At 32.3% G+C, this 69,754-nt stretch overlaps 2 protein-coding genes and 1 pseudogene across 2 annotated transcripts in view; 2 read left to right on the forward strand and 1 right to left on the reverse strand.

The window, feature by feature from the left end:
- Positions 1-6,388, forward strand: part of LOC134232760 (fibrinogen C domain-containing protein 1-B-like) — an 8,305-nt gene extending 1,917 nt beyond the window's left edge. The window contains exons 2-5 of the mRNA XM_062714744.1: positions 2,275-2,405; positions 3,250-3,346; positions 4,805-4,969; positions 6,061-6,388. Coding sequence (XP_062570728.1) covers positions 2,275-2,405; positions 3,250-3,346; positions 4,805-4,969; positions 6,061-6,311 — 644 coding nt within the window. The 3' untranslated portion in view covers positions 6,312-6,388. The remainder of the gene's footprint in view (positions 1-2,274; positions 2,406-3,249; positions 3,347-4,804; positions 4,970-6,060) is intronic.
- A 10,608-nt stretch (positions 6,389-16,996) lies between these two features.
- LOC134232727 (uncharacterized) lies at positions 16,997-59,492 on the forward strand. The gene is made up of 11 exons (XM_062714717.1): positions 16,997-17,321; positions 17,420-17,501; positions 22,519-22,655; positions 23,164-23,260; positions 24,088-24,252; positions 27,066-27,308; positions 34,399-34,437; positions 47,657-47,793; positions 48,733-48,829; positions 51,352-51,516; positions 59,245-59,492. Exons 1-11 carry the CDS (start codon positions 17,154-17,156, stop codon positions 59,490-59,492), a joined length of 1,578 nt encoding a protein of 525 aa, XP_062570701.1. The 5' UTR covers positions 16,997-17,153.
- On the reverse strand, positions 55,092-59,088 carry LOC134232749 (uncharacterized; annotated as a pseudogene).
- Positions 59,493-69,754: the final 10,262 nt, after the last annotated feature.

Consider the following 69,754-nt stretch of genomic DNA (forward strand, 5'->3'; position numbering starts at 1 on the left):
GGAAGAAATCCGTGGTCAATTCAGTGTATAAATAATGGACTAACAATTGGTATGAAAAACGTCAGTCAGCATTTCATTCAATGATAAACTGTATTTGCTGACAAGGTCATTGTATCGACCATAGAATTTACGAAATGATGACTTTAAATGAGACTGTTGATATTCTTGTTTCACCAACTTGCTTGTCAATAATTTACCTCGTTTAAGAAATTGTTCATGTAAAGAGCATGCTCTTGCCTATCGAATCAACTGAGATATAAATACTCCGTATGCAGGTGATGAAGGTATATTGCTGCATAAGTAAGGGAAGTTGACGATAGAAAAGTTAAAGTCATCACGTTTATCATATAGCTTGGTTGTTAGATTACCATTAGTGTCTTTTTCTAGTAAAATATCCAAGTATGAAGCAGAAGTGTCGGACTCTGTGGTATCTTTTATCTCAAGCTCACCAGGATATATCGTGTCGACGTAGGAATGGAAATTATCATTATTAATTGACAATACGTCGTCGATATATCTAAATGTCGAGTTGAAGGCCACAGCAAGTGTTTTCTTCTTTTCACGCAAAAGATTTTGCATAAATTCTGCTTCATATGAATATAAAAATAAGTCTGCTAATAACGGAGCGCAATTTGTACCCATGGGAATTCCAATAGATTGTTGGAATGCCTTGTCTCCAAAAACCACATAGATATTGTCAATCAGAAACTCAAGCATCTTCTTGATGTCAACTTCAGAGTACTTATGTGTGCAATCAGAATCTGTTTTAACAAAATAATTTTTCAAATGACCAATGACGAGGTAAGTAAACTTACGAGTTCCATATTTGTTGAAGAAGCAGCTGTCAATGATATCAAAAAGCCTGGATTTTAATTTGTCGTGGGGAATTGTTGTGTATAAAGTTGAAAAGTCGTAAGTTTTTATGCTGTTGATTTTTGTAAAGTCTTGTGATTTCAAATTGTCCAAAAGTTCTTTAGAATTTTTAAGTATCCACATCTGATTTACACCACTTCTTGAATATATAGTTGTACAGTACTCTTGAAGTTTTTCCTTCACTACTGTCAATATTTTAGTGAGAAGTAACGAAAGAGGCTTGGTTGAACATTTACTGGAACCTGCAATGTATCTTTGTTTGTAAGGATTCTTATGAAGTTTCGGAATCCAATATATATAAGGTAGTTCAAATTCATTTTGGCTCTGTGGAATATTAAAAGTATTCAAAACTGACAGGTGATTTAGAATTTCTTCCTTAGAAAGAGAAGTATATGTATAAGTAGGATTACCACTTGTAGAATTAAGTCAAATGATGAATTTTTAGTCCATTATTTATACACTGAATTGACGACGGATTTTGCCATTATTTCCCGATCATGACAAGGATGTGACCGGTCGGCAGGGGATGCTCACTTCTCCATGGCACCTGATCCCACCTCTGATGTTTTGGATGTCCGTGTTTGCTCTGTTACTGTTTTGTATTGTTTAATGGACTTTTGATCTGGAATACTGTTCGTCATCTCCATATGTTTCATCTAGGAAATGAAATAAAAAATGAGGGTCTTTGATGTTGGTTTTGGACTATTGATAAAAGAGCATGATTTACGAGTACGAGCGATAATCAAGTATCTACAAGGTTCTAACTTTAGATATGCAATTTTTTGGCAATTAAGATTTTTTTTAATATGAAGTGCAAACCCGACATTGACCATATTGCTAGATGTTAGAGTGCAGGGTATATCTAATTACTCAGCAAAACCAATTGAGTGTCCCCCATGTACTTCAGATTCTAATCACCAAAGTATAAATGCCACCCTCTTATAAATTCAAATAAACGTAATGTTAAAGAATTTGAGGGTAAATCTAAGTATGTATCAGCTATAGTGTTAATTCGTCTCAGAAAATATTATTAACAAAATTATCATATTCATCTTGAAACTAATTTTGAAAGAAATAAATTTAAATATACTTTTATGAAAATAAATGGGCCTCTTGGCGGCCATATGAAAACTCTCCCTTTGCATATATATTTTAGTCGACAATTAGATTGATGGTAGAAATGAAAAATCTAGAGGATTTATCCCTGGTTGAAGCAATTAAAAGGAAAAGAATTTTTTTCTCATGTCTATGAGAATATGTCGCTCCTGGAGAAAATACTAGTACACATTACAGTTAATTTTCATTTTGATATTTCGATTTTAAGCATTTAGCAAGCAAATAGAAAGTAATAATTAAGTAAAATGACTTAATTTTAATTTCTTTTAAATGCTATATATATAGCATACAAGGATTGCTCAGATATTTTGAAAAGGGAGCAAAGCAAAAAAGGACACGATGGTGTATACGTTATCCATGCTGATATCTGGAGAGCGGTCTACTGTGACATGAAGACAGATGGAGGAGGGTGGACGGTGAGTTGTGTGTTTTATTGTCAATGTTATACATCGACAACACCTGGAGAAAGGTCTACTGTGACATGACGACAGATGGAGGAGGAGGGACGGTGAGTAGTGTGTTTTATTGTCTGTGTTACACATCGACAACACCTGGAGAGAGGTCTACTGTGACATGACGACAGATGGAGGAGGATGGACGGTGAGTAGTGTATTTTATTGTCAATGTTATACATCGACAACACCTGGAGAGAGGTCTACTGTGACATGACGACAGATGGAGGAGGATGGACGGTGAGTAGTGTGTTTTATTGTCTGTGTTATACATCGACAACACCTGGAGGGAGGTCTACTGTGACATGACGACAGATGGAGGGGGATAGACTGTGAGTAGTGTGTTTTATTGTCAATGTTATACATAGACAACACCTGGAGAGAGGTCAACTGTGACATGACGACAGATGGAGGAGGATGGACTGTGAGTAGTGTGTTTTATTGTCAATTTAATACATCGACAACACCTGGAGAGAGGTCTACTGTGACATGACGACAGATGGAGGAGGATGGACTGTGAGTAGTCTATTTTATTGTCAATGTTATACATCGACAACACCTGGAGAGAGCTCTACTGTGACATGACGACAGAAACTCGATCAGTAGAGTTTTCATTCCTGATATATGTTCAAAATATCTTCAAAATATTCAACGATTAAGATTTGATGGAGCATGTTCACGTTCATGTTCGCTTCTGTCCCAATTTGTTTTCCTTCAGTAGACTTCTGAGCTGCATTTCTCTTCTTTACCTATCTATTTTTTTTATATCATATAGATGAGCAATATTTTAATCATATTTTCGCCACAGGTGATTCAGAAGCGAGAAGATGGCGACGTTGATTTTTACAGGACGTGGATAGAATACAAACAGGGATTTGGATCCGCCTCTCAGAACTACTGGATAGGTATGTGTGTGTACATGTATATCTATATCCATATTTTACTTCACGTCTTATCTGAAAAGTTAAGAAAAACACTTGCATATGACACATACAATTAAAAATATATCTTCATAAAAACATTGCCTTTTTTGGTTAATATCAAATATATCTCAATAAAAATTTGACCTTAATCAAAATAAAGTTATCTTAACGACCAAGGTATTTTCTTAAGCTTTGCATAATTTCTTTCTTCTTCTTCTTTCTTAATTCCCCGCCTTGTCTGAAAATATTATTTAGATTTAAAATTAATGTAAATAAAAGGTACATTACCTCGATCAGACTATTCAGTGCGAGCATGAATTTTTTTATTTCACTTAAATCGTTGTAATTACACGGCATTCAACGTTTAATTCTGACATAGAATAAAAAGACACTTTTAACCTTTTTACGTAACATTCCCTTGTATGGCGTTCGAAGAACGTAGCTCTCAACTTCTTTTTGAAGAAAAATATTTGTGCAATAATGGCATTTTAAAAATCTATTAAGAATGTTGAAAACCATGTGTTATTAATTTATTTGTCACTAGCCTCTTATTGTGTAAGAAAGAAAGATTATCAAAATCAAGAATTCATGATGAATAAATTTTGAAAAGGACATAAACAGATGATATTGGAATATTGCTATATAATAACTTGAAGCTGACGATAATAGAGACTGAGGTCATTAAGTCTGTAAAAAGTTTAATTATTACTTTTCTTATTTAATTTCTTACAGTTTCTGAAGCGTTTTTCCTTTATTTCAAGTTTATTGAGAATAACGTTCCATTGATCTTTCAAGATCAGAACCAGGAGCAAAAAAAAAAAAAAAAAAAAACAAGAAAGATAAAATCTCTCATCAAATAATAATAGCTCTTTTTATTCCAAAATTTTCATTGCTTCATTTATCACTGTCACCAGGGAAGAAATTTAAAATCAATAAAACTATTATTATAAGCGTTATTTATCGTGTAAGTAAATAATATCAATGTCATTCAAAAAATAAGTAGGCAGTATTCATCCTCATCACATTATTTTTACAAGATTAAAGATCAACATATTTTCAGAAACATTATATTTTGTCAATGGGTCAATTTAATCCATTTGATTAAATGGAATCTATGTTAGCTAAAGGATGTATTCGCTACGACAAAAGAATTGACCTATAGGAGAGAACACTTGCTGTGTGCTCCTTCTTATGATGGGGGTAAAACGGAAAAATCCCTAAACAGAGACCATAAAGTACCGGTTACACAACTCACACGTTAACAAGAAGAAAAATTCACAAACCACGAATTGGTATAATAATTTACAGGCATTTTTAGAACAGAATGTGCATCCTTATAATTATCTTTTATTGACAGTAGATTTTACAGCAAAATTCGCGGTAAAATGAAATTAATCTGTGAAGTCAATTATCAAATATACATATTAAACATTTTAAAAGGAAACGACGCAATCTATGCCCTAACAGAAGAGAAAAACCAGGAACTTCGAGTTGATCTCCAGAGACATAATGGAGAACAAGCCTACGCTGTGTATTCCACATTTTACATCGGAGACGAGGATAGCAAATATATGCTCGCAGTGTCTGGATACAACGGAACCGCGGGTAAGAAGTTCGATCCGCCTATATGGTGAGAACTGAGTATTTGTGCAGATATAACAAGTTACTTACAACTTACAACGGAACAGCGGATGTTTTTAATTTCTAGCAAAGTATTCATTTTATTTTTATTGTTATAAAAGATTCACTGCATAAAAACGTAAAAAAAAAATAAGTGATCGATGTGAAAAAAGTAAACAATATAAATACATGAATGTAAACAAGACATAACTCACAAACCCTGGAAATTTCTGAAGTCGGATAAGGTTCCTTGGAGAAGTAAGTATCCCAAGTGGATTGGACACGCTCGCTGTGAACCTGTATTAAGCAAGTAGGCGGAATATTCCGCAGTCACATTAATATAAAAAAGTCCTAAGATTTGTATGAAATGTTTGAGCCAAAATGCGACCAAAGGATACGGTATCTTGCTCAAGAAATCATTAAAACGAAAAAAATTAAATACTCAATGCTGACTTTAAATGAATTTGTTTTAATTCCTGTAACATCAGGCAGTATCCTTCCTCGTTTACAATTTTATAATATTCTTATCATGCTCTCGAGAATGAAATGTCGGAAGATGTAAACGATATTCAATAAAGGAATTTTCTATGTAAAGTTAATGATGAAGAAACTGAATTCATTTCGTTTTTCAAACAAATTGGTTGTAAGCCTTTTAAAAAATCTAAAAGTTTCAAATATGAAACTTCTGTGACATATTCTAAAGCTAATTTTATCATATTCTCTGGCCTAGCCTAAAACCAATGTTACATTTATACGACATTGTTGTGAACTCTTCTTGATCACAATTTACAGTTACTGCAATAGTAGTATACTGTATACAGGGTTATTTTCGCCCCGTGTTATTTTCGCCCTTTTACACTTGAAAACAATTTTGTCCCATTTTAAATTCCCCACTTATGGTTTTGTTTAAGAAATGATACTGTAATCTTTGAATTCGCCCCGTTTTAAGTTCGCCCAAAAGAGGGTTGGCGAAAGGGGTGATGAAACGGGGGCGAAAATTTCCCTGTGGACAGTAGTACCCTAGATAATTATTGTATATTTCATCTAGCTTTAATGTAATCAATACTCTTTTCTAGGTGACAGTTTGATTGATTTCCATAATGGTATGAGATTCTCTACAAAAGATCAGGATAACGACATGAGTGGCGGTGACTGCGCCACAAAATACCACGGAGCCTGGTGGCACGAAGACTGTTACCAATCAAATCTCAACGGGCAGTATGCAACGTCTGCTCTGATTGGTTATAATTATCCAGTATGGGTTACCTTTAATGATAGTTTCGAAGCACTGAAGAGGACCGTGATGATGATTAGACAGAAAAACTAGAGCCAGTTTTGACATGCTTATTATGAATCTAAGTTTTATTGCAAATCATAGACTTTATAATATACTACTTATAAAGTAATACAGTATAGCGTACACTGTGTGATTTAAAATTTCCGATACGATTTAACGCAAATAAGCATTAAAATTCTGTGTATTGATTCATTAATAAAGCAAACTTAGAAATAATGATACGTTATATTTCATCGATGAAAGGTACCACCATTTTATGTTGAGTATTGTTTTGCTTATCAAAAATTAGTACAAATTAGATTATTAAAATTGCAATAGATTTTTGTCGTTGTGTATATGTTACAGTAAATATTTGGAATCAGGAATTTCATGTATTTCCTTAATCATTCAGTAAATACTATACAATTATGGACTCTTTTGGTGTTGAATATGGTTTGTTATTCACCAGAAAATATTCATATTGACCGAGGCGAAGCCGAGGTCAATATGGATATTTTTCTGGTGCATAACAAACCATATTCAACACCAAAAGAGTCCATAATTGTTTTATTATATTATCCGGATCTGAGTAAACAAGGTTGCAAGACGACATCATTTGGCATAATCATTTACGAACTTCCGTCCTTGAAAAAAATGTCCAGTTTGTCTCCTCCGTGTTTTCTTTCCGAGTTTGGCTATTTGTAAGACGTCTAAATGTTTAAAATTAATCCTACACTAGGTTTGAGGTTTGTATAATCTCTTTCTTGCTCAGATACGTACCTCACTGCGACCGTTGCAATCATTGTTTGCAACGTTATTTGAAGTGTTGATTGTGACGTCACAATGCAGCTGCACGTGCAATGGGCCTCCGGTAAATACGGCCGCAAATCCAGTGAATATCTAGTGTTATGAACTGCTTGCTTTAGTATAGATTATATAGGGAATATAAATAGACTGTATTATAAATGTATTTACTGGTTGTTTAAGAAAATGCATGTGATTACCAAAACGCTAGGAAATTCATGACTTTACTAAAAATTTTAGTTATTATTCAGTAAAAGTAATACAAAAACTAGTATGCATGTTTTTTGAGCAGCATTTATAAAGAATTGTTTCTACAAAGCTGGCGTTATGTATTAATTGGAATTATGGACAAGACTCAATGCATAGTCTTTCTAAAATTCCATTGAAGGATGAACGCTTTTATTGCTTTAAGTTATTTTCATCCTCCTGTGATCAATTTTTATCCATATCTAATATTACAATATCGTTTGAGAATGCTTTTCAAGTGTGATGAAAAATATTAAGTAAAATATTTTACCACATATATTTCCTTCATTTAATCAGTTATAAATCTTTTTAAAATATTGCTTAAGGTAATAACTCTCTCTCCCTCTCTCTCTCTCTCTCTCATGTATCTAAATTCAGGCATTTTTTAAATTGTACTTCTAATATAAAATGTATTCTCCGATATTCACAATTCAGAATAAACTAACAAGGAAGCAATTAATTTGGAGCTTTTAAAATTAGAATGATGTATTTGATAGGAGCCAATTTTGGCCTCCCACAAATCAACATTATAGAATGATATTCAGATATATTTAATTGATATTCATTTTGTAGAAGAGATTATATAAGAAATATTTCCAATATATTTTTCACATTTATGTGCAATCACTGGCTGTAAATGACATGAGAAGTATTGCTATGTTTGCTATCTAACAAAAAAGCCAAAAATATGTCTTTTTCTTGTTGTTTTTTTCTTATGGGAAACATAGAGCGCAGTGTAGAACATACATAATTTTTCTGTCACTAATTAGTATTGGATCGATACCATTTTGATTTAATACTGCTTGAAAGTAAAGAGTTTTATGCAAAATATGGTAAATGGCGGAAAAGTATGAACTTTATTGTGTCATATTTCTAAAATAACAGTATTTGATGAAAATGAAAATGGCCAATAAAGGTCGCATGTATAGCTGTTCAAATTAAATCTATAAAGATATTCATAGAAAGAAAAGAAGAAAATATCATTGCATTCACATAAACGAAGTCTCACTCATCGGTACTATTACTTGAATTTCAGACACTCCTTACACTTTTAGGCATACCAGCATTAATTTAGAAAGAAGAGTTTATAAATTAAATGTATTTCATCCATTATGTATTTATTTCTAATACTTTGTTGAACTTACGACTTTTCAACCTTATACACAACAATCCCCCACGACAAATTAAAATCCAGGCTTTTTGATATCATTGACAGCTGCTTCTTCAATAAAAATTGAACTCGTAAATTTATTTACCTCGTCATTGGTCATTTGCAAAATCATTTTGTTAAAACAGATTCTGATTTCACACATAAGTACTCCGAAGTTGACATCAAGAAGATGCTGGAGTTTCTGATTAACAATATCTATGTGGTTTTGGAAACCAGTATTCCAACAATCTATTGGAATTCCCATGGTACAAATTGCAGTCCGTTATTAGCAAAATCTTATACGTGAAAAGAACAAAACACTTGCTGTGGCCTTCAACTCGACATTTAGATATATCGACGACGTATTGTCAATTAATAATGACAATTTCCATTCCTACGTCGATACGATATATCCTGGTGAGCTTGAGATAAAAGATACCACGGAGTCCGACACTTCTGCTTCATATTTGGATATTTTATTTGAAAAAGACACTAATGGTAATCTAACAACCAAGCTATATGATAAACGGGATGACTTTAACTTTCCTATCGTCAACTTCCCTTACTTATGCAGTAATACACCTTCATCACATGCATACGGAGTATATATATCTCCGTTGTTTCGATACGCAAGAGCATGCTCTACGTATAAACAATTTCTTAAACGAGGTACATTATTAACAAGCAAGTTGATGAAACAAGAATATCATCAGTCTCGTTTAAAGTAATCATTTCGTAAGTTCTATGGTCGATACAATAACCTTGTCAGCAAATACAATTTACAAATGCTGTCTGACGTTTTTCATACCAATTGTTAGTCCATTATTTATACACTGAACTGACGACGGATTTTTTTCGTTATTTCCTGATCATGACAACGAGCGAGCGGCGGGTGTGACCGGTCGGCAGGGGATGCTCACTCCTCCATGGCACCTGATCCCTCCTCTGATGTTTCTGAGGTCCGTTTTTGCTCTGCTCTGATTTTGTATATTGTTTAATGGACTTTGAGATTGAATACTGTTCGTTATCTCCATATCTTCCTTGAATAGTTTAATACCAGAGGCATTGTTTTTTCTCTTTATTTCAAAAATAGTCATTTCTAACCCCCTGCTATTTTGATTTGAGTTTCATCACGGAAAAAATTTTTACGTGTCAGCAAGTGATTTTTTTTCTCTTATTTTGCCAAAATGAGTGAAACTATTTAACTGTGTATTCATTAAAATTTCTTTTGTTTTGAAATCACTTTGAGATTTTAACTTGAAACTGTGCGTCATTATTCTGACAGATCTATAAACTCTACACTGAATTAATATTTTACTTAAATATTGCAATAATCCCCGTTATTTGTTTTCCTCTCTGAAAATAAAAAAAAAAACAACATTTGCTTAAATCACCTGATATCATAGCGAGATGTTGCTTTTACTGATAATGACTTTAAATTGTTTGTTTTCAGTCCCAGTATGGTAACTTTATGTTCAGGACTACTGAGTTTATATAGAAATTTATTTCGCAAAAGACATACTTGATTAAACAACGAATGCATACGTGTCGTTTGGGGATAGTCAGTAAAGAGGCAGACATTGTTTGACAAAATGAATTATTTATACAATGAATTGACGACGGATTTTTCTGTTATTTCCTGATCATGACAAGGAGAACACGGCGGGTGTGACCGGTCAGCAGGGGATGCTCACTCCTCCATGGCACCTGATACCACCTCTGATGTTTCGGAGGTTCGTATTTCCTCAGTTCCTACTTTGTATTGTTTTATGGACTTTGAGATTGAATACTGTTCATTATCTCCATATCCATATTGCTTCCCATTCCTTATCGACTTAGGTCAATCGCGTTCGAGATACGAACTAACGACTTCCCGGTCTCGAAACGAGCGCTCTACGGCATTTGCAATGAGAAAATAAGTAAAATGAAATCTTTTGCAAACAAATTTTTCGTCTATCGATTCATGTATAAAGTTACATGTATTAACTCTTCTGACAAGTCGACATGTAATACTTATACTCATTCAGGGCATCTGCTCACAATTTATTTTGTTTTCAAAATTGGTCTTTTAAGAATAAATACTGTTCGTTATCGGTGGGTGTGACCAGTCAGCTGGGGATGCTCACTCCTCCATGGCACCTGATCCCACCTCTGATGTTTCGGAGGTCCGTGTTTTCTGCTCCAATGTTTGTATTGTTTAATGGTCTTTTGAGCATTAATGCTGTTTGTTATCTTTACATTTAAAGATCTATGTTTCTCTCACTTTTTAAAATTTTATAAAGTATTTATTTTCTTTTGCTAATATTTCCTAGAAAAGAACCTGCTAGAATTGCACTGTAACGTAAAAAAGAGAAAATTTTGTGATTTTTCATATTCTCTCATATATTGATATTCAAATTTGAATTTCTATTACAGGGGTCCCACATAGTGTATTAATATATTTTACGCAATATGTTGACGGCGCTATAACCGCTTTTTATTATTGAATTCAATTCAGTTGCTAAAATATCTACGTATATATTAGTATTCAGGACTTGAATAACTCGTGCTAAGCACTTTGAATTGATATATTTTATTGAAATTCTGTTCCAGGAAGTTTTGTTTCGTCGAACGATATCAACGCCGTTCCTAACTGGAGTAGATTTACAGTGAAACAGTATTGAAATATATTTCTCCATCTATCATATATATTGATAAAAAAATAACCCACTGGACGAACTATACATTTGAGACATTGTAATTATGAGATGAAGGATGACTCCTTTTAGGGTTTCCATGCAGCCAATAAAATAATAATTGAAAATTATGCTCCTCCTGGGAATAATCATCATCATTGTTGTAATGGAGTACTTATAAGTCCAAATGAGTTCCAATGATATCTGAAAAGAAATAAGAGATATTAGTAACGTTTTGTCAAAAACACTTTGTATAATTAAACAGCAACATCATTGTTGTCTTCAGTTACATAGACACTAAATATTGACTTATAAAAATATATTGCAAGGGTATTGTATAATTGTTCAAAACGAACAGTCGATATTCTGATAAATACCACGCAATGAGGTAAGAGCATCTCAATAATTGTATTTTTAAAATAAAAATAATGACATAAATGCAAAAAGCGCAGTTGCTTTACAAAATCAAAGTACTGAAAGCACTCATGGGAGTTGAATATGGTGTAAAATAAAATATTTGATCGGGAGGTTAAGGAGGCTCATTACACCACTTTTTGATGACGTACTACACAAAAAAATAAACCTCCATTGTTTCAATCATTTTCCCCTGGGGACTAATTGTACAGGTACCTCTATAATATGGCCCTGACCTTTAAAAAGCTTTAAAAAATAGATGAAACATGCGGTGTTATAAACAGTGAAAACAAAGTAACGGATTCATTATGCATAAACCAAGAAGGATTGATTTAAAGAATTGGCGACCAATAACTTTATTGAATGTGCTGCATAAACTTATATCTGGGTGCCTAAGTTATAGAATAAAGACTATCTTAGATTCCCTTAATTCAGATACACAATCTGGTTTTATCAAAGGTAGATATATTGGGGAAAATACGCGATTTATTTATGATCTTTTGTCATATACCGAGTCGAGAAATATACCAGGTCTCCTAGTTCTTACTGATTTTGAGAAAGCCTTTGACTCAATATCATGGTGTTTTATTTACAAAGTACTGAATTATTTTGGATTTGGAAATAAATTCATTGATTGGATCAAAATTTTAAATACAAATTTTAAAGCATCTGTTCTGCAATGTGGACATCTATCTGAACAAATACATATTCAGAGAGGTTGTAGACAGGGAGATCCTGTTGCACCTTATTTATTTCTCCTCTGTGCTGAAATCCTTGCTATTCTAGTGAAACAAGATAAAGATATTAAAGGCATTATTATTCAGGAGAAAGAACATAAAATTTCCCAATATGCTGATGACACTTCGCTTGCCCTTGATGGTTCACAAAAATCACTTTTTGCGGCTCTTGACACTTTAGATTTTTTTTCGCGGTTATCTGGGTTGAAAATAAACAGTACTAAAACAAAAATTATTTGGATTGGTTCAAAAAAAAATTGAAACCAAGTTTTTCACCACCCGAGATGGAAGTTAGATTGGGGGTCAACAACCTTCTCCTTGCTAGGCATTAATTTTTCAGTAGATTTAGAAACAATAACTGACACAAATTATAATTCAATTCTACCTAAGGTAAAAATCATTGATTCAACAGTGGAATCGACGAATACTAACTCCCATTGGTCGAGTCACTGTTGTTAAAACTCTAATATTACCAAAACTGAATCATTTATTTATTTCTCTTCCAGCACCTAGCATTGACAAAATTTCCTCATTAAATAAAGATATCTTTGAATTTGTATGGAAATCAAAATGTGATAAGATTAAGAGAACTATAGCTACTCATAATAATCTGACGGGAGATTTAAAGATGGTAAATATTGACAACTTTATGAAATCCTTGAAATGCACTTGGGTCAAAAGACTGTTGACTGCAAGAAACAAACCATGGGTTGATATATTCCTGAAAATTAATTGAAAGGACGTTATAAAACAAATTTTAGGTTTTGAAGATGAATACATTTCTTCTGTCATAATGTCAAAGAACAATCCTTTTTTTGTCGGATGGTTTTTAGTTCTTGGAAGTATGTTATGAAAAAGGTAGAACATGATATGGACATAAGTACTAAGGCTTGTAATATTCCAATATGGAACAACTCAAACATTAAGATTGAAAATAAGAGTATTTTTATAGAAAATTGGTATCAGAAAGGTGTCAAAACTGTTGGAGATTTTCTGTCCGAAGATTGTATTTTTCTTTCAAAGTCTGCTTTTCAAAAAAATTTTAATCTTCCTACTCTAAATGTAATGCAGTACAATAGTGTTATTAGTGCCATTGCTAAATGTTTTAAAAATATGGGAATTAAGAGAACAATATTGAACAAAAGTTGTCTGCCTTATTTACCTTTTTATTTTGAGTATATTTTTTTGAATACAAAATGTTCAAAAATTATTTACAATGTCATAAACAAAAATTGTTTGAAGCCTACAGCAATTTCAAAGTGGAATTCAGAGTTGTCCCCTCATGGAGTGAATGATATATGTACACAAGATGTTTTTCGAGTATGTTTCAAGACAACAAATGATTCTTCAGTACAATGGCTTCAATTTGTCAATTTGTTGGAATTTTGTTTGTATACAATGGAAATGTAAAAAAAAAAAAAAAGAAGGATTGATTTTAAACAGAAACAAAAGAAAACAACAGCCAAATCTTCGCCAAACAAGTAATATGCATTTTTAAAGCGATGCATGCAGTGAGCTCTATCAATGACATGTTTGTATGTAGGAAATTCGAGTTAAAATCTACAACCTTGTTGAAATTAAAAGTTATTTACTTGCACTATTTACTGTGTTGGTGTTTATTTATATATTTGCTTTATTGATTTATATATATACTCTGGCAATTTAAAGCATTGTTCTGAATTTTAAATGTAATGTTCAAACGTTCCTTAGTGTTTTGAGTCTTGGGTAATTAGGAAAGATAACTCTTGGAAGTGGATTTTTTATATCTAATATTTTTAAAACTGGAATTTTCATTTTGTTTAAAACTTCTTTCTTCAGTTTGTCACGTGTAATTCATTGAAATACATTCCTTGTCTCTTCAGAACTTATTTTTTAAAAATGTTTTATGTACATATTAAAAAGATAATGACAAAAATTGTTTTTTAGAAGAAAATTATTTTTTCTAATAAAATTAATATTAGGTATTATGAGGTATTTTCAATGTGTATACTTGTCATAAGAAGATGCCCATCATTTGAAACTGAAAGTTCTATGAAATTCTGGTAATAATAAACTTGAAATAAAACATTTCACTAAAATTAGTCAAAACCTAAAAAAATGTCCAAAAAATATTTATGATATCAATACCTCCATCTGGATATTTGACATCTACATTATAAGTGGTGCTGTAATGAAATCTATAATAAACTGTGGATGTAATGAGCCACCTTAAGTGAGTGAACAATATTTTTATTTCAAATACAGACAACTGTTTCAGATTTTTTGAGTCGCAACAATCACGAGAAAGACATTTAGAGGCATTAAATAGCAAAAAAAAAAAAAAATGCATGGGCCATAATGCTTGCCTGCCTACATCAGTCCTTTTTTAATACCTCCTGCTTGAAAAGCGGGAGGGTATTCATTAATCGGGATTTCCGTCCATCTGTTTGTTACGCTTTAGGTATACCCGTCTCTTATCCGCAACTCCTCTTACACCACTGAACGAAATTTTCATAGAATCTTTATTACATATTGCCGTCGTACACCTTCTTTTACTTTAATTTTCATCCTACACATATCTTGGGTTTCCCATTGCAAAACATGGACACTGCCATTATATTCATATTAGAGGCGGTTGATCATTTATATAATTCACTGCTCACAGTCTTAAAATTTGTAATATATTTTTCCTTGGCACCTTTACCCAATGTGTTATGAAAATTTCAGTTTCGCAGGAATAATACCAATGTTGATAAAATGTGGATTTTAACACAGCATCCTTTTAAAAGCTAACAGGTTTGTTATATAAACAATTACACGAACATTATACATGGGGTAAGTCAGAAATTAATCTTTTTTAGTATAGTGGAGAAAAAAGCAATACCAAGTTAAAAACAAATATTTTATGACCAAACATAAAAAACAGTGGTATATGTGAGAGTTTGCGTACAAATAATCTGGTATGTAAATGAGGTTTTCCTTTTATTAAAAAAAATATACTTCATTTTTTTTAATCACGATTTTACGAAAACATCGGTGTCTGTTTTTGGTTTTAACATTTATAACGGAGTACTAGATTTACCGCTTTTGGCAGGTTATACTGCTGATTTAGTGATTAAGTTTTTATGCATTAATAAATTCATTTAAACCAAGAAAATGTTCATGGAAAGTTTGAATAAATTCTGTGCGCCGGTAAAAAAGAAATTGCTAAAAATCCGGTATCGTCGGGCGTCGGGAAGACTAGATTTACCGCTTGCCGTCAGTATTTAGAGTTATCATTCGTATCTCTTTCAGTGTATGACGCTACACTAAAAATGAGTTCCATTACGAAAAAAATTTGAGGTTATTTATAATTTAGTTTTACTTTGAACGAAATCTAATATTCAGAATAACATTACTTTATCATTACGTATACTTACATTATGAAAATTAGATCAATTCAGGAAAAAATGACATGAACTATTTGTGGCGGATGTTTATGCATGTTTTTCGTTGAATATCATTGGAGTAAATCGGTCGACACAGTAGCCTCGCTTTCGGCTCTATTTAATCAACACAAATTACTGCGCATGTTAAATGCGTGATAACCATTAGAGATAGAACATAGTTCAACTCCCAAAAAAGAACAACATCAAGATTGCACACATATGCTTGTGAAACAAAGAAAGTGTGTATACTTTAAAGAATATTTAAAAGTATTTGATCCCTCTTTACTCTTAAATGCTTAGGTTTAATATATTTAGCGCGTTTGAGTACTCAATTTGTTAAATTTCACGGTCAATGTGGCTTGGTCGTCACAGCAGACTTTTTTCTTCAGTGTAACATTACTACGTCTACTTTACTAATACATTAAGCTTAGGCCTGGCCCGTCGAGCAGGACCTGGTATGTGTAATAGTCCTTAGCACCTAATCCCACATTTGGTGTTTCCTGGGGTCTGTAGGTTTGTCTTGTTCACTATTCATTTTGTTTACTAATTTTATGAAATTGGCCACTGTTCTTTATTTTCCTCTTTTACATTTTAGGAAAATTGAAAGGATAGGATATATTATTAAAAAGATTTGTTGAAAAAATAATTTCAAAAATCCAATTTTTATACCAATCTTTTCAATCAATATTTAAATTGCTTGTTTAGAATACCATGAATTGTTTGTTGGAGCTAGTTTAGTTTCAGAGGTAAAATCAATTTATCAAAGATCACAAAAGCATTAAATTTCTCCATTGAATATCTATATTTGATCAATTGCATGTATGACAAGAATATATTTCAAAATATACATTAGTTAGATTTCTTTAATAACTGGTACATTCTCCTTTTCACATTTCAGTTTAAAAGTTAGTGTCGGTACTTACGATTAAAAACATAAGTACTAGCTATCTTTGTTTTCTGCACAGAAAATAAAGGAGAAAATGTAATTAATACAGATCTTGAGAATGTTAGTCATCTTTAATATTATTATTATTATTATTTGAAATGAGACGAAAAATAATCAAATATGAACAACTGTAAAAATTAAGATCGACAATACTTTTTAGGTTACGTAACAATGTATTCAATAAACACAAATGGTGCTATCATATGAGTCCTGATCAATAATAAATAAACAGACCTTAGCAATAAATATATATGATATAGGAGTGTAGAGAACTCACAAAGTAGATTATTCTGGTAAAAGCCACCAACAATGAAATCTGACCGCTAAATTCTTACAGAAAACTGTTAAAATGAAATTTACAGCGGACACTAAGGTGATCAATGTTTACCTCATTGGACAAATCTTAAGCCTTTTACAGACATGCTGCTCTGAGTGCTTTGATCCCAAAACTTTAATCGTTAGCAATTATGAAAATTCTTCAGTACCTGGCTTTAACCTTTTAACCAATGCAGAAATGGGAATGTGCATGATGGTTTGTAACAGATTTGAGTTGTGTCGCTCAGTGGATTGGATACGCGAAAAAAAGATATGCCAACTAAACACGAGATTTGCCATCAAAAAAGTCAGTAGTCTTATGACCGGAGGCCGAATCATTCATGTTGACCGGGAAAGTTTTCCAAAGGTAAGCAATGTATCAGATATTATAGCACCAGTAACTAGAATAACAACAATTCGGTCCAATATTAAATGAGTTACCACGCTAAGTTGAATTACTTTTAGCACCTGGCGGCCGATTGTCCCAAGCATACCTGTACCGAGGATGCAATCTGTCTTGGGGGTAACTGTGTACCTGTTTTAAAAGGTAATATATAAGATGCTTATCATATTTTTTTAAGTGAAGATTACAAAATTAGGTTATAATCAAAGTTTTTGGAGTTCGATAATTGGAGTAAACGGTCCTTGGTCCTTGAGTAAGACCTTAAAATCCGAGTTCTTTTTCACAGCAGTCGTTGATGCGAAGTAATTCCCTTACTGTCACGGCCTTTAGAAACATTAATGGGTCAAATATTGTGAAATTGTATGGTTTTAATTTTCATTGTTTTCGAGGTGTGAAGAGATCCACGAATTCATGTCCACCATGAAATGTAAAATGTGACACACATAACTACTCAACAATTCTACATCAACGAAAATAAATCTCCATGAACCACGAAAATTTGACCCCCCAAAAAATATGTGATTTTACAGTATTGTGGTACTTCATCTGAAGCAGGTCAGCTCTGTATGAGCGAAAATTTCTCAAATTAGACGTTAAAATATTTAATCAATCAATTTTATTATGTTAATGTTCTTTTAATACAAAATTGTCTGTGTGTCAATATCGATTACAACACAGCATTTTCTTCCTAATTATATTGTGTTGGCATTGGAGAGGTCAAACCTTTTAGTTAAAAGCTTTTTTTTGATTTGAAAGAATTGAAATTATCAAAGAATCATATTAAAAAAGACAATGACTGAATAGTTTAATTTCATGTTTCTATAAACATGGCTATCACATAAAAAATTGAAAGATTCAAAATTCAAATCAATAAAAATAGAAATCAAAGTATTAATCAGAAAAAATTGTTTCCTGTTTCATCTTTACGAAAAATCTTATTGTGAATAGGTTTTGAAAAGATGAAACACCAAACCACACACACCGAATGTTTTAAAAGGGGTTATCAAAAAGTTTGTTGACTGAGGCTATAAAATTATAGTACTATGTATTCTGCGCTTTCGAAATTTATAAGGAACATAAAACAACAAAAAATGAAGGAATTTTGAAAATCTTAGCTTGATACGTTTCATTTTTTTGCCATATCATTATAAAACTAATACAACATTACATGGTAACCTGGCGCCGTCGCAGTTTAGTTTCATGACGTCCGACAACGTCATTGTTTTTCAGTGTCCGCTTCTTCTACCTTATACACTTAATTTGATGACATTCGCTGGAGCTGAGTAAGGACTTAAATCCGTCTTTTTAATATGACTTTACAATGTCATGAACAGCGGCTTTCAATGCATATAATATTGCAAATGGATTTATACATTGGGAGAGATCCTCGCTTGATTATGCCAGCATATTTTGCTTTTATGGAGTTCAATAGCTTCAGCACATGATCAACGTAAATTTTGACGTGATTGATTTTTTCACATCTTGACTTCAGATCGTCATTAACTGTGCATCCCTTTTCCCTTTTTATTTATTCTGGCATTAAAAAACAAATACGCTGGATATATATTATTTCTCAATAGCCAGTTTCAACATCCCCTAGGTCTATACCAATTTTTCAGGGGCAAAACTTGATAGAATGTTGGAAAAGGAAACCCCTCCCCATTTTTACGTCATTTTCAATGCCTTCTTTGTTTGGACACTCCATGCAAAATTTACGATAAAATTTCATACAACTTCCAGAATTAGGTAAAAATTCCATATTTTATGGAACAATGGTGTCCCAACACATACCTGAATTAACAAGATTTTTGAATTTCAAATGTTCATATCAAATATTTTTAAAGCTACACTTAATCGAAAAATATATCGTGTATCTCGTAGGTTATAAAGGGACATACCATTGCTTTCAAAAACATTACTAATTTATTAAAAAATAAAATTTATGATTTGTGGTTTTTTTATAGATCGAAAAGATGATGCTTAATAGATATTTGAAAATTCATTGATGTACCTAAAGCGGTTTTAATGAGCTTTTTGCAACAGGAACTCGTTTATCCCTAATTATCCCTAAAATCAACAGACATTAAAATTCTGAAAAAATTTAAATGTGGGTCTCCAAAATTTTGTAAAATCAAACTGAAATAATTGAAATGTATATAAATACATTCTTACTCACAATCAATTATCTTCGTAAAAATCAATTGTACATGTATTCTCATAACAAATGATTCACAAAACTATTTATATATTTCAAAGTATTTAATTGCATTTTCAAATTAATTGACTCCAACCTTGTAATTACCTTGTACTTGTGAGTATTTCATTTCTTTGGTTATTTCTAGTTTTAATTAATGTGATAAAAGTGTCTTTTACGAAACACACTCTTCAGCCAGTCCGAAAGTAAAATCGTTTTCCTTCGTCAAAAAACTCTTAGAGGATTTAGAGCTAATTGGATTATGTATTTACTTGTGTTAGAGAATGCAAGCTCTTGTTTACATAATACATGCTTTGACATTTTCAATTCCACTTTTAAATATTTTTGCCTATCAAATTAATCAACATAAGTTAGTACAGAAGACAATGAAAATTTACTTAGTTGGTTATATATGTATGCTGAAAAAAACATTTAAACAATGAAATACTCATACAGGAATTTTGTAACTACAATGCAGAAAAATCCGCTTATTTTTCTGCGATCATTAATGAATGAATGAATGAATGCAACGATTTTCCTATACAAACAAGGCTGTATGTATTTTTTTAACTCTTAAGATATTCTATAAAATTTTCATTAGCTGGTTATACAGTGAAAAGCAATAATTTCTCAAATCAAAGGAATGAAATAATTTGTTTATACAGAAATGTTGGTAACGATAATATTGAAAAAATGTATAATTAGCGTTGGCGGATGTGAATTTTTCTACAATGATGACTGGATGCAATCGTTTTCTATGAACAAACAAAAGGCCCAGGGACAACATCGCTCATCTGAGCACATCGGCTAGGAAAAAACACATATCAGATCAGAACTGAAAGTTTACTGAGGTAGAGGGGGGGGGGGGGAGTCTTCATGACTTTGCTGTTTAATTAATAAAAAGATTTCTTTTTTTAACATTTTGTTCCTATATATTATTTCGTAATAATTTGAATTTGATTCCCCATTGTTTCCCTCCCTATCCTAAAGGGCTATGATTTGAACAAATTTAAACCTTCAATACATGAGGATGCTTACACGCCAATACGACTAAACATAGATTTTCTACTTTTGGGATTTTCCCCTTTATTTTTCTATGTAAAACTTTGATCCACCATTGTGGCCCCACCCTACCCTTGGGGGTTATGATTTGAACAAATTTAATTCTACACTACCTTAGAATGCTTCCATATAAATACTAGTACCACCAATCATGGCTTTGCTATTCTTGAGAAGACTTTTTGAATATATCTTAATGTAAAACTTGGATCCCTCATTGTGGCCCCATCCTATCCCTGGGGGTTTTGATTTGAACAAACTAGAATCTACACTACCTGAGGATGATTCCATATAATTATCTCTCATCATGGCTTTAAAGTACATGAAAAGAAGATTTTAAAAGTTTTCCGTATATTTTCCTATGTAACTGCATTCAATCAAAAACGATTGAAACGGTAAATTTTAACACTAGTTGATGTGTATGTAAGTTTATAACATAAAGACTCATCATGACTATCCAAAATACCTGTTTTCTCTATAGTTGTTATCAATATGAGTTTATTACCCTGCGATCTGCAGATACTTTAATATTTTTCTACAAAAATTCTTGTTCATGATAGATTTAAAATTGATTCATATTTGATTTTTTTTATTAAGACTTATGACTAGATATTTAAATCTCCAGATTGCAAGTGTAATACCTTCAGTTTTTGTACAATTATTTTAAAAGGCCCAAAACAAAAATATATACATTGACCCTCTCTACATATATCAGAAACTGTTTTTTGGATTTCATTTAGGCCTATATATATTGCACACATTAATGGCATGTTTTAATATATCCAGTAAACAGAAATTTACAGATTATAACTGAATTTGTAATAAATTGAAGGATTCTTAACATTTTAAAGGCAAAGATGATTAATTGAAAACATTATCTATATATATTTTTCCAAGGAAATTAGTTATTTCGAATAATCGTACTCAGCAAAGAATATTGGTATTACATGTAATAGCCCATTTAAAACCTGTAAATAATATTCTGTTTTATAATAAAACGCATTTTTCATTGCTAAAAAAATTCCTAAATCTGCCTTTCACAGCACATGAAATACGTCATTTTTACCAAAATGATGTCATGTTGACATGTTCATCCAGATTAGTGATTTGTTTATTTATAACCAGTTGTATGGGATTTAACTAGCTACTTTTTTTAATGCATTGACAAATTTTATTGTTGTTTATTATGCTTATACAGTTTAAACTTGCAAATTATTTCATTTTCTGGTATTATGAGGAATACATAAAAGTTGTGTTTTTGTGTGACGTCACAGTAAACATTTCCCGTTAAAAATTAGGCCTCGACCCTTTTTTCAAGCCTTAACAATTCGCGTTTACTTTAAAAAACGAATATCATTACAAGTATATGTTATATTTACTATGTAACCTTTGACATGACCAACCACTGCTTTCTACTTAATCCAATCAGATTTATTCCATACAAATTACAACACTAGTTGATCTAGAAGACATAACTACACACATAAAGTAGCTGCAATCGAGGACATCAACTTTCGAAAAACACTTGTTTTCCTGATATGTTTTGTCAATGTCAATAAGTAATTAAAACCTTGCAATTCTCCAAATAATGTTATTTTTTCCAACAAAAATTATTGATCACAATAGATTTCAAATTAATTCATATTTAAAATTTTATGTTAAGATGTCTTATGACTACATATTTTATTCTCCAGATTGTATCTTCTATACCTTAAGATTCTGTAATAATATTTTTAAAGGTCCAAAAGAAAATAATAAGATTTACGGAGTATTCAATTATGAATTAAAGAACACACAATATATCCTTAAATCTCCATTGAATTTTATGTTTGAAACCATGTGAATCAATTAGTAAGTATATAGAAATTAATTATATATTGAATTTCTTAACCTTTTTACATGGAATAGAAAAAATGTACAAAGACTGTTCAGATATTGTGAAAAGAGACCCAAGCAAGAAAGGAAAAGACGGTGTGTACGTAATTTACCCTGACACACGAAGAGAGGTCTTGTGTAACATGACAACAGATGGTGGAGGGTGGACAGTGAGTAGTGTTTTATTTTTTCCTTATGTATGAAAAAACTAAGTCACACATGTTAGACATCTTGGAAACAAACCCAATAAAACTTATCATGATGACATTATGGTTGTCCCTCAACATCAGCACCTGAAGAACGAGTCGCAATCTAAACTCCACAATTATATTCTATTAAAGCATTAACCAAACATTAAGTGACGAACTCTAACATAACAAAGGGCAGTAGAATTTAAATCTGAAGTTCTGGGATTTAATTGTACTCATCGGGTGTGCAGTAGACAAGATTTAGAAACTAACCTTTTAAAAATTGATTTGCTTTGTTTTTACACAATGACAATATCAGATGTTAAAACAATTCTATAATATTCAGTCTTGTCACAAACCGTCTCTGTATCACAAAATAGTACACACTTGCATATATTCTAGCTTGAACATTTACAGATAATTGAGGAGAAAGTTACATACTAGTCGGTGTTTAGCAGCAACAAAATGAAATATCTGGCATTGATTACAGGTGATTCAAAAGCGACAGGATGATGAGGTGGATTTTAACAGGACATGGATGGAGTATAAACATGGATTTGGGAATGCCTCTAATAACAATTGGATAGGTATAATTATAATATATATATATATATATATATAGCCAATATATATATATATATATATATATATATATATATATATATATATATATATATATATATATATATATATATATATATATATATATATATATATATATATATATATATATATATATATACCCAGCAGGCACACAACATTGAAAAAACTTTGTTCAACTGTTTAATATATAGTTTCATTTCAAATAGTTTATGTAAGATTTTGAAAATTGAGTTCAACGTTGAAATCTCAACGTTGATTCAAAATTGAAAATCAATGTTGATTAGACATTGAATAAAAGTTAATTCAACGTTTTTGTTTTTTTTTCCGGGAGTTGGGGGGTCATTATTTACTCATAATTTTAACCATTTTATTACAGGTTACTAAAATGTCTTCACAATTGTATAAAGGAAAACATACGGTATATGAACAATATCTATATATTGTTAACATTTATTAAACTCCCTATCAATGGATGTGTTACAATAAATATCACCAAAATACATTTTATAAATTAAGGAAATTATAAATTAATTACAAAATCCGAGCAATTACAAATGTGTTTCTTCACATGTAGTCATGAAATGCTACAAAACATTACAACAAGATAAGATCTAAATCTGAGAATATACAAAACACCAAAAGAATATTTTCCCATTCCCCCATGTACAGAGACATAGAATACTGTTAGTGTCTACTTCTTTTTTTCTGTCGTTCTTTTAGGATCTTCTTTTATTCAAAGTCGATCTTTTTTGGTATATTGGTAATGGATTATTTGTTAAAAAAAGTTATAAAGTATATTTATTATATATAGGGAATGACGCAATCTACGCCTTAACAAAGGATAAAAACCAAGAACTCCGAGTTGATCTACAGAGTTATAATGGAGAACAGGCCTATGCTGTGTATTCTACATTTTACATCGGAGATGAAAACAATAAGTATACTCTGACAGTATCTGGATACAACGGAACAGTGGGTGAGTAGTTTTATCCGCCAATGCTCTCTAAATGAAGGATTATGCAGACCAATAATCACCAATATAAGTTCAATAACCCAATAATATTAGGTGGGGTAACTATTTCATATCTTAAATATTATTTTCTTGCTGTGATGCTAAAAATATGAATATCCTATGCGAGGGGTTATCAAAAAGCTCGTGGACTGAGGCTTTAAAATTAGTACCATGTAGTCTTTGCTTTCAAAATTTATAAGAAACAAAATAACAAAAAATATTTAAAAAATGTTGAAAATTTTTGCTTGATACGTTCATTTTTTCCCAATTTATTTTCAAATAAAAACGACTTAATAGCACCCGGCGCCGTCGCCGTTTAGTGTCATGACGTCCGACAACGTCATTGTTTTTCAATGTCCGCTTCTTCTACCTCATACACTTATTTTGATGGGATTCCCTGGAGCTGAGTTAGGACTTAGTCCCGTCTTGTTTATATAGCTTTTTAAGTGCCAGAAAGGTGGCTTTCGATGCATTTCATATTGCAAATGAATTTATGCATTGGGAGTGATCCTCGCTTGATTGTGCCAGCAATTATTTTTTTGAGTTTAATACAGTGAAACTTCTCCAAACCGGCCCCCCTGGAAACCGGTTCTCCCTGAATGTGTATTACAACACATGGTCAACGTCATTTTTGACGTGGTTGCGTTTCACATCTTGACAACAAATCGACATTAACTGTGCATCCCCTATCTCTCTGAATCTCTTTTGGCATTACAAACAAGTACTCTGGATGCATTTTAGCCAGTTTAAAAATTTCTTAGGTCTATACCAGCTTTTCAGGGGCAAAATTTAAAATGTTGGAAAAGGAAACCCCTCCTCCTTTTCGTCGTCATTTTCAATGTCTTATTTGTTTGGACAATCCAAGTTAAATTTATTTATTTATTATATTTGATTATTCAAATTAATTTCATAGAACTTCCAGAATGAGATAATTTTCCATTTTTTATGGAACAACAGTGTCCCAACAAATACATGAATTCAGGGATTTTTGGATGAAGGAAGGATATGGAGATAACGAACAGTATTCAATCTCAAAGTCCATAGAACAATACAAAATAGGAGCAGAGCAAACACGGACCTCTGAAACATCAGAGGTGGGATCAGGTGCCAAGGAAGAGTGAGCATCCCCTGCTGACCGGTCACACCCGCCGTGTGTAAGCCAATGAGGACACTTTAGTTGGTTTAAAAGTTTATCAATCCAATTTACAAGTTTACTGTGATCGTATAGTTTTTTAAAAGCGTTTTCGAAATTTGAAATTTGATCCGTATAAACCAATGCACTGTTGATATAAATGTTCAAAGGGTCCGTCCAAAATACAAAGAGCTGAAGACCGAACTCCTAATAGATAAATAAGCAAAAGTCCAAAAGAATGATTCCCAAAAATAAAAGGTGAAGAGAGAATTGATAATTTTAGAATAAGACCGGGAATAAAAACGGGAATAGGAATGAAAGCGGGAATGCTCTTTTCTGACCAAAACAGGGTATTTTGTGCTCAGTGGGTATCCTTGGTCCAGGATATAAAAATGCATTTCATTGGCTAACTCACCATCACTAACCACCTACGCTTTGTCCGTAGGTCTGTCCGTTGACCTATGAACCCCAACATGGCACCACCCTTAAATGCAGATAAATACTCATTAGTAATATCTATTGGCTCAATCCCCATCTCTGCACCACAGGAGTTCTAGCCCTAAGCTCTTTTACTTATTTACCTCAAAGTTCCCAAATGTATTGCTCTTAGTCAAAACTCTTAATAATACCATTGTATTTCCGTTCAGATTCTGTTACTTACTATCGATGGGCTTGATTGGTCTATTCGGACCAATTTCATTACAAAATGATTTACCAAATTATGGTGTATTGGAACAACAATAAAATCCAATTTGTTTTAACAAGATAATTATAGTTCACAAAATCAAAGTCCTTTTTCCAATTATAAAGTCATCGAATTTGAGTCACTAATAATATACATTCTGATTTAATAAACCTTTATATCATTTTACTTTCACTTCTAGTAACTTAAAATGATTATGATATTAATATTGTCTAAGTTTAAAATATTCAAACAATATGCCTGTGCTAAACCCTATAAGTTTATACTTGTGCTACTTGTCATCATCGGGAAATAACGGAAAAATTCGTAGTCAATTCAGTGTATAAATAATGGACTAACAATTAGTATGAAAAAAGTCAGTCAGCATTTGACTGAATGATAAATTGTATTTGCCGACAAGGTCATTGTATCGACCATAGAACTTACGAAATGATGACTTTAAATGGGACTGCTGATATTCTTGTTTCATCAACTTGCTTGTCAATAATTTACCTCGTTTTAGAAATTGTTCATACGTAGGGCATGCTCCTGCGTATCGAATCAACTGAGATATATATACTCCATATGCAGGTGATGAAGGTATATGTCAAATGTTCATATCAAATGATTTTTTCTCAGTTACACTTAGGTCGAAGAAACGTCGTGTTCAGGGTTGCGCCGCCTGGACATACCATTGCTTACAAAAACATTACTAATTTATTTAACAATAAAATTGATGATTTGTGGTTTATTATATAGATAGAAAAGATGATGTTAGCTAGATGTTTTAAAATTCATTAATGTACCTTAAGCTGTTTTAACTTTATGGCGCTGGTCCACGATTTTTTTGATACCACTTTATACAGGTCAAAATTCACAATGATATCTACAGATGCGGTATCTTTATAACGACATATCATTCATTAATAAGTAGGCTTAAATGTTATCTACACTTGGTTACAGGTGACAGTTTATCGTATAACAATGGATATAGATTTACTACTAAAGACCAGGACAATGACGGGTGGAGTGGTGGTAACTGTGGTGTAACATATAAGGGAGGCTGGTGGTACAACAATTGTCACTACGCGAACCTGAACGGACAGTACGGACAGTCTGGGGCGTCTGGTTGGCAATACATGATATGGTATCACTGGACAGGAACTGAAGCATTGAAACAGACTTCGATGATGGTTAGAAACAAAAACTAGAGTTTGTCCATCAATAATCCTGAAATATTAATAATAATATTATACTGAATGCTAACTGTTGCTAAATTTTATCTCGCTGGAGTGCGTAGCGTAGTTCCATGATTCAGAGGGGGGTATTAACACGTTTTTAAAGAAATGTTTCTCGACGAATTAAATATTAGTAATTTACATGAAAGTATATTGTTGGTTATGTGCAGATATCCGATTTGCATAGTTAAAATGGCACGAAGAAGCATAACTGATGAGTTAAATTTAAGACCAAGGCCATCGGATCTCTGCACGATATCAACAATATTATATAGACTAAGCAACATGTACCATAGTTTAGTAAAACTGACGTAATCAAAGTATTTTAGATGTAAGAATTCTCGATGATTGGTATTATCGAAAATTGTACTTGTTTTTAAATTAGACATGTTGATTTGAATTGATTTTTTCCAAAAAAACTTCATTTGATTTTAATATCTTTATTACCAGTTACCTATGCTCTTGTGACATGGTGTTCGGTGGCATAGAGGGTCTAGTTTTTATTATTGTTTAAAGCATTTAATAATATACAGAAATCCTTACATTAAGAATAGACAGAATGCAATCTAAACTTCAATTATTTCAGAACTTTTTTTGTATGTAATGTATCAAGTTTTCTTTTTGGATACTTTAAATAGAATGACATCGGAATCATTTAAGAGGTACAAAAAATGACAATATGATAATGTCTTACTGGTCATGAGGAAAAAAAAAAACAATTTGGCACTTTTTTTTCATTTGTTAACCCAAGTCAAAGTCTAAAATGCAATTTCTTGATTCATAATTATCGTCATATGTATTTGTTATGAAGTTTTTTGGGGGCCAAATTTGGACTATATCGCATATATACCTAGAAGATCTCTGATCAATGTTTTAAAATCAAATTAATAAATCCATTCTTGATATTTAAATGAAAATATCATATAAGATGAATAGATGTAAAAGATGGTAATTAAATATAACAGTAAGACTTGTTACTTCCCTGTGTATTAACGGTAAAACCATTAGTTTTTTGTTTTTTTTAAGCGGGATCGGTATTCTTTAAGGCCTTTGTTAGACATTGATTAAACCTAGACCTATTTTTTTTAAAAAGATATTGAATTTCCAATCCCCACCTCAACATCGGAAAAATAATAACCTAACTACCCTTCTTTAAAATTCCATATAATAGGAAACTCGCATTTTTTGTCATCAATAAAAAATTCCAACATATTTTTTTTGACTTGAGATAAAAGGTTATTGTTGATTTCGACTTGACAGGAAACTCTGTGTGATGTTCCATTTGATACATTAGTTAATTAGTTAAAATATTTTGACTTATTCATTAGGTCACCTGCGTCACTCAGGTGACCTATTGCTATCCGTTTTCGTCGTTCGTCGTGCATTGTTCATCATCAGTTGTGCGTAGTGTAATAACATTTGAAAATTTTCAGCTTCTCCTCTGGAAGTGTAGAACCAATTTTAAACATTTCTGCCATATGGCATCTATGAGTAGTAAAGATTTTTTTTATATGAATTTTATCGTCCTGTCGCCTTGGAGACTGCGAAGTAGGATAACCACCAAATTTAATACAATATTTAAAAAAAACTTTTTTCTTTACTCCTGGACATTATACGGTCATAACTGTTGGTGTGATTGTAATAAGCATTGCCTCCTCTACTTAAATTATGTATTTTATGGACCTGTGGTCAGGTTCTGGTGTTTTCAAGTTTGTTGGGATGCCAGAGACACTAACGACAATTAGAAAGTTGGAATATAATCATAATCGTAATAATCATAATTTTGAACTGTCCTTAATGCCTGGCATACCTTAGTGATTCATCTAATGTAGTACAGATGAGTTTCTTGTCAATCACTATTATAATACCACATCAAATGTAGTAAAACATAAATGTGTACAATGTGTAATAATAATATTTATCCCGCTTCATACAAATTTGTCGATTGCTGATTAGATAAAGGCTGATGACATGACGCCCTGAAATTTTCCGTATTACGTCTCCGTCCAGGCGTAATATGAAAATCGGGCACGCGATTCCGTTCGAAGCGTTGTTATTGTAAATAAAAATGGCGGCAAAGAAACGGTTTACGTAGGTAGTTTAGTTAAATTTCTTGTTACCGTAACGATATTTTATGTTGATTGTTATTGGATTAAAACTTAATATTTTCATAATATGCACAAATATTCTTTTTATATTGAAAAAGGTCTTCAGCGGGATAAATTCGTAACACAGTCAGTTGGTGACCTAATACGGATTCATACAGGGTGTGAAATGAAAATCTGTATTGGAACTCGGCTCCGCCTCGCCCAATACGGATTTCCATTTCACACCCTGTATGAATCCGTATTAGGTCACTAACTGACTTTGTAACTAATAATCTATTATTAATACAATGAATGTTTTGTAGATAACATTGTGAAACTTACTGTATACTATTATTTTTGACTATAAAGTGTCAGTTTTGAAATATAATGCACGCAATTTAGACTATGTAATGTGTAAAGGGTCTGTGTTCATTTGAGTAACGAAAACCCAATATTATTTTTAAATGTCGGCATTTAGGAAAGACGCAGACACCTAGAAACACCAGAGAAATTCACTTTCTTTTTAAAATTGGTTTTCTGAATCTTAAACAAAAAAAACACTTTTATTGAAGAACACTCGCACAATTTAAAAATAAACTCGTAATGACCACAAGGTTTTATATCAAGGTTTTAGATACTTTACAAACAAGTTTTCGTTTTACAAACTCGCTAGAACAGTTCATTGCTAACAACGCAGCACAGTTAAGGTTAAAGTAAGGAGGCGTGACCTAATTTGTACGGGAAATGTTAACTAGGACGTCACACATAATATAAGGTCTTCAAAATATCACAAAATGAACGTATTTGCTATTTCAAACAGCTGGATAGCTATATACTTCATACAAACTTACTTTTACATGCAGTTTTGTCGTTTGTTAAATCCCACACAACAGTATATAAACAATGCATTGATCGCAATGCACTTGTCAATGTGACGTCATCTCGCAAAAATGACGCAGTTTATATACAGTGAGAGGCTGATCAAGTCGCATTTTTACAATGAAAAATGTCTTTTCTTCTAAAATAAAATATTATTTGCTATTGAATAAAAGACCGTTAACTTGGATGCGATGTCTGTTTTAGTATTTTATTAATAAACTATGCGTACATTCTGCAGACAAGTGATGCTGTCGTGTGTTTGTATGCAGATTCATTGAAAAAGTAATGGAAGGGCCTTAATAAATCGATTTATTGCAAGGGCATACCCTCAATGTATCTTGTCAATATTTTACACATAAACTCAACAAGCATTAGGATATTTGAAAACTGCTGCGAACCTCATGAAATCTTGCAAATAAATTAATTATAGCTATATTCAACTTTGTTGACCAGCAAAATATTCAACCTGCCGTCCAACAAATTAAATTTTAGCAATTAAAAAAGGGAATCTATATAGATTCGCAGCACTTTTCATAAACTACATATAGTGTTGAAAAGGATTATAATTTAAACTAAGATTTTTTAACTTGGTTATGCCCTTGCAACATTGGAATTTATAAATGACCTCTAAACTGCAAGTATAATTGCTAAAATTATGTGACGTCGACATCACGTGACAAATCTAAATGTCCCCGACATGTAGATTTAAACCACATTACATTCTTTTGATACCAGTGAAGTCCTAAAAAGAATCGCACATCCTAATAAAGCATATATTTTTACCTTAAAAAATCGCCGATATTTATGTTCCCCAAACGAAGTTGGGGAACATATTGTTTTTACTCTGTTTCTTATTATTATTATTATTATTATTATTATTATTTTTCTTCTTCTTCCTGGGTACTTTTTTGTCCGGGAATGATCTCGTAAACTATACATCCGACTAAGGTGAAATGTTTTTAGGGTCAGTAGACATGTTATGTAGATTTGCGGAACGAAGGTCATTTTGCGCGCACGTGCTTGCAAGAGCGTGCACGTGCAACATGTGAAATGACCGATTTAATTGATATAGGCGTAACTTTTAAAATTTTTGATGAAATGCTTTGAAACTTATAATATAAGGATATATTAGAAGCATAGATAATATGACATGGTCAAAATAGCAAGATCTCACGCGCATGCACGTGCGCTTCGTTCTGATTGGCTGAAACTAAAGTCTCAATATCTTTCTTGTTTTTTGACGAAATCCTTTGAAATTTTGAAAATAGCCATGCATTAGTAAATCCTACAACATGATATATAGCAATTATCATGAAAACACGTGCATGCACGTACGCTGCAATCTGATTGGCTTAAACTTTAAATAGCTATAACTCCCTTGATTTTCAACCAAATAGGATGGGATTTGGAACATAGATAGATATACTGGACTACTACAAGAAAATATGGTCACCATGCACATGCACACACGTGCATGTTCGTGCGCTGCAATCTGATTGGCTGAAACTTTAACAGCTATAACTCCCTTCGTTTTCAACCAAACGGGGTGAGATTTAGAACACAGATAGATGTAACGGACATCTACAAGAAGATATGGTTACCATGCTCATGTATGCACGTGCGTGCATGTGAAATGAGCAAAATAAAAAAAAACACTTGAATGAGCGTATCTTTTTAATACTTTTGGATTAAATACTTTAATATTTAGTATATTTAAATATATAGATTGTGTAGACAAGATGATATGGTCATTACGCACATGCATTCACATGCACACGCGTGTAATGCTAAAATTTGAATGAACTTTGTACACTTTTGGGTAAACGTTGTTAAAGTCTCAAATGCATCGAGTTTGTCTTATTTAATGAAGCTTACAGGGAATATGGCACCAAAAGGGAGTTGGGGAGCGTTTGGGGAACATCTGTAACGGTCCCCGTTACAATTAGCACTAGTTCCATTTGTAACCCTAACTGTGCTGCAAACAGGACCATTTTGTCGAAACAAAACACAGACGCACAGAGAAACCATGTTCAATATATCTTTACGTTATTATGAATAGCTGTTCGAATTTTGAATTTCAACTTAAAATATCTAAAAAATTCTTCCCTAGTCCACCTACGGTCATTTTTTTATTCAAACAATGTCTTACTCTATAGGTTTCTGTGTTTTTCCTCCGACAAAGTGAAACATTGAAAATTGGAGAGTTGATCCAAAAGTAATGTCACAACCGCATTAAATTCTTTAATAATCAATAATTTTGTTGAAAACAATATTTGACGTATAAATACCACTACTATGATTTTGTTTTGCCATTCAAAGATTTCATTTCATAATATGAAATATTTCTTTTGAAGATTAAGATATAATCAACGAATGTGCTTTTTAAAGATTTTAACTCTATTTATGTTGCTATATTTACATTTTCAAATTCTTCCCTTTAAATACCACTATACTGAAAGTAATGTGTATCTTTAACTGCAGGTTCTTCGAACGTAATAAACGTTCGACGTAATTTCTCAGTGACGTCATAAAGGGTCGATACACATTCAATGGATTACATGTAGGCCTATGCCGTTGAGTTTGAAATATAAAACATTTTACACATTAAAAGTTATAATCAGGCAAATATAAAATATGAATAAGTAAAAAATGTAAATATAAGTAATAAGGTATTATTTTATCGGACAATAAACATAGATTGGTACGAGATCAAATTCAACATCAAGGCTTTTTGGAATTTGATCTCGTGACCAAATCGTATTCATATTCCAATATATGTTTTAAAAAAGATATCTTATTTCTTAAATAACTCTTGTTTTGAGTTGTACTATTAAAATCATTTTAATGTTGCCCAAACGTTTTTTCTAAATTGATCTTATGCGTAAATCGTATGTTTAATCAGATTCAAAATAAGTGTAAAAGAGAAACGTTCGAATTGTTGTCGTTTGACGATAATTATAAACGAGACCAAACGTTGAGTTTATTTTAATATTATTTGATCTGTAATGTTTTGGAATTTACTAGAATTGTATCACAATCTGTTTATAATTGATTTGACACGTAAGCAAAGTTAGCTCTCTGACTCTCACAGAGTTCAGTAACCTACTGACATTATTCTGAAATTGAGTCACGTACATTTCCTGTTTCCCAGGCTCCAAAGACTATAAAATATAAGACGATTTTGGTACAAAGACACTTACTTGCTAACTGATATCCAATGTAGTCAGGCTGTATATATATTTGTGCTTATTAGATAAACTATATAAAATATATACCGGTGTTGTTTCTGATATATTACATGATCAATTATATATCATATACACAATCAGGCTTTATGATAAACAATTTGATTTTAACTTTTCAATCGTCAACTTCCCTAACCTATGCAGTAATATACCTTCATCATCTGTATACGGGGTATATGTTTTTCAGCTGATTCGATACACAAGAACATGTTCTACCTATTTATTATATACCTAATGTGTATCATTCAATATTACTGTCAATTTTATGCAATCACGTGACGTGTCGACTTTCCGGTGGTTTTCTGATTCTCTATCACCACTCTCTGAAACTGATGACGCAGTACGCAGAAATATGACGTTATTTTTCTGGCGCGTTAAAAATTCCTTTGTTCAATGCTTTGTTTATTGGATCAATGTTATTCTATTGATCTCTAAAGGATTATTTTAATATATTTAGCAAGTTATAATTGGGCATATAATAAATTTATCATTATAACAGTAACTTGATCTGAAGAGCCGTATCACGTCTCGTTGACAAGCGCGGATCATCAGATCAAACTCGACGCTTCGCGTCTCGTTAGATCTGATGATCCGCGCCTGTTAACTTGACGTGATACGACCCTTTGGATCAAGTTACTGTTATAATATCATATATGTACAATTTCTAAAACGAGGTAAATTATTGACAGACAATATGACGAAACAAGAATATCAGCCCTCTCGCTAAGAGTCATCATTTCGTCCTTGTCAGCATATACAACTTAGCATTAAGTCAAATGCTGACTGACATTTTTCGGACTACTTGTTAGGCCATTATTTATTATTGTCGACGGATTTTTCTGTTAATTTCCCAATCATGAAAAGAAGTACACGGTGGATGTTACGAGTCAGCAGGGGATGCTCACTCCTCCATGGCACCTGATCCCACATGTGATTTTTTTATAGGTCCATGTTTGCTCTGCTCCTATTTTGTATTGTTTCATGGACTTTGAGCTTGAATATATCTCCATATATTTCATAAAGTATTGCCTATATCTGAATGTTTTAGGGCAAAAGTCAAACTTACATAATGACATATTATACTGAATTTTTTATGAATATTTTCGAATTTTAAAGATTTTATAGTATTTATGACATTACTTTTGGATCAACCCTTTAAGAAATACTTATGTTTGAGTTATAGTACTAGCCATTTCATATTTTAAAATATATATTTGTTGTTAATCGCTAACAATGTTATAAAGTTCTTAAAAATGTTGTGCTTTTTGTAATTAAATCATGAATATTTATATTTTGTCTTTTCTTCGGTTTTATCTTATTGACATATGAGGAAGGGGTTTTTTTATTTGTCAATGATATTTTTTTTATTTGTCAATGATATTTTAATTACATTTATTCTGTTGCATTAAAGTGAGAGGGAAAATCAATGTGGATATAGGAGGTATGGGCAACTACAGATCTCTGTAACTCACGGGGTAAGGGGGCGCTTGAATCAGTGGACAACATGAAGGTACTTCACATGAGTAATGATTATGACACAAAATTATTTATACCTGGGGAATAGTAGACGTTTCGATCTACTGACACCTAAGGATAAGTGGACACTTAATAGTACTTATATCCAGAGACTAGTAAAGGCCGTAATCTCTATATAATGAAAACGTGTAAAAATAATACAGTAATAGATCTCCAAAAAAAATTCAAGCAAAAAAATCTGTACAAAGATCATAAACAAGGAACCCTGAAAATTCCAGAGTTAGGATCGGGTACATAAGACCCATCGGCAGGGGATGCTCACGATCACGCTTCCATGGCACCTAACCCACCTGTAATCTCTGCCCCTGATTTGTTTGGCTTAATGGACATTTGATTTTGAATAATGTTTGTTTTATTCTGCATTTTAAGATAATATATTGAGTCGGTGTAACGTTGAATATTGACCCCAGTTGAAAATTGACCCGGGGTTCATTTTTCAACCTTGAATATTGAACCAGGGGTGTTTTTTTCAACGTTAAAAATTGAGACCAAAAGTCGTTGAATTTATACCCGGGATCATTTTTCAACAGCTTGATGTTTTTTTTTTATCCCCGATGACTTCAGCGAGTTGAAAATTGACCCTGTTGAATATTGACCCCACCTAAGAGTTAATTTTTTTGAACTTGGAAGTTGTTTTACGGGATGTATCAGTATCTCTATATTTACATTTCGGTTTCAATTTTTTCCCTTTTCAAGAAAAATAGAAATAAACCTATCATCCCGTGTATATATGTACATTTTGATACACTATTTATATTATTTAATTTAGTTATCTTCAAGCATGACAACTTTATTTTTGACAATGTTTTCTAAAATTCATATCAATAAATAACTACATGTACAAAACCATGAAAAGGGCATAAAACAAAAATCCTGGAGATCTGGTTTCTAGAAAGTGAGCCGTATATAATATTAAAGTGATCAGGTAGGCAGAACATCCCATCTAGTTAAATTCAGTTTAAAAATTAACAAAATTAAAAGCCTAAAAATTAGAATGAAACACATAGGTCAAAATGAATCCAATGATACGTTATATTTGTGAAAAGATCAATATAGCGACCATAACATGTAAGTAATGCTGACTTTAAACAAGGTTGGTGAAATCCTTGTAACAAACTTATCTGTCAGTAGCCTGCCTCGGCCTAAAAATCGATCTTTTTCGGAGCATAACCTTGAGAATGAGAACTAGAATTAGAATCTGGGATGGACTAGAAGCTGCACTTCCCACCATCTTTGATATCAACAATTAAAAAACGCCGTCCCTGCAACTTCTTTTGATCTAAACAACTAAAAAGCGCATTCTTCTTCAAAGAAACAGAGAGAGAGAGAGAGAGAGAGAGAGAGAGAGAGAGAGAGAGATCCTAAAGTTTTTCTTGGAAGCGGGGGTATGGTGTCAAAACCTTCTGAAATATTGTGACAAGAAACATAAACAAAATAAATAAACGAAACGCAATAAACAAACAAACAAACAAAAAATGGAAAGGGAAACCTGCCAGTGTTGAAAACCAAATCATGTTTCTCTAATTGGATGGAAGGGCCGCTTCAAAAATTTCTCACAAACTATCCTGTGTTTCCTCGATTCGGGGGTGTTCAATGTTTTATTTTGGCTACTTTATTACAAATATTAAATAACGCTGAAAGTTAGAGTTGTGTATCTAAGGCAAGCATTTTTTGATTAAAAGAACTACAAAAATGAAGAAAACAGCCCAGTCAAAAAAAAAAATCTTTAAATATATATGGTATTCATCCCAAAAAGGGGAGATGACACCCCTTTTACATCCTCTACTTAACAAAATAAATATGTATTAATTGTGAGGTTCGTTCTTGAACTGTTTGATTAACTATGCGAAAAAGATCACTAAACGGAAGCCCGTTGGTGCCACGTACGAAAAATATTTCATCTAGCGGCCGCCACTTGTATATCTGGCGGCCGCCAAATATTTATCCGGCGGCAGCTACATAATATTTGGCGGCCGCCACATAATTTATATGGCGGCCGCCAGATAACACCTGGCTTCCTGATGCGCGCGCATGTTTTAACGTGTGATTTCAGAGGTGGAAACAGTGTAAAAATTATAATAGCGACATCAATCAACCAAACTTGTAAGAAATTTATTATGAACCTACACTCCAATCTACACTTCTAGTAAATATGTTTTTGCATAGAGCAGATTAATATTTGATTTGAATTATGCAAGTATTTGTAGAGTGTTTCGGTTATTAGGAAGCCTCATCAGGGGTCACGGACATAAATCATGGTGTTAGTTTTAGGTGAGACCGGGTTATCTTGTCACCTATATTCTTGTGTTTGCTGTAAGCTATGATTGGTTGAGAATTAAATAAAGTTTTGCATTTTGGATTTCTAAGAATGGTGTTTCAATATTTCAGAATTCGTTTTTTATCATTAACTTTTTATCAATAAGCAGCGGTAGTGTCAGCATCCATCTTTTTAACCCAATAACACTCACCTTTTGCAAAATAATTTATGTGGCGGTTGCCATATAAATTATGTGGCGGCCGCCAGATATATAAATGGCGACCGCCAAATAATAAGTGGCGGCCGCCAGATAAAATATTTTTCGTACGTGGCACCAACGGGCTTCCGTACTAAACCTTTTATTTTGAAAAAATCCGTATTTCAAGTTGGACATTATAAGTTATTAATGTTGTGCATAACTAAATAAGCACGTGCATCATGCGTTAAACTCTCACCATTTTCCAAATACTAATATTAGGAATTTTAAAATTAAAGTAAATGAAGTGTTGTTAGCACAAAAAAAAAAAAAAAAATATACAAATTTATTAACTAAATTGTATATTGTTTAACTATGTTTACTAATATTCTGGATTTACATATACAAATGTACCTCTTTTTAAATAAATATTACACGAAATATTGCAATAATAAGCTACATGAAACTTTGAAATCTATGATATTTTTTCAAATATTTCATTCTAAGAATACAACTGAATTACAGAATTAAGTGTGCATTGATTACATCGGTGTCGGAAGCAAACTGAAAGTTCGGGAGGGGGGGGGGGAGGGGATAATTGAGAAAGAAAGAAAAATTCAAATTTGAAAAAAATTGATAAGAAAAAGAATTCCATTGTCCAAACTAGTAGTCCAAATCCGAAAATCCTACTGAGGGGGGGGGGGGGTTAGGGTTGGGGTTGGATGCAATATCTTTTTTTTAAAAAACACTACCACTTGCTCTTCTTTTTTACTACATGTTGAAAGCAGGTGGGGACTAAACCAACACATTGTTCAATGCCTAAATTATGTCTATCTTTGCAAAAAAAGGGGTAAGCATCCCTACCCCCCCCTCCTCCCCCGTTACAAACGCCTATGAATTAAATCACAGTTGTGAAAACCAAGTCATCAATACGTGATTTTATGCTGTTGAATTTTGAACTGGTTTCATGATCAAAATTCCACGACCCGGCTTAGTTTTCAACGGATTAGGGTCTAAATTCAACACCTTTGGTATCACTATTCAACGTTGAAAAATGACCCCGGATCAATCTTCAACCCGGGTCAAAATTCAACGTTACACCGGCACAATATGACCTATTTAGTTTTATGATAGATTAACAGTTTTCTTGCTTTCTCATTCTATTTTTATATTGAACTATCACTGAACTTAAACATGTGTTAAAAGAACAAAGTCTCGTTCATCTGTGCGAGTACATTAATTTGAGAAACCCTGTACACAGCAGGGAAAACATTTTTAGCCAGGCTTTGCTGAAAGCAAAACAAAGTCATGGCTATAGACATCTTGATTGACTGTCTTACTATAAATTGCACCGTAAACAAAACCCAAACAGCTTCAAATCTGACGCTTTCGATTAACAAAATAGTCCCATTGCGAGACGATATTCAAACAAGTATTTTTAACATCCTAATCGTTAGTAAAGTTAATGATCAATATTTTTGCTTCAGAATTTAACTGAAAAAGAAATTAGATATTTGCTTTATTGGGATAATTATGACATAACAATTTGTGCACAAACGCGACTGAATGCATAATGTAAGCGAACTATTTTCAATAGCTCGAGCTTTTCAAAATGTTGCAATTGTTGAATAGTCTCATGTTTCATATCGTTTTCGTCGATGTTATGTTAGTGGTAATATTTTGTTTTGATTTTTAGTAAATTTATTGTAAAGTGAATTGGAATTTTAAGAATTAACATGCGTGAAGTCACCCGGGGTTGAACTCTCGACCTATGGAATCTGTCTCTTAGCAATAAGGGAACAGCGCGCTATCTAGGCAAATCAAAAATCTTGCATTCGATGCCGATGGAATTCTCACAGCGCAGCACTATTTAACACGGTATTTAAGAACAGAAGTGAGATACAGTTAATTGGGCATTAGTTTTATAAGAGGATCGTTACCAATACACGTTCTATAAAATTATTTTTATTTACAACAACTCTTTAACTAACATAACTGCCCTATGTGAAGAAACATTAAAATACATGAAGAAAGCACAAAGAAATTCACTTGTATAAGGATATCCATTTCCAACCCAGCCCGGGGTTGAACTCTAAGAGACAGATCCCGTACGTCGAAAGTTTAACCCCGGGTTGGGGTTTTCTATTTTATGATGACGGACTGAGTCGTTTTCTATAACATGATGACGGAGTGAGTCGTTTTCTATAACATATGGTGACAGACTAAGTCGTTTCCTATAACATGATGACGTCTCAGTCGTTTTTTATAGCATGATTACGAACTGAATCGTTTTCTATATCATGATAACAGACTTTGTTGTTTTCTATAATGATGACGGAGTGAGTCAATTTCTATAATAACAAGATGACGGACTGGGTCATTTTCTATAATGTGATTATGAACTGAGTCGTTTTCTATAACAAAAAAAGGAAAGAACTGTGTCGTTTTCTGTAACATGATGTCGGACGTAGTCGTTTTCTATAACATGATGACGTCTCAGTCGTTTTCTATAACATGATTTCGAACTGAATCGTTTTCTATATCATGATAACGGACTGTGTTGTTTTCTATACGATGACGGAGTGAGTCAATTTCTATGATAACATGGTGACGGACTGAGCCGTTTTTCTTAACATGATGATAGACTTAGTCGTTTTATGATTATTTCATTACTCGGACGTCTTTTTCTATGATAAAGTGACATATAAAAGAGGAACATAGATACTTGAGGCACTATACGCTTTTTTAATGAACTGCTTTATCCTTTAGAAAAGGATTATAATTGAACTAAAAAGGACGAAGTTTCATTAATCAGTACCAGTACATTAATTTCAGAAACTCTGGACATTGTTTGGTAAACTAGCATTTATCTAAAATTTATGAAGAATATATTTACTCTATGATGTATTCATATCTAATATTTTGTTGAATATAGTGTAGATCTTTGCAAGATGCATTAATTTTTCTCTTTATTTGAAATGAAAACAAATCATTATTTCTAATCCCATGTCATTTTGATCTGAGTTTTATCACGAAAAAAAAATTTGCATGTCAGCAAGTTAATCATTGTCCATATTTCGCAATGTTTGCGAAACTATTTAACGGCATATTCATTAAAATTGTTTTTGTTCTAAATTGATTTTGAAAATAGGAGATTTTAACTTGAAATACGGCGTCATTTTTCTGACTGATCTATAAGCCTTTACAGTGAATTAATATTTTACTTAAATATGATCCCAGTTATTTGTTTTCCGCTCTGAAAATAAAAACAAAGGCACAACGGGAAGAGTTTTCTTTTCGTTTGCTTAAATCACCTGGTATCATAGCGAGATATTGTGTTTGTTCATAATGACTTAAAATTACTTATTTTCAGTTCCGGTATGATGCCCTAATGTTCAGACTAATTCATTTGATATAAAAAATCATTCCACTATAAGATAAAGAACAAATGGATACGCGTTGTTTAGGACACTCAGTTTTATGTTGAATTCGTCTAGCAATAACTAATTGATTAATCAATAGCCTGCCTCAGTTTAACACTATCGATCATACTCTTTAGATTTCCTTACATATGGAAATAAATGTGACGGAAATTATGTCACTTTTCATAATATTTAGTAATACAAATATGAAATGACTCGAAATAATCACAAAGGTTTCTTAAGAATTCTTGCTTATAGATTCACAACTCAACCAGAGAAATGAACACACATCATTACTTCAAATTCACATATGTTACTGGTAATTTTATCGGGATATAAAAATTGACCATCAGTTTTTGTTCTCTTTTCCCATTTTTCCTTGTGACAAAAATGAACAGATAGCAATCTAAATCATCAAAAAACTGTGACTTAACAATTATTTATTATCTGCACAGTTTTTTAAACCCATGCTCTTTTAGAGAGGTCTTTGTCTTTTTTTTTGGAATCAGTCTTAATATTTCTGTTTTTTCTAATTTGTTAAACTCAATTTTTAAAGTTAAAAATGAAACTTAAGGTATTGCATTATTTTATCAAAAAATCTTTTAATATCTTGGATATTTAGTCATACAGTTAGACAAAGAATGATACTTACAGGCGATTCAAAAACATGGTGGTGACAATTTACAGATCATGGACAAAGTATAATCAAAGTACTGAAAGTACTGAAAAGCGGTTACCATGCTTTCATCGAACATATACAGTGTACAATAACAAAAAATGCATTGAATGATGATATTAAAGTAGGCATGCATATCTTTTATAACCAATAACATCCCAGACTGATGTCACAAATGTTTGTTTCAATATATCAACCTGCGATTTTCAGTTTGAAAGACAGAAAGTTCAATTTCAAAAATTTCTCCCTAATTGTCTCCATTAGTGGCGTCCAAAAGTGCTCAGAACGAAAAAAAAATTATGTTGATGTTGCAAATTTTATTGGCTTTCATGCTCTATTGATTCTGTAATTAGGTAACTGTAAAGGCTCTATAGCAAACAACTCAAAAAGGAAATAAATTGATAATTCAAATTCTTTACATTAATTGATTTGGAGTACTGTACATAGATCTTTAGCTGGCTAGTCTGAGAAAAACGGATGGACGAGCAGAGATTAATTACGGTAATTTCAGAGAGCTTCGGTTTTGAAGGCTCACTTCGGGTCAGCAGGTGGGTTCATTCTACCTATTCCCACTTTTTGAAAATCAATTTTTCCCTGGAAACAAAGCTTTTATCATCTTTTAAATAATTTCGATTGAGAAAAAAAGGAGAAGAAAACAAACGTTTCTTTATGGAAGTAATCCATAACTGTACAACTTACAGATGTATTCAGTATTTTTATATAAAGGCTTTCTTCATGTACTAGTATTAACTAAGTTAATTAAAGGGATGCCTTAATATTTTGAAAAATGAAACTCGATCGAGAGATTCTCCGATGTTTTGCAGTCAGTAATAACCTTAAACCCCTTTAGCCAGTAATTAACCCGTCCTCCCTGTGCCCAGTGGCATAATTCGGTCAAATATTTATTGTTCATGAGGGGTGCCTTATAATTAATCACAGGCACCTGAATTTTTTTCAGTAAGTCTCTAAATTAGCCAAATATCGAAACATTCTACTCCCTCTATATACAAATACACAAGGTGTCCAATGCCATTTTGACCACCTGTTCGATTCAGGCTTAAATTTAACACATAAATCGGAAATGCCTACTGGTTTTCTTGTAGCATTGGGTTCAAATATGATATTTCTCGCTATACATTTCTTCCTAAAGTTTAATTCTAATGCGTTGATAATGTTATCTGCTAAACTTCATGCTGATTTCGAATTTCGTCACAGGGCCCGATCGCCATCAGCTGATGTCACGGAAATTTAATCTCGACACCAAATGCTCCTATATATACACTTTTTTTAATACAACAATTATAGATTTATTTCATTGACAAACAAAATCAGAAAAAAATAAAAAACCGAAAGATTATGTTGTTTTGGTAGTCTTGATTTTATTTAACATATGTTATATGTGTTAGAAACAAATCATAGGTACTAGATAGAGGCTTTGTGGAACTTTTGTTGTCGATAGGTAGCGCCTTATGGAAGTTTCCGGTTTTGATAAAAATCGGACACATGCCATAAAGCGCTTAGCGAAGCTAACCGCTTAAAAAGGAATTTGGGAGTGCCTTCTTAAGCTATCAGTGACCTGTTTAGGCTATTGGATAAGACGTATGTGTGGAATTCTATTCATTAGATTTGTAAACTTAGAATTTTTTAAAATATAAAAAAAACTACATTTGATGTATGCACTTGATCTATTCCTCTATAACATATGCCTTAACAATCATATGAAATATAACATGTAAATCAATCTTTCTTATTTCATGTAATAATTAATCGCTATAACAACCAATTAATATCAAAAATGTTAATTTAAAAAAATCAATGAAAAAAAATGTTTTACATAAATAATTCTCATTAGCTTGTTCTATTTCAAAATATATCTCAAATAGAACAAGTTCGTGGGTATCTAAATCACTCGTGAGGCACAATATGCAGTTGATAATGGAAGATCATATCGATATGTACTACTATCTGAAGTATAATAATGGTGTTTTTTTTTACTTCAAGTTCAGTGAGAATAATTGATTTCATATAAATATTTAATTTTGACTAATCACAAGGTACATACTTGTATAAAATCCATGATCAAATAATTAACGTTTCTTGTATATATATTTCTTCAAACAATTATTACCCTTCGTTATTTCTTAATCTTATTTAAATCAGGGATACATTTCTAACAGTGATTAATTCAAAATGTACCACATTTCAGTTTTTTTTTTATTTCTCGTGAATTTGTACATGTATTTGTTTCTGGAAAATGAAGGTGTTTTTGTTGGTCTTACAAATTCATGTTTTGACTTTAAATCCTTTCTTCTTAACGTTTTATTGAAGAACAAACGAAATTGGACTAATTTAACTAAATGATTTATTAGTATTTTTCTCCTCCATTGAATTCTACTGTAGACAATTAACTTAAGTATCATCGCGGTGGGCTTTAATACATTCAAATCAAGAAATAACAAGAGAAACGTCATCTGAGACCTAATCAATCATAATCGACATCTTTAAGGAAAGCTATAAAGTTTTGTCTGATTAAGTTAGAATTCCAAAACAGCTTCTCAACCAGAAGCCAAAGACCAACAATGTTTGATGTGTCGTTGACAAAAACTGTTGTAATAGTTTCAGCAACATTTCAAAAAGTGATCAGTCTCTATTACATTGGTCAGTTTCTAGGCCTGCTACATGCGGGATGCTCGCAGTGCTTCGACCCTAAAACTTTGATCATTAGCAATGTGGAGAATACCTCAGTCCCTGGTTTTCACATCTTGACCAATACTGACATTGGAAAATGTATGATGGTTTGTAACAGGTTTACGTTATGTCGCTCAGTGGATTGGATGCGAGAAGAAAAGACATGTCGGCTAAACACAAGATTTGCTACACAAAATATTAGTGATTTAATGACCCAGGGCCGCTCAATTCACGTCGACCGAGAACATTTCCCAAAGGTAAAAATATACGTTAATCTTTCATATGAAAAATATATTTTATTACATTTCAAATGAACCACAATATTGATTTTTTGTTATTTTTAGCACTGCGTTGGCAACTGTGTAAATCCTACCTGTACAGAGGACGCCATCTGTATAAACGGTGAATGTGTACAAGTATTAAAAGGTAATAAATGATTTCCAGTCCACTCTTGCTTTGGATGACCCCCAAAATAAGTAAAAATTCTTTTAATTTTCTTGAACTTTAGTTTATCGATTGTTAACTCAACATTTCTTTTGTTTTCTAGATGCTTATAATTATTGGCTTTTAACTCATAAAACGTTTAAATTCTATAGTTCTAGAAACAAAATTGTACGACGTCATTTTTTCTTTCTCAACTTTACTTATTTATGTAGCAATATCTCGTTAACTCCTGCTTACAGTATGATGTTTACGCCTCCTAACTTATTCAATACTTAATAAAATGCATTGTGTATACTTACTTATTTACTTAGTCCTCCTCTTTTCTTGTGGAGCATATAGCTACTACAGTCGTTCTCTACCTTACTCTGTTTTGGGCTGTTCTTTTTGCCTTATTCCAGGTCTTTTCAATGTTTTCAATCTCTTTCAACCTTGTTCACCTCCAACTGTGTAATGGTCGCCCTTGTTTTCTCTGATCTTGTGGATTCCAGTCCAATGCCTCTCTAATGATGCTGTTTTGGGGCTTTCTCCATGTATGACCAATCCACTGCCATGCTCGTTTCTTAATCTGGAGGGATGTTGGATCGTGGCTGGTAGGCTCCAGTAGCTGTTCATTTGATATTCTAATTGGCCATGTCACTTTAGAAATGCGTCGTAGACATTTGTTGGTAAATACCTAGAATTTTTGTTGTAATCCTGTTGTTAGTCTCCAGGTTTCACACCCCTAGAAAAGCACTGAATTAACATTGGTATTAAATATTCTGATTTTTCACTTAGTGTACTGGAACTCCAGACAGGTTTGAGCATTGCGAAGGCTTGTCGGGCTTTGCTTATTCTGGCTTGAATGTCTTCGTCTGAACTACCTGTATTACTAATGATGGACCCTTAGTAAGTAAATTGTTCCACCTCTTCCAGTTCTTCCCCCTCGATTGTGATTGATCCACCTTACGCATTAAGTATAATCACTGTTTAAACAAGGTGAGCTACTGACAGATAAGTTGATGTTACAGGAATTAACAACCTTTTTTAAATTTGTAATAATAATAATTTTGTAAATTATTTGCTCTGTATGATGACTATGGTTGTATTTTATTTGAACTGTTTTATTAGATTTTATCATATCTGGAAATCCCTCTATCTCTAAATAATGAAATTTTATAATACACTGTATATAGAATATTTAAAACACCATGTTTTGCCAAAAAAATGGACAATATTGTATACGGGATTAATTTCACGGGTTGTAATTCTCACGTTTTTCTCTCATCTGACACGATCGCGGTTTCTTGAATTCGTGGAATTGGGATATAATAAAAGTTACCTCCCTTTTCTATATCCGTCTAATTCATAAAATAGATATATGTAAACGACATTAATCAGCGTCATATCTTTATTTCACTAACAGTAGGGTAGGTTAATTGATTGATTGATTATGTATTGTTTATCGTCCCTCTCGATTTGGAAACGTCACCGTATGCCGGTGAAGGGCTTCAAATTTAGACCTATACTCGGCACTCAGGGCCATTGAGCAGTGAGGGTTCTTTATTGTCCCAACGCCCACCGTGGCACGGGACCTACGTCTTTAAGGTCATATCCGAAGACCCGTGACTTTCACTTCTAGTGCCGAGTGCCTGGCGAAGGAACAGTCACTACCTATGTTTACGTCTTAAGTATGACGCGGCACCGCGAACGAGAATCGAACCCGGGCCTCCCAATCACGAAGCGAACGCTCTACCACTGGGCTACCATGACCGGTGTAGGGTAGGTAAATATAAAATATTTTGATTTTATCATTGATTTACAATTAATTAAAAGAGGTGCAGTTATCAAAAGTCCTTGACTATAAATGTCAATTTATTTTCCCATAAGCTATTACGAGGAGTGTATGTACACCTCCAAGATCTTCAAAACAACGCGGTCAAAAAAAACTGGATTGTAATAAATGTGTTAATATAGGTCGACAAAACAATATCCTTCCAAATTTTGAGACAGTGCGATAGTTATTTGAATGATCTTTTAGGAACAAAATTGTCGATAAAATTGATATACATGATAATTCATTTAACAAATACACGTGGTATCTTGATTTACGCACGGGTAATTAAAAACCCGTGGTCTACGTGTTTTCTTCACGAAATATGTAGTCTTGGCTATTAGAGCAGCTTATTAACATATAGCCTACAGGTATTATCTGCTGATATGAATTAAAGTAAAGAGTTATAATTAAAATAATTGAATGAGAAATACTACATGTACTCGTAATTACTGAAATGACCATGTACAGCAAGCACATGTATATACCTAAACCTATAGTAGTCTGTTCTCAAATTTCCAAATAAAAATGGAAATTGAAACCATTGAAAATATATTCATTGTTTCTTGAATTCACAAATTTATTAACACTGTGCGTATAGCGAATATTAACGCCGCGAGTTATTTTTCCCTTGTAGATTATGCAATTGATGTTATATATTCAAGGTATATAACTTGGCGATAATTTATTTATTAACAAAATTTCATATGGACTTAAGTTTTGGTAACCTGCTGAATGTTCCACATGAAATAGATAACAGACTCTTGCAGATAAGTTATTGAATGTGAGAGTTTAGATTCTCAATAACTTTTGTCATTTATTGAAGGGTTGACTTTTAGGGTTAGGGCTAGTCTGCAAGTCAGGAGGTGCGTGCTATAGAATTCTATAGAAAACATATGTAATATTTGCTTGTGCCCCCTCAAAAATAGCGTCTGATGACTATTTCTTTGCCTGTCAAGGAATATTCAGTTGTTGATAGTGCCCAAAACTGTTATCCAACTAACTGAAATTCCTTCCTTTAGGCCTGATATAGAGCGTTAATTTAAGAATTTTAAATTCTTTTACACGTTAAAAAGAAAAGATATACAAGGACTGCTCAGACATTTTAAAAAGAGACCCAGGCAAAATAGAACAAGATGGAGTGTACGTTCTTTATGCTGACATCCGAAAAGAAGTCTACTGTGACATGACGACAGATGGAGGAGGATGGACGGTGAGTAGTGTGTTTTATTGTCAATGTTATACATCGACAACACCTGGAGAGAGGTCTACTGTGACATGACGACTGATGGAGAAGGGTGGACGGTGAGTTTATTCAAATGATAGCCCTATTTATATCTTCTCATCAGGTTGTTTAAAAAAGACGTCTTTCATCTGAGAATCTACTCAGCAGATGACAAGTTAATCGTTAATGAAGTTAATTAATTATTTACTGGATTGAAATTTTAAAAAATTAGTGAAGGCGTTGAAAGAGTGTGCAATGAAGATATAATGGAGGATATCAAGATATCGAATAGTATTCAATATTAAAGGCAATTAAACAATACAAAATAGGAGCAGAGCAAACACGGACCTCCAAAACATCAGAGATGAGACCACGTGCCATGGAGGAATGAGCATCCCCTGCCGACCGGTCACAACCGCGTATGAAATTGTTCATGCTCTTGCGTATCGAATCAACTGAGATACATAAACTCTGTATGAACAATTTTAAATGAGGTAAATTTTTGACAAACAAGTTGATGAAACAAGAACATCAGCAGTCTTTTTTCAAGTAATTACTTCGTACGTTCTTTGGTCGATACAATGACGTTGTCAGCAAATACAATTTATCATTGTGTCAAATGCTGACCGACTTTTTTCATACTAATTGTTAGTCTACTATTTCTACACCGAATTAACGATTTTTCTGGTAAACCCCCCCCCCCCCCCTGATCATGACAAGGAGCGCACGGCGGGTGTGACCGGTCGGCAGGGGATGCTGACTCTTCCATGGCACCTTATCCCACTTCTGATGTTTTGTAGGTCCGAGTGTGCTCTGCTCCTATTTTGTATTGTTTTATGGACTTTTGGTCTTGAATACTGTTCGTTATCTCCATATGTTTCATCTACAAAATTAAGTTATAAGTTGAATAAATATATGTTGTTACAGGTAATCCAGAAACGAGAAGATGGCGAAGGCGACTTTTACAGAACATGGAAAGAGTACAAAGAGGGATTTGGGAATGTGTCTAAAAACTACTGGATAGGTATGGATTCGTATCATTTCTGTTTCATGGATACTGTAATTTTTCTTTCTTATATGAAATACAGTAAAGAAAGGATGATTAAATAAAAAAAACTCTCTAAATTTCTTCAACACATATATACTAGCATATGTATCTGTAATTCCACTACAATTATTGCCGATATTAAAGAAATGCCACAGTCATTATTCTCTGATAAATTTTGACCGTCATCAAAAGATTATCAGAAAACTTGCACGGCTGTAATGAATATATCATTTAAGAATGCAATATTTATATATGATATATCTCGTCTTCTATGGTTTAAACACAGCCTAAAACAGCTTATTTTTATCGATGAAGTCGTCTGTTCCAGGGATTTCAATACAATACTGGCATTCCTTTTACTGAGTACTATGAAGAAATAAAATCGACAATTTATTTGATTATTTCAAAAATAAGAGATAAAAATTAATCAATATATATGTTACAACAAAATGTATGAATGGTTAAAGGAGATATTAAGGTCAGACGACACGTTCCTCATTAATATATAACTTTTCCTAAGAATTTGTCATTGAAATATAGGTACTAAAACAAGTTTCCTCACAAAAAATTAGGGTACATTACCAGGCATTTGGACAAGATACCACAGGGTCATATTTCTTATATAACCTTTATGGGTAATCTTTTGAATGGCATATATCGAAATTTTTGGTGTAGTTATATTTAGAAACATTTTGAATACAATGTAGAAATTAGAAGAGAATGACAAATATGAATATTTTTGATATAATACCCAGAGATACAAATTATAAATTTGAGGAACGTGTCGTCTGACCTTAATTAAAAAAAAAACAGCGTCATGGACTGTATTTTATTCTGCTATTTTTATTGTTTGGTGTTCCATTTTTTAGTGACACAAGATGATAAAGACATATTTGCAACCAAAGCTAGGTTCACTTTATGCATAGAATGACTCTGTACTTATATAAATTAATTAACTATCACCCTCTTTCCCATTTCATATATCAAAATAACGTAGACACTTGGTGCTTTCATTTCCTATGATAAAATTTCATTTTGAGAATCCAGGCTTTGAGAAATTGCAATGTTCTTGAAAATTGCAGAATACATGTATATTTGACTACCTTCAGCAAAAAATTAATGAACACAGCCAATGATACAAGAAATAAAACATGATTTTTGATCTCCAGAAACCGATTTTCATTATGTTTTTGGATGTTTTGGATCAGAGGTTGTGCTCTATATAAAATAATGAAAAAGAATTATTCAACTTTCCGCCATTTCAAAGGAATTTACGGGATCTGAGAAAAATTACGCATTTTATGACGTTATAATGCATTAACTACAGGGACAATTATTAATTTATTAATAATTTTATTAACAATTATTAATCACGATTAATAGACACATGGCCACCAACACTCCAAGTGATAAATGCTGTATTTGCAACCTAAACTGAGAGGTTTTGATTTTTCAAATTCTCAGGGCCAAATAAGGCCAAAAATGGCTCTTGTTCTTTTATGAATTTTATGAAGAAACAAGATACCTTCAGCTTTTCTTTTGTCAAGTTTCCTTATTTATGTTATAGTTAATATGTAAAATCAGGAATTTCATGTATTTCCTAAACCATTCAGTAAATACATGTATTTACTGGCCGTTTAGGAAATTAATTGTGACTACTAAATACCTAGGAAATTAATGTATTTGCTGAAAACTCTAGCCAATTTAACATGTTCTTACTAAATTACTGCAGTATGCCTATGCTGCATGACTATACATAAATGTATATGCTTTAAAACAAATATACTTAAAGAGGAACAATTATTTTAGCTTTCAACATTAGAATGATGTATTTAAATCAATTGTTGCAATTTTACCATACCTTTTATGTACAATTTTCCAATGCTGACATATACAGTATTTCTTTATTTAATTCTTACAACTTTAAAAATACCCCATAAATGTTTTTTGATTGTTAGTTAATTTAAGTTAAGTTTAATTGTTAGTTAAATTATTTTTAAAAAGTCTCATCATTAAAATATTCTCATTAGTTTCATTATATTATATGCTTTTGTATTTCATAAGATGTCTGGTATTTTTAAAGAGGCAACAGATGAATTGTTTTTATTTATGGAAATTATATGCTAACTGATGTAAAAATTGAATATACTATCTGTGTTTTTTATATATTCATATTTTTAAATTATCTCACCGTAATACAATAAGTAAAGACTTGTAAAAAGTATGAGAAAACTCAGTAATTCCCTCTTTGCATAACATACCGGTATTAGTTATGCTTTATACAAAAAAGATAAGCCGTGTGTGAAGTGTTTCAAATGTACCCCTCCCTTGACAAGTATAAGTCAGCATTGATTAAACACTACATAGATGTAAAGTAATCCAATGTACGTAAATTTTATTCTTCAAATTGCAAAGTAAGCGAGATTGCTCAATTCCAGAATTATTTTCAAAATATAAAAAAATAATTCAGGAGATATTTTTTTACATCTCATACAAAGGGAATGATGCAATCCACACGTTAACAAAGGATAAAACCCAACAACTCCGTGTGGACCTCAAAAGTCATGGTGGAGAACAGGCCTATGCCGTGTACACTACATTTTACATCGGAGATGAAGCCAATAAATATACACTGACAGTATCTGGGTACAGCGGAACAGCGGGTGAGTTGTGTGATCAATATTTATTTGATGAAAACAATTCTAGGTTGGTGTCTGATATATCGTGGATGGTATTAAATGCCGTGGTTTGCATTTAGGACAGACTACATTTGATCATTACAGAAAGTAGCCATCAAATCTGGAAAAAATGATCAACCTGATATAATTCTCTAGTCCGTGAGTAGCACAGCTAATGTGATTTATTTTCAAGAAAAGAGGGGAAAATATAAACACAAGACAGCCTCGTAGCGAGGTTTATATAAAAATGCGGGTATAAATTGAGGTGCAAGAAAAAAATCCAATAAGACTCAAGTGTAAAACACAGAGGGGCTAGAACTTTCCCTTACTTGTTAACGCAAAAAACATTGCACACCTTTTCCCCCGTTGAAACAAAAAATGTTTCAAAGAGTGTGTTGTGAGAAAAGGGCGTACAGTGTTTGAATTTTTATATGTTAATTTACAACGAATCCCTATTCTTAAAACACTGGGAGCCCCCCCCTCCCCATACCTCTTTCTGATCTCCTTAATATATTTGCAATCCCGCAAGAAGTTACGATTAAGACATTCGAATAAAACAAAATGTAATTCAAACTGTGAGTGCGTCCCACTAACTATCAACATAATCGTGTTTTGTTCAATTTCAAAATCAAACTCTTCTAAAATTTCAATATTTCTTTTACCCCCAAATAATCTTAATAAATCTATTAGGCCGTTTTTTGAATTTTGTTTGGATTTTAATTCAAAATATCTCTCCTCTGTCTCGTCGCTGCTGATAATTGTGATTCATTTACAACTATCTTATCTTAAAAGGGTCCTGGTCTTATCCAAAAAATATTGAATGCGGTTTTGTATTATTATTTTTTAAATTGAAAATTTGCAAAATCAATGCTTATGTGGCTATATTTATATGTAAACAGTCAGTTTGTGTCTATATAATCAATACCAAACTGTTATCCCACATTGGTTAAAGGGGCTATTTCGATCTCCTTTAGAAGAAGAGCTTCATATAAAAATATACAAAAAATTTAAAAGTAAAATTTATGAATTTTTTCTTTGCCAAATGATAGTTGACGGATTAAGATACCGTATCTAAAAAAATAAGTAAAATCTGATGGTTAATTTGTGGTTAATTTGTTGACTACCCAGCCTCCTTAAAGGATTTATATAGCGTAAGCATACTATGCCGAAACAGTGCAAAGTTTCTTTTCTTATGAAAATTCGATAGCGCCCTCAAAGGGAATCGAGCTTATGAACCCGAACTTGTCAGTTCCATGCACTACCGGTTACGCTACAAACGCCGTTATCCATAGAACTGTACTATAATATATACAAACAATTTCAAATATTTTACACTATATGTTTTCTAAAATAGTTTCTTGAAAATTTTCCCCTTCACTAAACTAATATTCTCTAAAACTATCTGTACATTATACCTAATGAATGGAACATTAAAAATTAAAGAAAAAGATAATAACGCATTTATAGCACAAGTTGATGTCATAAAAGGAGTGAACTTTTAAAATGAATGCAATAGGTAATAAAACATTGAAAGCAGTGAAAATATTGTCTTTTTTATTAGCATACTAAAACATGTAACAATGTTGTACAATGCCTAAATAGTAGTCAGGGTTTGACACTCGCCTCCGAATGGTGCACCATGTGTCAAACCCTGACTACTATTTAGGCACAGTGCATGCAAAGTACAACCCTATTATATAATTATTTGTTAAAAATGAATATTCCTGTCGGACATTTAAGGTAGGTCCCTAATACTGGACCTACTTGTGATTTTTCAAAAAATTGTTCTCAAATGTTTAGATTGTTCATACTAAAGTATGATGAATTGGAAAAAAGAAGGGGTTGTCAATATTATTACTGAGAGAGAGTTTCTCAAGGGTAGGTACCCCTATTTGTCAATTGACGATATGAGATTCCAATAAAGGTTTCACATAATTTGTACATAAAAACACTAATTTTGATGCTAATGAATGATTTTTCCTATTAAAATCAAAGAAATATATCCAATTAAACAAATTACAGTGAAATTTTATTCTTATTATATTTTCCTTGGTTTTTGGGGACTAAATTGAACAAAATACAACCCTCGACCAGCCCAAAAACTTGGAAGTACAACACTATTAAAATTATTGTAAAAAAAAAATTGACTTGTGATTTTTCAGTCAAATTCTCAAATTATGTTCATCTATGACTATTTGTTAAAATTAAATTAAAAAAACAGCACATTGCCAGCATATATTTTTTCTCAGCACCACCATTTATTTACACGTTTTTTGTCAAATTTGAGATTTATGATAAGGAATTTCAAATGAGGGAAGATAAAAAATCCAGAGCTAATGATGACTTTTATTTCATTTCATAGATGCATAACTGCAAAAGAATAACATCATTCTTTAGAATATAATATAATTTTACAACCTATAATACTTTCTGTGTGCCATTAATTACAGATATATTTCACATATTATACATGTACATGTATATGTTTTTCAAGTAAATGAAATGAAAATCCACAGTCTAATCAGTCATCAATTTTGAAGCATTACTCTTTCCACTACATTGAGTCAAAGTACATCCAATTATGTGTTCAACAGTATACACAAAAAATTAGTATACAACAGAATATTAACAGCATAAAAAACAAATACAGTCGAACGTGAGGTTGAGTGTTGACTGAAATCTCCCATACAAGTGTTTAGACCTTTACTTTACACACTGTATTGTCTAAATTAAAATAGATACAAACAGTAATCATTCACAGCTATTCAAATATTCAACCAGTTTGTTGATTACATTAGATGACTTGGATATTCTAGGCTGCTTTGAACCTGATAATGGTTCACTAAAAACATTTCGTAACCCATTATGTGGATCCCTCTTGTGGATTAGCACCAACTTAGACAAACTAAGAGAATTTGCAATCAACTTCTTTGAAATCATGGAAGATACAATCTTTGCCTTAACAAGGGGCTCTAAAGACTTCTTTGTGGTATAATAATTCAAAGTGAACACAACATTAGCTGAACACAGAGCCAACAACTTCATTTCAAAAAGTTCCCTCAATGCCTTCACATCAGCAATAGCATTATGAGCTTCATAATCTTTTCCAATGAAAGTATTTACAAGAGTGACTTGTTTAAAATCTTTAACATCATCTTTGCTGAAAGATTTCCTAGACACTTGTAAGGTATCTATAAAACCAGTGACAGTGCTAGCAAAACTGTCAAGTAATTTACATTTGACTAGCTGATTCATTAACACTGGTAGGTCAAAACATTGTATATTGTGCCCAACCAAAATAGGTTTACAATCAACAGTCTTCAAAAATTCAACAAACTGCTGAAGTCCTTCAAAGGGCTCTTTATGGTCCACCTTCTTGCCATTATGCTTCAGCACACCACCAACAAAAGTAAGCCCAGTTGCTGCAGATGCATCAAGACTAATTGTGGACTGCGGTGTCAAGTACATGTTGAACTCTCTCTCTCTCCACATACAGCTGCAATCTGAACTATGTCTGATGTCCTGGCTGAAATAAATAAAAATAAATATTAAAACTCCCATAGTGTATACTTCTAAGTCAAGTGCAACACAATTCTCTTAACCTTATATAATATATTCCTTAGATATTTCTACAAAGAAAAAAAATAGTTTACAAACTAAACCAGTAGTCTCTAGGTCAAATACCATGTAAGATTTGTTAGTACTTGGTAGTTGATCTAATTTATTCAGAGAAATGTCTTCCAAATCAACTTCTTCGCTCAAACCAATTTTGCTGCTGTATGTATCCGCTGCAATAGAAATGTTTGGAAAAAATGATAGGTAAAAAGAAACATCACACATATAAATTAAGTTTCAGATAAATTGTATTTATCTGACTTACCTTCAAGAACAGATTGTGATGCATCTTTTGCAGACCGCTCTGACTTTAGCTCTAAACGCCTCCGCTTTGTGCTCTGCTTTGCTTGTTGTAATCGCTTCAGCTTCAGTCTGCTTTGTAGGATCCTGGAATGCTTGAGGGTGTATCTTCCAGGAGACATTGTCAGCCTTTTATTCACCTGAGAAAAATAACAAATATGAAATTAGAAACTTTTTCTGGAAAAGAAAAAGAAGAATCAACAGATCCTTATCGATACGTAAAACATGTAATAATTTTTTTTTTTCAAGTAAAGAGATTATATATTTTATGGAGTAAAAAATCAAATGTGTCTGCATTAAAATGTATTACAGCAAAACTCATTTATAACAAAGTCACCGGGACCTATAAAATTACTTCATATATATATGTAATTCTTTATATCCATATAAGAAGTTCATTAAATTTATATAGATGGGGATCCAAGATGACTTCGCTATATCCGTGAATTTGCAACATCCGTGTTCGTACTAAACGAGTTTTACTGTTACAATAAATTCACACATTTTATAGATATAATTCTCTAAAAACTTTCAAAACCCTTGAAAATCAATAATGCATTAAAAATGAAACTGGGTCAAGTAAATAAAAAAAAATGTAAACAAGACAAGAACAAAAACTACACAAACAAGTTTAGGCTATGTATGGGTATTTTTGATGTTTCCTTTTAAATACTTTACTTTATAGACATTGCCTAAACTGCCATGTGTGAACATCAAAAAAACATCAAAGAACATTTTTTTTCATTTGTATACCTCAGTTATATAATTATACCCCTCATTTTTCTGACAGACAGTTGCAGATACTCTACTATGCAGACTGTCTGAACCTCCATAAAACCTATGAACAGTTTAGGTGACATAGTCTTATTAATAAAAGGTATATGTTTTATCTATGTGCATGGTTTTTATCATTTCATAAATTTGAAAATTAAAAATTCTTACATTCTTTTAGGCGCTTTGCTAGAGACCATGTGGTTAAAATTTTCATTCACTTGAGTGGATCCCATCGACACCAACTCAGTTGCCCGGTCTGCATACTTCTCAAACAGTTTTTCTAGAGCTGATCTCAGAGGCTCACTTGTTAGAGGTTTCCCATATGGCAAGTTTTTTGGTTTGTAACCAGTTTGTTCACTCTTGCACCATGTGCCACACATGGAATGGTCCCCTATTAAGATTAAATACACTAATACAAATACAGCATTCATACATTATCATGAACTCAGACCAATTTCTAAATATTTCTAAAAATAATTAGAAAACAAAATTATTTTTCTTGCAAGTGTCTATCTAACATTAAATATGTGTTCATTCTTTTTGCAAGTAGTATTCTTACCATATAAATGAGGAACATTTTTCCCCAGATCATTGGCTAACTTTTCTGGATCTTCAGATGCCTGATGAACACAATATGTAAAGCATCTCTCAATGTGAGTTCTAACTTTAACATTTTTCAATACTTTATGGGTATTGCTGATTTCCACAAGACTTCCAGTTAAACCTTTTTTCATGTGATTTTTCTTTATATCTGGATCAACAGTAGCTCTCAATCTGGCTATTGTTGTAGAATCGTTGTCCATTACTAACGTAGTAACCTAACAACATTTTATAATTATAAGCAAAATAAAAAACAGTAATGCATCAGCACTTTCATTTACAATCTTCAGATATATATAAATATGTAATAAAGATTTCATGGAAGGCATTTTAATTCATAGCGCTTTCACCTCTTAGCTCTTCATGGATTTTGAATATTGAATGTACACAGATATATATATATATAAAATCGAACATATCTATACAATTCATACCTTTTCACCTTGATCTTGTATGCTCTGCAGCATCTCGCAAGCCATAGCAGGTTCCATAGATTTGGCTGACCCTGACCAGTTTCGACTGCATTTGTGCTTCCTCACAGGAACATCCTTTCGTTTTGCCAAGTCACATATTCTGCATTTTTTTAGATTTTACAGCATAACCAACACATTTCTTGGTTTTTTCCCCAATCAAATTTGCATGTCCTTCAAACATAAAAGAAAATTGTTCAATAGCAGTAAATACTTTGTATTATTTTAGTAATCAGTGAAAAGTCAAAGCATCCAATTCAAATTACTAATTAGGATAATTGATGACTTTTTTTAAACATAAGAAAATACCTGTAAGGCTATTGTAGGCACGCCCAGTACCCCGTTTTTGCCAGGCACCATCGAAGCTGACAGTGAGATTACCATCACTCCTGAAGAAAAATCCAATAATTATCATGCATGAAATTTCTATTTCTTTTCAATAATTCAAATTATTTTGACAAATACCAATAAACATACTTTTCAACTTCCTCTTATAGACTGGTACGACAACTTTCTTCTGCCATTTTACTCAGTGTACTGCCAACTTCCCTTTCCCTTTCCTTTAGACCTCCCTTCGAAATTCCTGGAATGTTTAGTGCTGCTAAGAAGGCATTTAAATGAGACTCTCCGAAGCCACCATTGATCATTCCTAAAATATTACAAACACAATTATTTAAAACAATAATCAAAGATTACAACAGGGGTGTGCAATTATCATCTCCCGACGCCCGGGGCTACCAATTTTAGAGATCGGGCAATCTTAAATCTAAACTGCGTTAGCCCATCACGCTAGTAAATCTAAAACGAAAGTAAACATGTATTTACCTCGACTGAATTTAGTTACGAATTAACTTTTCTGTAAAATCAAAATCTTAAATTCGTTTTAACCTATATGCATTGTGTGTTCCTATCGCCAGTCATCTCACTGACAATTATAGTCGATATAAATAGGGTGAAGTACCTGACAATTACAAAGCGCAAACCTTTATTTGTTTTATTTATTTCAACTACAATGTTTTTTTTAATCTTTATGTTATACTTATACATGTATTGTTTTCAGTAGTTAATGGGCGTGACTGGCAACATCGGGCTAGTAACTTTGTTAGCCCAACGGGCTAATAATTTATTTTTGTAATATCTATTGCACACCCCTGATTAAAAACACCAATGTATACAAGTTAATCCAAATTCCAAGTTTATTTCAGAACTATAATACACTTACCTACTGCTTCTTTCGTATTAATATCCCATGCTTTTCCTCCCTTTTCTGTTAGATGTTTTTTGCCTGTTGGGACATCATTAAGTAGCCTACACTCCTGGTATCTACACTGCACTTGGAGAATTTGAGCGAGTCCGAATCTAGTCTCTCCAACACAATTGGATAAATGCAAAGGTTGTCCACATCTCTTGCACTCCTTTAAATTATTTGCAAGGATACCAAGTTCGATTATACGTCTACCTTCGCTCCAATCATTTTTACCTGTTGGCTCAACAATTTCCTCTCAAGCAACACGGACATCGCTAGCAAGGGGGTCAACACAGTGATACACATGGTCTTCGTTCGTAACTGGAGTGATTACAGGTGTTTCAACATTTACTTTAGAAGTATTATCATCACTGCGGTCCCAATATTTTACACACTCTCTCCTCAGGACTTCATTTTGCTTTATACGCGAGGATTTCACGAATTTCCCCTTCTTATTTCTTGCCGCCATTACTGCGGGATGTTATCGACAAATAATAGTGTTAAAAACCTATCCGGGAGTCCGATCCGGTTATGACGTCACACGACTAGACCCCTACTTTAAAACAGTTTTGTGAATTATTCCTCTTTGCTTACTTTTTGGTCATAAAAGGGGACTCATATCTTGTGGCTATTTAAAAAACCAGTGATAATGGAATAATTGAATAAGCAGATTCCATGCATATAATCAATGCTCTAGATCTTTTTCAGGTGACAGTTTTGCTCGTCTTAATGGGATGGGATTCAGCACAAAAGATCAAGATAACGACTTGAGCACTAAGAACTGTGCTGTTAAACATTACGGTGCCTGGTGGTACAGAGCATGTCACAACTCAAACCTGAACGGAGAGTACGCCCAGTCTGCTGTGATTGGTACTAGATACCCGGTATGGTATTACTGGAAACGTAAATATAAAGCATTAAAACAGACTCAGATGATGATCAGACACAGAAACTAAGACATACTGTGGTTAGCCAAAACCTTAGGCTGCCCTGGAAGTATACTAAAGCTCTACAAAAGACTATGATGAAGATGGTATACAAAAACTAGAGTTTATGTATCATCTATACTATCCTGAAATGTTTTTATAAATTGTACAGAATGCTGAGATAAACCATCTTTTTTAAAAAACAAATGTTTCTCGACGAAACAAATTAAAGAAGTTTCGATAAAAGTAGAACATTGTCAGAAAGCTTAATGATAAAAGTAATGATTTTAACTTTTTAATCGACAACTTCCATTACTCATGCAGGGATACCGGTACACCTTCACCTGCATACGGAGTTTATATCTCTTAATTGAGTCGATAATGAAGAGCATGTTCTACGTTTTACAATTTCTAATACGAGGTAAATTATCGACAAAGAAGTAAATGAAACAAGAATATCAGCAGACTTATTTGAATTTATCATTTCCTAAGTTTTGAGATCGATAAAATGACCTTGTCAACAAATACATTGAATATCCAACCTTATATATATATATATATATATATATATATATATATATATATATATATATATATATATCCAAAGTCTCTTTTTTTCTTTTTGTCAATACAATAAAAAACTTTAAAACACTTTTCGAAATATTTCAACCGTGTTACCGGCCTTCATCAGTCGTGTTTATTTAAATGCATAGCAACTCAACAGTATTATGACGTCACAATGAACATAGAAATTGAGAGGCAACGTCATGCAATAAAATTGCGCCAAAAACATCTGAAGATATTGTGAGAGCAAAAATTGTACTTGTGTATCAAAATTTTTATCATACAGAATAAAATACTAGAATACGGGGTATATTAAAAATATGATTTTAAAGTATATATAAAAGTATATCTGTAAAAATAAGTATCACAATGTCACACAAATGTTCATAAATCCAATTCAAAGACAGAAGTGTTCTCTTTTGTTAATACCAAATGGTATATAAGTGTTCAACTTTTTCTTCCAAAGATTTTCTCTATATTTGCGGTAAATGTCATTCTTATACAGTTTTTCAATGCCTATTATATTATAATCTTCTACTGTATGTGCATCTGAATTAAAATGAGTAGCAACAGGATCATTTGTTTCCCTTCTAATTAAAGACAAATTCAAAACATGTCTTTGATATAAACTATCACCAGTTTCTCCCACATACACTATTTTGTCACACTTTTTACAAAAAATTCCATAAACAACATTCCTTGATTTACAATTAATATAATTTTTGACTTGAAAAGTGCATCCGTTATTATCTTCAAACTGGCTAGTTTTCACAACAAATTTACACAAAATACATTTTTTAGCACCACATGGCTCACATAAATTTCCTTTTTAAAAAAATAAATTGTTGTGTTTTTTATACACTAAAATGTCTTTCAAATTTTTGTCTCTTTTATAGGCAACGATTGGAGTCTTTTTGAACGCGAGTTTCAGGCGATCGGAATTTTCAAGAATTTTTTGTCTTTTCTTCAAAATGTTATGAATATTCGGTAATCCTTTTGAATAGGTCAACACAAGGGGAACACGGTCACATCGCGTTTTATTTTTTCTATAATTTAGTAGATCCGAGCGATTGAGTTTGTCAACTTTCGTAAGTTGTTTTTCTACTTCGTTCCTAGAATATCCTCGTTTTCGCAAGTTCTTTTTCACTTTATCACGTTGGCTTTGATAGTTTTCCTCTGTGGAGCAAATACGACGTGCTCTAAGACCAAGGCCGTACGGAATTGAACTTTTTGTAGATTCGGGATGGCTGGAGGTTTTGTTAAGGTACATATGTTTGTCAGTTGGTTTGCTGTAAAGATCTGTTGTGAGAAATCCGTTATCCAACGTGATAAAGTGAAAAAGAACTTGCGAAAACGAGGATGCTATGCATTTAAATAAACACGACTGATGAAGGCCGGTAACACGGTTGAAATATTTCGAAAAGTGTTTTAAAGTTTTTTATCATATATATATATATATATATATATATATATATATATATATATATATATATATATATATATATATATATATATATATATATATGTATATATATATATATATTTGAATTGTTGGCAACCAAAAAAATCTGTTAATAATGTTACTTTACCTGTCCCCAAAAAAGGCGCTAAAATGTTGTGTAGCTGAAGGCGACTTCAATATATATAAGATATTTGAACGATCGAAAAAACTTAAATATGATTTTTTTGTTTTGCCTTTTGACCACAAAATCTTATTCTACGGTTAAAAGTTTAGTTTAAAACATCCTTTTTAAACAATTTTTTTAATCTTGTTCTCTGAAAAATTTAAAAATATTGTTTATTCATGAAAAAAAAACGACAAAGAATAATTCTGAACGAAGCGATTACCTTGCGCATGCTTAGTGTCATTTCTTTCGGACTTAGCTATTTTTCCGTTTAAACAAATCAACAAGATGTCGTTGAAGCTGAATTATGATCTTGTAAAAATTACAGAAGCAACTGAATTTCTTAATTTATCTTGGAGGGTATCGAAGGACTAAGACATTTAGATGAAATCATCGGGCAGATGCTAGACTATCCTTAATCAATCGAATAATGTGCTAGGACTAACCCTTATCTCTTGGACTGGTGCAAGACTAACCCTGATCGATCGAATAATATGTACATTTAATCATTATCAGTTGAGTGACGTAAATTTTACGTCATAGTCCTATGAGCACGAGGACTTTGTGGATCTGGGGGCCAGTAAAGTAAAGTCTACGAAAAATCTAAAAAAAAAACAAAACAACAACATGTAAAAAGAGACGATAGCGAGGGAGACGGGGCGAAGACGAAGAAACTTGCCATCACAATACTTAATGATGGTGTCTGAGAATATTTTCTTCACTTACTATTAAATCTTAAGAAGATCGCATGTGTGTACCAGACAGGGATGGGATCAATTACTTTGAAAAGTAATTAATTAAATTACAATTACCTTGACATTTTCTTCAATTGAATTACAATTAAATTACATGCTTTCTAAGACATGTAATTACTTAAATTACAATTACTTTACAAAAGTAATTAATTAAATTACAAAATACATTTTGATTTTTTAAATTTTTTAAAATTTTATATACCTTGTCAATGAATATACAGTAAAAATCGTTTAGTATGAACACGGATATAGCGAAGTTTTTTTGGGTTCCCGGCACAATTCTTAACTTTTCTTTTAAAATTTTTACGGTTATAATGATGTTGTGAGGTGTGTTGTATTTGTATTGTTTCATCATGTATATTATTAGTAACATTAAGTTTCTTGAACATTCCAGAGTGGTCAACATGTTCGGTCATTTTTTCTAGAACATTCTTGAACTTTGTGTATGTACAGAACTTTCCAGTAATATCATGTACTTACAACTTCTAGAATTTTCTAGATTTATAGTACTGTATAAATACACTGTCAATTCGATGCATAAAAAATAATTGTCGTACAAGTAAGATATAAAGAGACTGGGATATACTTACACTGGACATTGTATGCAGCAACGGACACTCTGATGTATGTATTTTTAGATTCTTGCTAAGTTTGTACTTTATGATTTGTATATATTAATGTTAATAAATTATTGTTAAGTTTAAATTGTGTTATTGATCTTTGCTGGCATTTAGGGTTATTCTGACCCATAACAATGAACTCTGATATAACAAATTTACGGATATGGGGTTAGGGTTAGATTTAACCCTAACCCAAACCCTCCAAACCCCACATAGATAGTGTCAAAACATAGTTAACAAAATTGGGGTCAGAAAAAGGGGGACTCAAATATTGAGTTTTACACATCTTAGGCAAAATATGTCCAAATCTGACTCCCAGCACCATAATGACATTGTAACATGATGTATTTAGGCAAAAGGGAGGCAAATCGGACTAGAAAAAGAATTCAAACCCTGTAATCTTTCACAAGGGACAAAATACATGTATTTCATGTTGACCCCTTATTAACATCACAAGGTTCGAAGATATGTACAAAATGCTCTGAACTACTGCCAGCCATCAAAAAAGGTGGGAAAACAAAATAACAAACAGCTAGTAACAAATCAATCAGCCAAGCATTATAATGAACACAACTATGCTTCCCTCGCCGCCCAGGAAAAAACTGTAGATAAGAGTAAAACTGAATTATGTTGAAAAATCATATGGAAAAACCTGCAGTCCGCAGCAATATTGCGAGGTGCACAAAATAGATGTCGGTCTCATTCTCAGTAACCTAATACATGGAATTGTCATTTATTACGATGTACAAAAATATACTTGTTCAGTGAGAGCGTGTGCTAAAGAATTTTGAATACTAAAATCTCTTTAACTCATTCGAACAAAAAAAAAAAGATGGGTAAAACCTTTTTTTCTCTTTTGGTAAACGGATCAATAATGATCACGTGATGGATAAGAGCTTTGCTGATTGGTTGAACCCATATTTAGGTATAGAAAAAAGGTACATAAGTTCAATAATGTGAACAGTATAGTTGCTCAGTATAAACCTAGGTACAATACATACACTGTCATATAATACCTTTATTAAACAAGAACATGTCATATAAATGAAATTACTTGCAATAATTACTATTATATTCATTATAATAATAATAATAATAATAATGCTTTATTTAGAGAAGGTAACCCGATTAGTACCAGTTACTATTCTTCCCCGGGGCCTTCTAATTTCAAACAACATATTACATAAAATGATACAATCAAAGATAAAACATGTAGAGTTCGTTAGTGCATAATGTAATGTACATCTAAATGAGATATAGATTCAAAATTAATAAAGAAGTCAATATTAATTGTTCAAGAGACATTGTCTTAAACAATAGTAATAGTCAAACATCTTGTACAAAGGACATATTCAAACATTTATTTACATACGTTGGCTAATTATAATTTTTTCTACATTTCGTCTAAAAATAGGTAAGGTTGGTGATAATTTTATATGTAATGGTAGGTTATTCCATAAATTTACACCTGAATATTGAATAGAATTTGTAAATAAAATTGTTCTATGTTTTGGTAAACGAAGATTATAATTTAATTCTGAACGTAAGGAATAGGAATCATTGCTATGAAAAACAAAAAGGTCCTGGAGATATTCGGGGCTCATACCATAAAAAGTTTTGTACAATAAAATACACTTATGTAGAGTGACTAATTCAAATACATTTAGCCATCCCAGTTTTTCAAACAATGGTTTTGATTGTGCGTCGGGTGCTGCATCAAGAATAATTCTAGCAGCCCGTTTCTGAAGTCTATGAATTCTTTCAATGCTAGTTTTAGATGCATTGCCCCATATTGTAAGACAATAGTTTATTGAAGGCAAAATATATGCATTATAAAAAAGTTTTCTGGTATTTAATGGAAGAAATTTCTTAATTTTACGGAGTGTAAATAACTTGTATGTTAAGGATTTACAAACTGAATCTACATGATAATTATAATGAAGATTTTGATCTATATAGACACCTAAGAGTTTTTCAACATTAACATTTTCAAGCTTTTCTCCAGAAATTTCTGTATTAAGTTCTGGAATATCTAATTTTGACCTTTTTTGTTGTGTACACATAAGCATAGATTTTGATTTGTTCGTGTTCAGAATCATTTGGTTCTGTAAACACCAGTTTTCAATTTCGCATAAATCATAATTCAAAAATGTTTCAATATTATGGACATTGTTATCAGATAAATGCAGAGTTGCATCATCTGCAAACATATCAATATTACAGTGATTGACACATAGGGGGAGGTCATTTATGTACAATAAAAATAGCAGTGGACCTAAAAAAGAAGCAGAAATGCTTTTGCATATATATCTGTTTTTCTTTAGTAAAAATGTTTTTAATATTCTACTTAGAGATAAATAAACAACACATACATCTTTTCCTCTGGATACAATGACAATGTCGATAGCGTTGGAAATCTTTCCAGTCCACATTGTAACAATGTAAATGTGATGGGACTTCTAAATCATACGCAGAGACGTAAGTGTAGTAATGAGCATCGGTCTTCCAACAAACCTTTAATACACGATGTCTGTTTTGATTCAATACTACCTTATGTAAACCAACAGCTAGGTCTTCATCATATTCCAACCAAACATCATTCTGACCCTTTGAAACTTTTAAAACGCCGTCTTGAAATAGTCAGCAAAAGCCCGTTTTTGGATTCCTCGACACCAGATAATGGGCTCGTATCTGTGATTATAGATATTGTAAATCATAGGCCTTTTAATTACCCACGTTTCACTGAAGAAAATGAAAAAGACGGATCCTGTGGGCTGCATTTTCTTCACTGAAACTTAATATTTACAGTCAACATATTATTTGAAATTTTGATTAAAAGTATTTAAAGAAATTAAATAGAATATTTAAAATAATTATAATTGACACATAATTCAAAGACTTTTCTACTAAGAAAGGGAAATATCAATTTAACTTGAAAAACCATATATACGGAGTGTATATCTCAGTTGATTCGATAAGCAAGAGCATGCTCTACGTATGAACAATATGTAAAACGAGGAAAATTATTGACAAGCCAGTTGATGAAACAAGAATATCAGCGGTCTCGTTTAAAGTCATCATTTCGTACCTTCTATTGTATATACATTGACATTGTCAGTCAAATGCTGACTGACGTTTTTCATTCTAATTGTTAGCCCATCATTTATACACTGAATTGACAACGGATTTTTCCGTTATTTCCCGATCATGACAAGGAGCACACGGCGTACGTGACCGATCAGCAGGGGATGCTCACTGCTCAATGATCCTACCTCTGATGTTTCGGAGGTCCATGTTTGCTCTGCTCCTATTTTGTATTGTTTTATGGACTTTGAATTTGAATACTCTTTGTTATCTCCATATTCTTCCTTACTTTAATGAAATGTTTCACTTCTACATGATGTTATTTGTTTTGCCTGCGTTTAACAAAAAGCAAACTCAGTCGTTTGGCAGTAAAACTAAGGAACATAAAAATTAATGAAAGTCGGAATTGGCTTTTTAGGGTTTATCATAAATCAAAATGGAAGTACCAAACTTCAATGTACATTTTATTTCGCAGATCGACTCAAAAACGAAATGCACGAAAATTTGTGATCCAAGTACGTATAATGATGAAAGCGGAGCAATCAGCGGTATCGATAATGTGTATTTTTCTATAATCAATACTGAATGTAATTTATTCCTGTACACCCAAACATTGGTTTGAATCTTCTAGTTTATATTCATATCATTATGAATTCTCCTCATAAAATGGATAAACTTTTCTAACAATGAATATCCGTTTGTTTATTACCTTCATACAAAATCCCTGAAAAATTACTTTCGACTATTGCTTTGAAACATAAATAATTCATGTACTCTAAAACCAAATATTATTACCAAAACAACAAATAGGGTGAGAAAGATGTAAAGAAGCTAACTATCCATGAAAAAAAACTAAATATCTAAGAAATGGGTTTAATTTTTTGTTGAGTTAATGGTAGGTAAATTACACGGATTTGACATGTTTAAGCATATTTCATGAAGCGCGCTAGCGTGCAAGCCTTTGTGGTTTTAACACCAATAATTCACAGTAAACGTAGAAACATTCCTTATAAAAACATTTTACATGTTTAAAAGCACAAAGAATATACTCAATTTTTGACTTTCCCGGCCGCTGCCCTATATCTTTTTATATTTATATTGACATCTCTGTAGGCTTACTGTGATACCTAGGTAACATTTAAGCCGCTGGTCGGTCGACTTAATTTTTCTAGTCTTGTCAGCTGAAAGAACATGATCTGTCGACACGATTATCGGGCGACACGGAGCAATCACATCAATTCTTAGGAATACTGATAACTTAAATATATAATAGCACAAAATAGCAGAAAAAATCTTTTTTTTTAGAAATCAGAAATATTTTTATAGATCTATATTGAAATAGGTTACGTGAGTAGAGTTTGCAAGGCAAAGTAGCAGAATTTAGTAAGAATGTGACACAATGTTGAAAATATGTATTGAAAAAAAAGAGTACAGAATCGCATAAAAAAAACGACAAATGACGCATATTTAGGCAGCAAAGAATACTTATGATTTTTTTATGCTGACAAAACTGACCGACATTGTCTTTAGTGAAGGAGAAACTTAAGGAGCACTGCAGAACAATGTCACGACACCCTGTTGGTTGATCAGTGATAACAATCGTGTTTCTATTTACAATTGTCTATAAAAGCAAATATTTACGATATATAAAATTAAAAAAAAATTAAAGAAAAAATTTCTATCGTCGTCCATCTTGAAGCCTCATGTCCTATATTCACCCACGTCCATTCCCTCCGTTCTTACGGTCCATGTAATGTAAACATTGCACACCTCCTCACAACGTCCTTAGCGTCCTTTGCAGCGTATTCCACAGAGCTGATTAAAAACCCAGGAAAAACCGTTCTTATTATTATTCGGTCTCCGCCTTGGTCTTGTGTATTGGTTACCATCGTCGACATCACCAAAGCATCACTATGTTATCACACATATGTATCTACAGGAACCTTCAACAAATGTTTGTAGAAATTAAGCAACTTGACCTCAAAGTGGCTGTCCCACTACACATAAATGCTTAAAAATATGTTTTAAAACATTCAACAATTTTAACTACTAGTAGTAAAAAATCATTCCGTTTCGTATGACAAAGCAAAAAAGATGTACATACCATGATTTAATTAGTCATGAATGTAATTATGCCTTACTTAGTGTTAACCGTTATAAAGATTAAAAAACTCATTTACAAATATTCTTTCTTTCTTACAATCTCTGCAGTAAAATAATGTATTCTATTTATTGAATGAAAATTATATTCCGTCACAGTGTAGGTTTATCAAATTGATATTCTTTTACAGTGTGACAAATATCAGATGTGCGGAAAAACTTTTAATTTTCTTTCCCATAACGAAGAATGTTTTTTTTAAAAATACCCATTAGCCTGTTATAAGATGGGCGGAGAAAATTAACCATTCCCACTAAAAATAATTAAAATCCTCTACATGTATTAATTTAAGCTGATACAAACAGTGGTGTTATAAACACAGAAAATTTAGCTGAATATAGAACGCCTTTTACTCAGGATCCACCATTCTTACGAACAGGATATGCCCTGAAGCAGCAGAACTTTGTCATTTAAAATTCTTTGAAATCGAAACTGCGTTTTCGATTAATATGGGGGCCTATATCAGAAAAGTGTTTTAAAGTCCATTTGAATATTTAAAATATTTTCATTTTTTGTTCATCCAAGCTTTTATCTCTACGGTTTACAACAAGTGAAATGTGTCTAATTGGAACAATTTTCTACATAACATGCATTACTATTTCTTTTGATTATTTATCTTTTGAAATACAACTCAAATGGAATTTAAATGTTTGTTAAATATGACATTAAAGAAACAAAGGTTTAATAACATACTTTGGATTTCATTTTTTAATATTTTCAATTTCTCCTTTACAATCGCTGTGCTTTTCAAATGATTAATGCAAACAGTGATCATGTAAAAAGCAAAGTCATCATCAACATTGCTATAATAAACGACTTTGAAAAAAACAGAGGGCAATATGTTGATTTTTTTTTCGAAAATTAAGTTAATTAGTTAATTGTTATAACGAATTTTTTCAACTAAAAACGTAAAGATGCTAGAGTTTCGGCTGATGTTAAGTGTTATTACATCTGATTGTATTATTAAGACAGCAAAACGATTTGATTTTTTAAATAAAAGATAAATTGTGATATATGGTTTAAATAAGAAAATAGCATGAAGAGAATTCAGGTTTATTTTAAAATCAGCTTTCACGTATTTCCAGCCACCTGAAGCGGTCGATTATCTGACATGAAAGGATTTATTTCTTTTGTTTGTTTGTCTTCTTTTCTTTTGTGAAATACAAAAAAGTATACCTAATTAGTAAAACAGTGAAAATCCTTTAAACTCTCAAATTTGAACAATGAAATACTTTCCTTATATTGGAATTTAGTTTTCGACAATGCAGAAAAAAATTAAGGAGTCACTGTCTAGTTAGTATAGTATGTCACGGCATCAACGATAGTGGGAAACATGGGATAATTTGCATAACGGGCGAAGCCCGTTATGCATAAATTATCCCATGTTTCCCACTATCGTTGATGTCCCTGGCATACTATTCTAACTAGAAAGTGATTCCTTATACATGTATTTCCATTTCATTGTGAAATAAAACTGTAGATTTAG

The sequence above is a fragment of the Saccostrea cucullata genome, unplaced genomic scaffold (genome assembly GCF_032062105.1).
Source record: "Saccostrea cucullata isolate Sc308-1 unplaced genomic scaffold, CSIRO_AGI_Scuc_v1 ctg1649, whole genome shotgun sequence".
Lineage (NCBI taxonomy): Eukaryota > Metazoa > Mollusca > Bivalvia > Ostreida > Ostreidae > Saccostrea > Saccostrea cuccullata.

Excerpts from the sequence above, each read along its gene's own strand:
- LOC134232727 (XM_062714717.1), top strand. The coding sequence starts at position 17,154 with ATGGGAATGTGCATGATGGTTTGTAACAGATTTGAGTTGTGTCGCTCA. Across the intron at positions 24,253-27,065 it reads TGGATACAACGGAACAGTGG|GTGACAGTTTATCGTATAAC; the intron begins GTGAGTAGTTTT and ends ACTTGGTTACAG. Across the intron at positions 34,438-47,656 it reads GTACACGGTGGATGTTACGA|AAAAGATATACAAGGACTGC; the intron begins GTCAGCAGGGGA and ends CACGTTAAAAAG.